We start from the raw sequence: 67908 nt of genomic DNA on the forward strand, positions 1-67908 counted from the left end.
TGGAAAGGTGAGGTCGTTTTGGAGGATCAACTGGTGGTTCTGGGTGGCGCGTAAGAGGGCCGTGCCTTTCTTGGAGGCAAAATGGTAGCCCCATGCAGGATGTGGGGCATTGAAATCTCCGAGGAGAAGTAAAGGGGCGTCCTTGGACAGGGATGCGGCTTCGTAAATCAGTGCCTCAATGTTGTGGAGGTTATCAAATGGGGGACTGTAGATATTCAGGATGAAGATGCTGGAGACAGTCGACGAATTTTTTTTTTACTATTTCTATGTACACAGCAGCCATGTATATCAGGGGTCGGCAACCTGCGCGGCCCGTGGAGAACCGCCCTCACTTCCTGTCTGAAGGCTGACATGGCAATCTTAACCTTAAATGCGGTTCGCAGGGACAAAGCAAGATCAGGTACAATTAGCCAGATAACGCCTTCACTTACTTTCTTTGCACCGGTACAAAAAAAAAAAAAAACGGGAGAAATTCTTGTCGTCCCGATTTGAGCAATCGTTAAAGGCCCACAGGTTTTCTAAATAAATTTGGAGCCTTCTATTTCGGCGCACCTCATAGACCAGGTGCATGTAAAACCCCCAAACTATAATCATGTTGTAACCGTGACTCCTCCTGTAGAAGCCAATGCATTGGCAGCGAACAGGAATTCCTATTTGCTTACAGCTTCACGGGGAACTAATTATGACTAGTAGATGAAACAACCCGTAGGGTCGTACAGCACCCAATTTTCATACAATTTGTTTCGCGATTGTTCTGATAAGACACGTGTTACGACCGTTTCTGTAACCACACTCCCCTCACCCAGTGTACAACTGGAACCGATTCCCTTCTCAACGGTTCTGAGAATGGCGGTATGAATTTTATGCCTAATATATATTACAATTAACCCTAGATCTGTCTAAGTCGCTTCAGTTTGTTGATCAAGACTGAGTGCATGAATGTTTTGGAAAAAAGTGGAGTCTATAAAATACCAGGAGTACTTCGATATCCTTCAAAAGTGTTTTATTGCCGATTAAAATGGAAAGCCGTGCATTGCGCAGTTCATATGCTACAAAGTTGTCGACGTGACAGCAACGAAAGCTTATTGAAGAATACGCTTTATTGAAACAATGTGACTTATTGATATTATTGCGCAAATAAATTGCACCAGGGGAAAAATCCTTCCGAATTCATCATGCGTTATGTCGACGAGGAAAAACTAATTCCCGACTCATTCGGAGCAAAGAAGATGTAGAAGGTACACCCGCGGATCCTCGCGGCGGGATACACGGCATGGTGGCCCGGTCGAGAATGTGGAGCTCCCGCGGTTGCCTGCACTCCCGGAATCGATGTATGCATACGCCACGGTGAACAAAGACGGTTCCAAGGTCAGGTTCTTCCTCTGCTGCAAGGCCTGGCCGGTTGCTGCAGGAGAAAGCAGTAGCAAGGAAGAAAGTATCTTTAGTGCAAGGTCCCGTTGCAGGTCGTCGACCTGAATTTACATGCCCAACCCCACACCAACAGCGCATGCGCAAAAACCAAGCCACCTTTTGTGCCTTGACCCTGGCTTGAGGTGCTCGTGAGATTTATTGCAACGCAACCTTGGTTGTCTTCATTATAAAAATAATTGTCATATTTAAGTGAGGTGTAAGACGAGCCCAACTCCACTCCTTCCTCTTACTCTGAGCTATGAATTCCTCCACTCGAGTTCGTTCTCTGACGTGCTCCTTTCATAATCCAAAGCGTTAATCCTTTCTTCCTTCTCTGCATTGCTCGTTGGGCTGCCCTAAGCGTTTCTTTGAGGTGCTTAGTAAGACGCAAAGTTGCTGCCACATTAATCAATGGCAGTACGCATTGGCTTCCCACCTTTCATTTTATAGGTCAGAGGGAGTAACTGTTCATTATCTGAATGGGATTGCGGAATGTTTCAAGCCCTGAATGATTTTAAGGGGCATTTGGCTTTCGTGGTTGGGATCAGACTTTACAGCATGCACGCACAATATAATAATGTTCATCGTCTTTTCAAGCATTTCATTGCCTCCGCTAAAGGTTAGTTTTTCTGCGTGTCTCTTTAGCATGAGCTTTGCTTTCTCCACATTTATCTTTAATCCTACTAGAGAGCTTTATTTCTGTGCTCTATCCCTTAATCATTTCTTGTAGTTTTAATAGTTCATTGAAAAAATTAAATCATCTGCAAATCTCGAGTTGCTTAAGTTTCACCGTTCGCGCGTCCCTGACTTCTCCCGTTCAGACTTCCAAATTCCCGCTCTAGACGGGCCGTAAACAATTTTAGAGATATAGTGTCTTCTTGTCTCGCTTTTTTTCTAAAGTTCTCACGCTCTCTGTGAAGGGGCACCCTGCCCTTGCATACCTTGTATATGTTTTCCACGAGTTTTATGTTCGTTTCCTCTATTCGCACTATGGTTGTAGGGTGCTTTCAGTAGAGCATCCTACACCTGGTAAAGCATTAGAGCAAATAGAGCATTTCACCTGGCTTATTTTTGTTACGGGTCACATAAGACAGTGTCGCTTACGCCAATCGGCCAGTGTCGTATGAGACAACCCCAAAGCGCCGGACTGCTGCGCAGCTATAACAATCATAGCGCCCGCAGTACCCCAAGCAGTACGCACTGGTGCTCCTAATTACATGTTCTTTGGTAACTTCCATTTTTACCTGACCATTCTTACTGCAACAAAATGAGTGTACAATACATTTAGGCAAGAATAATTCGTTCTGCAAGCTTGTAAGCCCTGGGCCTCCGTCAATCGCACAGCTGCTCATAATACGTCATAGATTCTAGTGCGGGAGATGAGCTAGTGGGTAGCATGGCCATTGTGTTTTTTTTTCTTAATTACATTGCTTATTTGAGTGAAGTTTATTTTAAAAGTGGTATCAGTGGTATTCGAACGTGGCTGTCTTTCGAATCAACCAAACTTTCATTTTGTTCTAACAGCCCCTTTATGGCTATGTTACCCATTTGGGTACCCCGGGACTGAGGAGGTTAAAGGGGCAGACAAAATACAAGTTTGTTTTATTTGAAAGGTTTGGTGTTTTATAGTGCCCCCAATGCTTGACCGGCAGCAAACGATGCTTTATTCAATAAGAAGTTAATGAATTTAAGTTAAAGTTTTGATTCTCCCGCCAAATCATGGATTTTGGGATGTCTGCGACGGCATAACAAGGACAGGTCTTCAAGCGAATGTTAGGGCGCTCTTCAGTCTGCAGCGGACTGCAGAGCCTTGTTTACCGTCAGTTCTCCTAGATGGCGCCACTATACTGCGCCGGTCCGCTGTCCATGGACCTTCGCTTTGTTTTTGACCGTATTTGCACCTGGCTAAAAAGTAATGGTTTCGTGAAAGATGTGACATGCTCGACAAATAGGGTCACGTAAGACAATGTCGCTTACGCCAGTTGGCCGGTGTCGTGTGAGACAACCCCAAAGCGCCGGACTGCTGTGCAGCTTTAACAAGCATAGTGCGCGGAGTACCAACAGCACTACGCACTGGTACTCCTATGTCTACGTTTACTCTCGTAACTTCCATTATTCACCCCACCATTATTACTGCTGTAAAATGAATATGCATTACATTTAAGCGAAAATAGCTCGTTTTTGACCGGCCTCAGCCAATCGCACGGCTGTGCATAAGAAATGAGCTGGTGAGTCGCACGGTCATTCCCTTTTTCCTGATTATATGGCCTATTTGAGCGAAGTTTATGTTAAAAGTGGTGTCAGTATGATTCTAACGAGGTGATCTTTTGAGGGAACCAAACTCGTTTATTGTCTTCATAGCCCCTTTAGTGAGTGTAGGAAGCACTGGGGCAAAGTCCTCCTCGGTTAACTCGTCACTGCGTTAGTTCCCTCCCACAGTGCTAATTTCCTTCCACCTTGACTTTTTAAGAACATAGACGTGTTAGTCACCTTGTGGGTACCAGAATACGCACTGCTGCGGCAATGAAAAGACTGAAGGCCTGGAGGTGGTAGTGTCATTAGCGCTGTTCTCTGTCACTTCCAAAAAACCGCAGCAAAGACTCGCCTCCTCGCGACGCCGTGTGAAGAGCCGAGCAGCTGGAACGGTCGGCGTTCCAAGAGGCCATGGCGGTTCACGGGCGGCGCGGCTCCACATGGCCTTGGCCCGGACCATTGGTTCTACCCCCGGTCACGGTCCGGTCCTATGTGCAATCGTGGGGCCTCCGCTCCGCCTGGGGCACGACGAAACAGCATTATTCCCAGCGAAACCCACTTCACGGTTTTAAAACCGCGGAGCAGAAACCGCTCTCACTCCAGTTGCCGGCTCTCCACAGTTCTACGGTTGGATTGTTCTTGAGAAAAAACCTCGGTGAACCAGCGTGTTGCCAGCGTGGTGCCTTGAACATTCTGCCCGGCCCATGCGACGTCAACGTTCGAGCTGCCACGTATACCGGTGGCAACCTCCAAAATAATGATGACAGAAACGGTGACGAGGCTTAGGAATGCGCTAAGAGGTACACTTCATTTTATTTCACGCCGATAGTTTCCCCTCTTGAGATAAATTAAACCCATACTCTCCAACCGCAGCACAGTCAAGACTTTAGCCCTGGCCAATTACGCTTTTGGGTAAGTGCCAAACAAAACTTCGCGGACATCACCATCGTCACCATCACCATCGTCATCACCATCACTATCATCATCGTAATTTTTTGTTCTACCCGGTCCTGGGGAATAGGAAGCATGCGGGGCAAACGACCCTTCAGTGACGTCTGTTTCGCCCTCTCGTCACTACTTAAGTCCCCCACAACAGTGCTAATTGCCTTTCATCTGGACTGTTTGAGGTGTGTGTGCCCACGAATCAGAAATAATGTTAAATAACTGAAAAGAGCTGACGTCTCAATCGCTGTAAGGTGTCGTCTTGAAATATTAGTTGAGGGATTCGACCTTGCCATTGTTCCTGCCGTGACGATAATTCAATAAATACACACTGTCCACCGCTTTTAACCGCTATGCATTTATAAGTACTTAGGTATTGATTTCCGCAGACCGCATAGGCACTCGTACATGCACCCCATCAGTTCACCTTGGATGAAAAGGGGGAACGCTGTTATTGCCATCGCGTGACTGAAAATCTGCGCGCACTCTTACCTCCGCAACCGTATAATAAATTCTGCCACTGACCTTAGGCACGTGCACGTGTCTTGTATAATCGACTTGCGATTCATTTTGTAATAGCATTTTCAGTGGTTCTTCTACAGCTCGCTCTATAATCCTGGGAACAGGGCAGCGGTTGTTTTAGGTGCGGAGTACCTTAGGACCGCACGGTGTCCGTCCGCGTCCGTGCACATAGCATTTACAGTCGCAAAAAATCACACAGGCACCGGCAGGATTCCAGCCTGTGTCTGGTAGACCAGACTGAGCTAGTGTAAGTTGTCTTACGCATTGGGCTACGACCGTGAGGTAGTACCCGAGAGTCAAACCGCTTACTCCCTCGCCTGTAACGGTGCGGAGTACCTTAGGACCTCCCAATGTCCGTCCGCGTCCATCCGTGCGCACACCACCATCAAGCGCAAATCAAGCGAAATTCGATTTGAGCGTGAGTTGCAGTTTCATTTAGGGAATAATCAAGGTGAAACTGACGGCTCAAATCGAATGACGGTCGGGGCGCAAATCGGGTGCCACTCGGGGCGCAACTTGGATGTCATTTCGAGTCCCCGTACTCCGCACCCTCACCATCATCCACGGGGTGGAGAAGCTGCCACTTTTTTAGTTGAATCTTCTAATGAACCATTGGGTTAAAATGTAAACTGCAGGTGCCATCACCACCATCAGTAGACTATGCCCACTGCTCGACTAAGGACTTTCGCATAGGCATTCAACCTTTCGAATATTGCGATGCTAGAATCCATTACTCATCCATTACTAATCCAGTAATAATGACTGATTTTTCCAATTTGCACATTCTACTTCACGGCTCTGACAGCGTGCAAATAAAAAAAAACACTCAGATTAATCTTGGCGGCTTCATTGTTTCGCAAACTTTTCTTTTGAACCAGGTAGAGCCGAACTTTGCATTGCATTACAGCAAGAAAATAAATTTCTAGGGGATTCATATATAAAATATGCATCATACTGGTTTCGCATAGCTATGGTCAAACGTTTGTATATAAAAACATTTAAAAAACTTTTTCGTCATTTCGTGGTAGGGTATCAAAAAAGTTGACCGGACTCCATCCAGATGCAGCACTAAAAAGTTGAAGTAAACTATGAGAAAGTTACTTTCACGGCGAAAATTATGCTCAGAAATGTGCACAGACATGGCAATTTTATTGTTTTTAAATTACAGTTCTTGAAGTATAGCGTTTTTTTTTTTTCATGGATGAATCCCATTTGTCGCTTTGTTCAACACCTAGAAAGATATGCATGTGTTGTAGCTATTGGATCTTACTAATGTACATTGGATCTTACATTGGATCTTACTAATGCACGCACGACCTGCGGTATACAGGTGGAATATGTCCATAGAAATTTGTTATGCACGCCAGGAATTCCAAATGGGCTATGTGTTCACAGTGTTCGCCCGCAAAAAGACATAATAGAATTTAGGTCCTGGCATTCGTTCCTGACGTTCCTGACGACATTCCTGACTACAGCTAAATCAATAAACAAAGAAGTACAAAAAGTATAATGAAGAAAGTAAGTAAACCAAGTGACCAGCAAGAAGGTAAGCAAGCAATTCAGCAAACACGTGCACGCCCAAGTATGAGTGAGTGAGTGAGTGAGTGAGTGAGTGAGTGAGTGAGTGAGTGAGTGAGTGAGTGAGTGAGTGAGTGAGTGAGTGAGTGAGTGAGCGAATGATTGAGCGAGGGAGTGACTGAGTGAGTGAGGTGAATTAGTGAGTGACTGAGTAAGTTAAGTGAGTGAGGAGAGTGATAGGTGAATGAGTGAGTGAGGTGATGGATAGGTCAGTGAGAGATGAGTGTGTGAATGACTGAGTAGCGATTGAGTGAGTGACTGCGTGAGTAAGATGGATTAGTGAGCGAGTGTCTGAGTGAGTGAGGTAAATTAGTGAGCGAGTGAGTGAGGTAAGTGAGTTAGGTGGTGGTAGGTGAGTGAGTGAGTGAGTGAGTTTGAATGAGCCCTTTTATAATGGCACTCGGCTGGTACGTAGCCGATTGCCACAACACGATTCATAACCATGCCGTAGAGTTTGTCACCGATGATATAAGGCACAGTTCATAGTGTAAAAACGTATTACGCCATCAACAAGGTTTTTCCGGGCGGGGTCGACTGGTCGCTCCTTCTGACTGGTTCCTTTGCCCCACTTTCGTCGTTTACTAAACAGTTCAGTTATAAGATGTTTTTAACGAGATCAGGGTAAATCATAAGCGCGATATTTTCATGGACACGTCACGCCAGAGTTCTTCAACTGTTCTTTTCAACCACACAAAAAGCGCTTTCGGCTGAAGAACCGCACTTAGCCCACTTTTTTGCGTTATCAAAGTGAACAGGTACGAAATCGTCCAGTATAGTTTTTCGACAACAGTATCTGAGGTGGATCTGATATCGTTCGGCGAAAAATTTCTAACGGGTCCGTTCGAGCAGCATGTCAGTGCAGCTCCCCAGGGCGATCACTTTTCATGAGTGTGGCGCATGAAATATTATGACGTCAACTGATTCGGTTAATGTCTCCTGACGGCACAGGCAGTTGATGCAGTTCTCAAAGTAGAGTGAGAGGTTGCCCTATTTCTATGCATGTTTCGTGCCACTCGTTTCTTGTAGAAGCGACCAGGGTAAAACAAAGTGTGTGCGTGATTAGGCTCAATTCCAACACAAACTTTGCGCTCACCTCATCCTGTAGGACGTCGAGGGCAAGGCAGCGGAGTGTGACATCGCAGCACTCGCAGCACGCGAGAAGGGAGGCATTCCAGGGAGCCCCACGACATCCTGCGCCCGCAATGGTAGCGCGGCCAGCGTGCCATGAAGGTGGTCACGCGTAAGGTGCGCGCCGCATTAGCCCTGCGGCCCTTTTCGTTTCCTCCCGGTGGGGGAGGAGCTCTGCGCGCCTCATGAACCACTGGCTGCACGATTCCAGTAGGAGCTCTGCGAAGGCAATGGTCTGCGGTATCTGCATGGTGTAGACACATATGCGGATTTGTATGTTCCGACGTTCAGGGGACTGGCCGGGCATACAAAATAAGTCACATACAAATCTCCCTACTCTCGATAAGGAAGTGAGTGCTCTGTGGAAGAGGGACAAATGAAAGAAGGCATGTTGAACATTAAGAACATTCACATGGGTGGTACTTCGGTTTCTCACAATAGCCCGTATTTAGTGAAACACGAGATGGTGGGAATAGGCGGACCAACAGGAGTATAGACGGGGTAGAAAATGGGGACGTAATGCGTTTCCCCGTCTGCGAACGCACATTGTTCTGCCCGGGCGAAGGGCACTGTTTCATCCGACCTCCACCCTTGCACCCCCCCCCCCCACACCCTCCCCACCGCCTCAGTCATCAACTGCGTAGACATAAAAAAAAAATCAGAATCGATACAGCCACAATGCGTTCCTAAACAGCAAATACGAAAGCAACGTAACGAAATCTCTACTGATGGAGACATCGCGGGGAAGGTTGCTTCTTGGCATAAACAGCTTGCGTGCCATCAAGTGCCCCGTGGCGGCTGTGATCTACAAAATGCCGTGCTCAAATGATTTACTTTACCATTGAATAGTTTCTAAAAGTGGCGAATTTATATGTAACAAAGTTATGTACCTAGTGCTAAATGATCCGGTTTCAAACAAAAACGGATAACTCATACTTCAAACTTCATACTACGAAAAAACACGGTCTTATTGAACTTGCATTGTATTAATTATACGCGAAACCAACCTCTAGGATGTATACTGTCACACGCCATCTGCTGCCCATTGTTGCGACCGGGCGGGGGCACCCGATCCGAGCTCCGTGGCCTTTGACATACGAGTGGTAGCGTGTATGATGCGAGCGGCCAGCCGCTGTTGCAGCCGTGAAGAAGTCCAGAAGCCGTAGGCTAACGTAACTGTTTACTTCATAGCGAGAGGTGAGCCGAAGCCAAAGAACAATGCCCCGACGGGCGAGGTTACAATACAGGACTCGAGCAGAGCGACAGCATCGATTCGCTGCTCTAACAGGAATGGTTTACAACGCTTGGGCAGCTCTATTTATACCCAAAAGCGATAACGGTCAAACGCAACAAGTGGGAACACGCACAACACTCTTTCCAGAGTTCGTAAGCCGTTCATAGCCTCCGCGCACGTTGAGTCCGAGAGAGGGGAGAGAGGAGGACTCCGTTGCGATCGACAGGGTCTCTGTGTCCTTGAAGAGCGTGGAGACGAGCCTCGCCGCCAGCCGCCGAAGTTTTGATGGGCTGAGAGCGAAGCGTCTGACGCGGCTTGTCGCAACTTGCCACCGACATGGTTGCGCCTGTTTTCGAAGGAGCACGCAGGCGCTTCGCCGCACAGCCGAGGAGTGATGCGGGGAAGTACTGCGGCGCTGGCCGATTCGTAACACCATACACACGTGCGGGGCGAGAGCTCGTCAAGCTGTCCACACCAGCTTTTCCTGTCGCCCCGTCATGTCTTGTAAAGAACATGAAATATTGTTCTGTTCTATTCTATTCTATCCTATTCAACTTATTCTATTCTATTCTATCCAAAGAAGAGATGTAAAGATGGCACCCGGCGAGTACGGGACTTTTACGGTTGAAGCTAGAGTTCCTACGCGACTAATTCATCGAAAAGGACACAAAAAGGTTTAAAACTGTGGTCATTAAACTGCTCCTCACAAATGTAATTAAGCGACGCCTTCAATAGACCCTGTTTAGTAGAGGTACCGCTAACTAGGCGAATGAATCTTGCGGGCAAACGTCCCTTTAGTATGGCCTGATTCGTCTTCTCCTCAATGCAATAATCCAGGGCAAATAAAGCCTATTCCCTCACTCACACACCTTTCATACTGCTGATGGCCTTTCATCCTGGCTGAGAACACCGACCTCTTGTTTACTTCCTCGATACTAGACTAGGCGATGCTGCGGCAATGAGGGGGCGCTGTGTTCTCCCTCCTTCACTTCCAAAAAGAGCATTGCAAGGACTTGCCTTCTCGTCACGACCCGTTGGGGGATCGCGGAGGAGAGAACGGTCCGTGCTCCAAGAGGCCACGGGAGTTCACGGGCGGCGCGACTCCCCATGACCTCGCTCCGGCACCGTTGGATCCACCACAGGCCAGGATGGGAAGTTTTGGCCGCCTGGAGATGGTAATGTTATTGACGCCGTGTTCTTCCCTTGTAACTTCCAAAAAATAATCGCGAAAGCTTGCCTCCTCGTGGCAACCCGGGAAGAGGCGATGCGGCGGGAACGGTATGGGCTCCAAGAGTGACCACGGGTGGCGTGGCTCCACATGGCTTCGTCCTGACCCGGATGAATCCATCGCCAGCCATGATTCGGCTCGTTGGCGGTCAAGGTCACCCAATGCACCTGGATAACGCCGAAACAGAATTATTCTGAGATCACTCATTTCGCGGTTTTGTAACCACTGAGCAGACGCCACCCTCAGCCGGTATTTACCACGGATAGATGGGTGATGCTTAATGCAGCGGCCACACTGAACCAGCGTGATCCCAATATGGAACGTTCTGATCAACCCACGTGGCCCTGAATCACGAGCCGCCACGCACCGGTGCCAATCCCTCACATGATGATGATCGCGACAACGACGAGGTTTTGGAACGTGCTCACAACCGCACCTCATTCCAGTAACACCATCGCAAAAAAAAAAAAAGAAAAACATTCCCCGCATTTCCCCGAGGGGAAGAATGTGAAAGTGCGAATGCACGAGTTGAATTTGCGCGGTTCGGTAATGTTCGCGAAAGAGAGATCACACACACACACACAACTACAAAGAAAGAAAGATGCATTTATTCACAGACACCTATTTGTGTTGTCGTTGTACTTGATTGCTAGAGCGGATCTCAGCTTTGAAATTTCGTGTCAGTACTCCTTTCAGCGGGTGCATTAGCCCTTCTCACGCCCGATTCTTGGCCAATCCCCCACGTGGGTATGTGCCATGTCAGCGGCCAGGCAGCGCGCGCCCATCTCCCCCCGTTGCCAAGGAAGACGAGGAGATTCCTGGCCAATCCCCCACGTGGGTATGTGCCATGTCAGCGGCCAGGCAGCGCGCGCCCATCTCCCCCCGTTGCCAAGGAAGACGAGGAGCGCGCACACCCGCAGCTGTTGCTATGCGGACGGCGGCGGACGCTTCAGGCTCGCTTAAGAAGTGCATTCGCACTTAAAATCATGCCCCTATTTTATCCTCGGAAAACTATTTAACTTAATTTCACCAGCCGGAGCTCGGTCAGCCCTCTAACCCTGTCCAATTTTCCCTTCTGGGTTCATTCCAAGCTCTTCTTAGCTGTTATCATCATCATTTTCGTTGTACTCGGCGCCGACCTACAAACGAGGTGGGATGGCTATACAGGCGTGTGCCCACGAATCCGAGAGAATGTGAAAAAAGGTATGCGAACTAACTTCTAACACCTTAAAAGCGAAGCGCTCTAACGCGTCCGGTTTGAAAATACCGCAGGGCTTCTATCATTACCGTTGTTTGCTGTTTATATTATCATTATGTAATAAAATGCCCATTGTGCGCCGCTTGTACACAGAGTGTAATTAGACGTGTACCTGGAATTTATTTCTTAATTGATCTGGTAACAAAAACAAAACAGAATAGAATACGGGTGTCTAAAAAATCATTGTATTTATGCAGGCCCAAACATTAGGATCGCTGAGGTCACGTAGCAGAGAAACTGGTGACAGAAAAACTAGATAAAAAGGCTTACTTGCTTACTGACGTATATTGTATTCGGTATTATAATCTAATGATGGGCGAAGCGTATTTTTCTTGCTTATAAGGTTTTTTTTTAGAAATACTCAACTACGCTACATCCTTCAAGGCCATTCTTCGCGTCGCGAGTGACCTTCAGCCACCGGCCAGCACCTGCGCCTTTCTTATCGCTTTGTGGGTGTGCTTCAGCGCAATCGAAATACATTACTAGGCGAGGGTTCTAGAAGGCCGTAAAGACAAAATAGAACTTCATTCACTTTGAAATATTTAGCCTTTCGTGACTCAACCAGCTACCTTCCAGCCCCCCAAAATTTTTAACTATAATACTGAACAATTTTCACATTTCCGACGCCAGTGGCGTCGGAAGGTGGGACGTAATATGTCTCAGCAACAGTTATCAGTGCATTAACTGCACGCTAGCATGCCACTGACACGACCACACGGATCCGGCGGCCCCACTGCAGTCTCCCGGCCGTGTTTCTTGGCGGCAGGCTGCAGCTGAGGCCGGCGGCCGCTACTCGCACAAACAAGATGCTGTGACGTCACAGAGAAAGTTACGCAGGAAAGTGTCGGGGGAGTCACCGCTGCTTTATACGCTTTCCTTAATATTTTGAGTTTCGCTTGAAGTATAAGGTATAAAGTGTTAGTATTGTTATCGGAACAAAGTAGTCTTTTTTTTTTACCCGCCGCGGTGGCTCAGTGGCTAAGGCGTTGCGCTGCTGAGCACGAGGTCGCGGGTTCGATTCCTGGTCATGGCGGCCGCTTTTCTGATGGAGGCGAAAAACAATAACGCCCGCGTGTACGAAATTTCGGCGCACGTGTTAAACATCCCCAGGTGGTCAAAATTAATCCGGAGCCCTCCACTACGGCGCGCCTCATCGCCTGCGTTGCGTCGGTGCGTTAAACCCTGAAGCTGAAGCGCTTTCCAAAAAATTTGAGTTAGATTAACAGTTATATACTTTCTTGCGCGCTGATTCCGAATATCACATTGAAATTTATCGTACATGAGTCCAAGTGGCATTTATCTTGCAAAAAGCGCGGCCCCGTTTGAAAGACGCGCGCTTTTCGTCTTTTGACGCCCCTGATTGGTTGCGCCCGTCATGACGTCAAAGGAGGACACCCTTCGGCCGCGCGGGTTGTCGGAAGCATTGCGAACGATCGCACGGTTGCCTTTGCGGCAATTTAGCTTGCAGTTTAATTTTCGCACATGACTGGAAGTTTGTTTTATAATTTCCCGTGCTGTTGGTTCAATTATCTTGGAGCTTAAATTTACTTTACACGACAGAGAACCCCAAAGCAGTGACTGTGACGTCGACTAGTGGGTTCCATCAAAATATTTTTGAATTAGGCAACCAGTAAGGGGGATTTTATACCTTATGTTAATATTAGGCACTGCCTTAACTGAATTATTATACACAGAACCATTTATGCCGAAGATTAATGGGCGTTTTATAAACAATCTACCAGCGAAAAGCACGTACGTGCACTGCGCGAAAAAATAGCGTTCATTCGCTGTAAACGTATATGCGAGACACATCTTGCCGGTACACGCATAAACCAACAAGCAGACTCTGCTTCCGCATTTCCTTTGTTCGTTGTCGCCCACCCCAGCCCCGTTACTCATCCCCGTACACAGACCCACACGCGCGCGCAATTTCGGCAGCGGCGCTACGGCGCCTCCGCGATTGCTAGCTGCACTTCGATGAGTGGCGTCTTATTACTGCTTCACATGCATTTATTCTGAAAACACTGCAGCATACTAGTGCCTGCTCAGCATTATTGGCTGTAGTAGGGCTTGATTTTCGCTTGTGCGTTGCGCATTCTGCTACAATATTACGGCCACCTCGTTATAATTAACAGACCAGTCGGACAAGGCAGTTACGTTGTAGTTACGTTACTTCAGGTAACAATCACGAAACGTTTGTGGTAATGAATCGTTGGCCTGTTTCAGCATTTCTAGGTTTAAGCATTTACCGCGCTAGTCGGACAGAGGCCGTATATTTACTCTTCGCTCCTAATTTTTTTAGTATCATCATTATATATATCACCGACATCACTGGAGCACACTTTAGGTTCAGTGACAACAAGTGCTTGCCAGGTTATAATATGCAGCCACACGGAATATTGGGCAAAAAATTAGGCCCCCGCAGTCAACACAAATTATGGCACGGTGGTGGTTCGGAGTGGTGTTTTTTTTTTAATTCCAGACAAACATCACCTTATCGGGACATGTATACTTGCAAAATAAGTAATCTGGTTGTCTTGGTTTTTTCACTTTGTCGGAATACTGTTTACCTCTTAGCCGGGAGAGAACTTCTATCAGGATTGGCCCCTTGTTTTAGTTTCGCCAAAAAATTGTTTTTTTGAACACTGTCCTGAGCCCATAGGGAAAGAAAACCGACGCGTTTAACGAAACAAGTATTTCCTGAACAAATGTGACTTGGTTTCTGGAATGAAACGAAGCATCCCCGGCCAAAGTACAGCAGTATTTCCCATCCTTCCTAAATCTAGAATCTAATGTGAGCATTCACGTCCGTCGCATCAAAAAAAAAAAAAAAACGCATTGCAGCGGTTTACAAAGTATTTTTAACGTAGTGTAGTAAACTCTCTGTCATCAAGCACAGCCACCTCGGCTGTCGCTTCCGTATGTTATCAAGCATCCCGGCGTGGCATTATTCTGCTTAGGAATACGGCATTATAACGTATGCCTCGTTTGGCGTTCGTGCATACTTTTTGAACACGAAAATTGTACAAATGAGTGCTATCAACCACAACAACAACAAGTATCATTCACAAAGAAACACGGCGAAAAGAGCATGGCCGAGGCGGCCGATCCGGCCGGAAGTCCAGGTATGACGTTTTTCAGCCGGTTTTCGCCCGCGCTCTTCGGTCTTCCGGCATCGCGCGGCGAGATGGGGGCGGCGCATCGGGCCACTTTTGTTTGCTCATTGCGCCGCTTCTATTGCATGTATTGCGAAAATATTTCGTACACATGAACTATTCAATGTGTACTTGCTGCTAGTCAACTTTTCTTTTAATTCTAAAACCGCTTCACCTTCCCTTTAACCTAACGTATTTTGTCTGCGCGGCCCGCTTAACGCCTGCTTCGGCGGCGCTCGCCATCGATAGCGTGCACCGGCTGGGCTGTCTGCGCAGGCCCTGCAGCACAAGAGAAAGAATGAAGCCATGAAAGCATCAAGCCATGAAGATACAGTAGCGGAAGGCTACGAAATCCCGAGCAAAGGTAAACTTTCCATAAACACTGTGTGCCCACTGTCTGCTTCCGCTCGTGATAGCTAGGTTTAGAAGTGTTAGATCTAGCTATTTCTTATGTAAAACATTCGGACGAGCATTTTTGTCTGGCTTTTTACGTGTAACCCCGATGAAGCATCCTTGGCAAAAATGCACTCACTCTGTGCCCTGGCGAAGCATGTTTGCGGAGCCTGCACGCGACACGCTTATTATTAGGCACTTCTCTGAATTTTGATTTCAGATTTTTCAATAGATGTTTACTATATTCTAGGAACGAAATGCCCTTGTCGAGGACCCATGATTAAGGTTGCATGCGTGTGGCGCAGATGTGTTTTGCAAGTGAAACTTGCGCGTTGTTAGCACAGGGGCAGTTATCCTCGAGCCGGGGGTTGGAAGGCACTACGCCGTGAGGTCATGCCTGAGAGGATTTTAAAGTGATTTTATTTCAATTATTGTGGGATTTAACGCGTCGAAGCTACACCTGGGCTGTGAGGCGCGCCGTAGCGGAGGGCTCCGGATTGATTTTGACCACCACCACGGTATCTTTAACGAGCGCCGAAATCTCGAACACACGGGCGTTTTCGCTTTTCGCCTCCATCAGAAAAGCGGCCACCACGACCGGGATCGAACCCACGTGCTTTAGCCCAGCAGCACAACGCATTAGACACTGAGCCACCGCGGCGGGTAAGATGATTCTAGATTCAAGCCTATTTTCCGTGCCTTCCGTTGTCTCCCACATGATAACTTCTTAAGGCAGAGCTTTAAATCTCCACGTTTCAAGCACCCCGTTGTGAGCTTCAGAAAATATAGGGTACAAAAAATGTTGAAGTTGTACGAGCCCGCGTTCACGCGCGAGAACCCCCGCCCCCTTCAGTCACAGTTGGTTTCATGTGGTTGTCGTTTGAGTACCATGATGCAGAGCTTGTCTGCAATGGGCAGTATACGTCCATTCGATTTGGACGATCAACATCCCCTGTCCGTATAGGTGACAAGGTCGATCGCGTGCGCTGATGTAGCAAAAACCTTTCAAGAAGACTCTGATGTCCATGGAAAAAATTACGTGTTGCTTAAACTGATTACCTAATTATCGACAACAAAAAAAAATAGGGCGAAAATAACCCGGACTTCTTAATGCGTGGCATTTTTTGCCGAGTACCCCCACAGCCAGGACCGTGTAACGTCCTGGATTTCCACAAAAATACAGATATCGCGGAAGTTCCACCTGTCCTCGCACGAAATTTTGAAAAACTGAAAACTAAGAAACACAAAAAAATACGGGCAATGGCGAAACGTGCAACGCCCTACATTTCCACAATAATAAAGATTTGCGAAGTCTCCGTCTATAATCGCTATAATATCGTAAATGAAGATAATTGGTCGAACGAAATTTCGAAAAAGAAAAATATAAAATAATTACGGAAAATGGCGAACCGTGTAATGCCCTGCATTTCCACAATAATGAAGATTTCGCGAAAGTTTCAAATGTAATCGTTATAATAACGCAAATGGAGATGATTCGTCGGACGATATATTTAAAAACTAAAATAAGAAAAAATATTTAAAAAATACGGAAAATGGCAAAACTTATAACGCATGGCATTTCCACAATAATGTAGCTTTCGTGAAAGTTCCACATGTAATCGTTATAATAGCGTAAGTGGAGATAATTGGTCGAACGAAAATTTGAAAAGAAAAGAGAAATATAAAATAATTATGGAAAATGGCGAACCATGTAACGCCCTGCATTTCCACAATAATGCAGATTTCGAGAAAGTTTCAAATGTAATTGTTATATTAACTTAAACGGAGGTTTCGTCAGGACGAAATTTTGAAAAAGTAACAAATAAGAAAAATATTTAAAAAATACGGAGAATGGCAAAACGTATAACGCATGGTATTTCCACAATAATGCAGATTTCGCGAATGTTCCACTTCTAATCGTTACAATAGCGTAAATGGAGATAATCAGTCGGACAGGATTTAGAAAAACCAAGAACTTTGGCTCACACTCAATACAAGCGGCATAAGAATGCTAGCATTAGTAGATAATTCCGTGAATTTCGGCAGAATTTTTTTCAAAGTAGCGATGTAATGACAGAAGCGGAAATAAAGCCTTCGATGACGGGACTCTGGTACATATATATAGGACCTAAAAAATCCCGGGCCATCTACACTAACGCGAAACGTGGGAAGGGGCGAAGCGCCTTGTCGTTTTTGCCAACGCAGATGAAACCTGTTGCGACCGGGCGGGGGCACCCGATCCTTTCTCCGTGGCCTCCAACATACGATGGGTAGCGTGTATGGTGCGAGCGGCCATCCGCTGTTGCAGCCGTGAAGAAGTCCAGAGCAGTAGGATAACGTAACTGTTTACTTCATAGCGAGAGGTGAGCCGAAGCCAAAAAAACATACAATGCCCTGACGGGCGAGGTTAGAATACAGGACTAGATCAGAGCGACCGCATGGATTCGCTGCTCAGACAGGAATGAATATCAGCGTTTGTGCTGCTTCTTTTATACCCCAAAAACGCCCCCAAGAGTAACACGCCACGAAATCACAGACACACACACACACACACTCAGTCAAATCGTTCGTGAGTCATTCATGGGTTCGTCCCACATGGCGTCCGAGAGGGGGGGGGGGGGGGGAGAGAGTGTCCTTGAAAGGTGCTGGGGTCGCCCTATCAACTGCTGATCGCGCCGATAGCGAAACGTCTGAGCCGGGGAGGTCAAGGCGGGACTCTCCGACGCGCAGGTGCCTGAAGGGTGTGGCGCTGGCAGCCGCCGGAGGCACATTGCAAAGCGAGGTGACTGACCCGGCATGGCGAGACACGAAAGTACAATTCACCGACACGCGGGCGCACATGGTTGATTCCCACGTGGTCGCTGATGCGGGAAAACACGTGTTGCTGGCCGATTCGTAACAAACCGTTGGGGGTAGAGGTATACAGCTTTGCTGTAAAAGTCTTCACTTTGAAGCACGAAGCTCTCTAGCGCGAGGCGTAAACGAGTGTCCGGTGTTTTTTAAAGACGATAGTCTTTATTGGGGTACTTGAAAGCAGAAATTTTGGTGTCTGTCTGTCTGTCTGTCTGTCTGTCGTGTCTGTGACTCAATCCAGCCACCTGACCAAAGTGAAACAAGAACAAGAACAAGGCATTACGCAAATATAAGGCAGAAAATCAATGCATGAGTGAAATTTGCAGTGTTCCTATATTAAAAAATTCACGGATGCTTGGTTTTTGCGATAGCAAACAAAATACTACATCAACTGCAGAAAACTGTCGCCTGCTGTTGCCCGCGCTACCTGGCGGCATTTAGAAAAATCAAACGGCAACAGCAGCGAAAGGTTCCGTTTGGAACGCTTGAAGTAGGGCAACGTGATTTATAAACATTGTAGTAGGGTGCCTCGATTCACGCGCGTCTCCGCCGTACGGCAGCGCTGTCATCGAGGCACCCGACTTGCAGCAGTGGAACGTGGTAAATTTAAATTGACTTGAGCAAACCTCCAGCGTGTTAACTTTGAGAGGAACGAGACGGGAGATGAACAGCATGAGAGGCGGGCGGGAAAGAAAAGGGAGGCATTTATGTGCCAGGGGAGCCAGTCGCGACATTTGCAACGAAAGGAGAAGATACGCGGCCAATTTTTAAAGACGATAGTCTTTCTTGGGCTACTTAAACACAGAAATTTTGGTCTGTCTGTATGTCTGTCCGTCTGTCTGTCCATCTGTCTGTCTGTGACTCGATTCAGCCACCCGGCCAAAGCAAAACAATGCCTGCCCAATAGCCTTATATATAGTCATAGGTAAATCTACCCGTCTACGTCCGGTGGAATGTTCATACTTGTCAACATTGTTGAAAAAGAACAAGACATTACGCAAATATGAGACAACAAATCAATACAGAAGTGATATTTGCAGTGTTCCTTTATAAAAAAATCAAACATGCTTGACTTTTGCGAAATTAAATACTTCATCAACTGCAGAAAAAGAATTCACTCCGCCGTCGCCTGCTGTCGCCCGCGCCACTATAGCTTCTGGTGCCATTTTAAGAAATCAACCGGCAACAGTTACGCAAGGTTCCACTAGATAGGTTCCACGTTCTGCTTGCAACGCACGTGGAGTAGGGAAACGTGGTTCTATAAACGTTGAAGTAGGGCGACTCGATTAACGCGCGTCTTCGCCGTACGGCAGCGTTCGCATCGAGACACCCGGTTTGGAGCAATGGAACGCGGGAAATTTAAAATGATTTATGCAGACCTTTGGCGTCTTTACCTTGGGAGGACCGCGACGCAAGAGGAACAACATGAGAGGTGAGCGAGAAAGCGAAGGGAGGCATTTACTTCGCAAAAGCCGATAAAGACTGTCGTCTTTTTTTAGTACGCGTTACGAAGCGCTCCAGCTCGAGGCGTAAACGAGTGTCCCGGTGTTTTTTAGTACGCGTAATGGTCTAGCGCGAGGTGTAAACGAGTTTCCCAGTGTTTTAGTACCGTGACTACATGAGACGACAATTACGACGACAACAGGAGGCGCCTACAGCCCCAGCCCCTAAGGGGCTTCGCCCCTGAAATATAATTACGTGACGTCTTCAATTTCGTGCGCTTGTCTCATTGTCTCGTAGCGACTCTTTCTAATTAGTTCATGACTCACTTTGGAAAACCGTTCATTAAAACGTGCAATCAGGCTTTTCGCCTAACCCCGGCCTCTCACTCCCGTCCTATGTGCGAGAAAAGGCGCTGCGGCGCAAATTGGAAGCCTTGAACGCACGGAGAAAGGAATGTCCTCTACTTTGAACTGTCGCATTTTTAATCTCGAGGAGGTCTATTACAAAGACATACCTCGTCGTGACGACCCGAGTTGAGGCCCGGGCGCCGGAAGGGTACGGGCTCGGAGAGGCCATGGCAGTCCACGGGTCACGCTGATCCACATGTCCTCGTCCTGGCACCATTGCATCTTCCGCCGCGCCAGCACCCCGTCAAGTGTGCGATCAAAAGCATCCGTCGTGACGGGGAAACGCTGAGGCAGAATCGTTTCGAAGGACTCCGGCTTCGCGGTTGCGAATGCGGCCCTCAATCGGTCATCACCTCACCAGGGTTAGATGACGTGTGTGTTCTCGAGCGGCGGCCAATGCGAATCAGCGTGGTGCCAACCTGGAACATCCTGATTGGGCCACGGGGCACGAAAGCATGAGCCTCCCCGCAGCGGTGGCAATCACCGTGATGATGATGGTGACGACGAAGACGAGGAAGCGTTGGCAAGCTCCTTCGTAGCAATCATTTTTTTTTTGTCTTGAACAGGGCCCGCCTGGCAGCCAGGGACGAAGGCTTCCTGGACTAAGGAGGCCTCCCACGACGGAACTCATACAGTTGAATAAATGTTTATTCCTCCTCCTCCACTACCATCGCTTCTCGGCAGCCAGACAGGGTCATTTGAAGGAGCGCATTGGGCGTATGGGGCACATCCTTTACATTCCATTTTTCTTATCTTTTGGGGCAACAAACTTGGGTTATACGAAAAGAGATATTTGTAATTCTATTGAAGCTTATCTTTCTGCTACAGGTCGCTTGAATCGCTAATGAATCGATAATACTAGGTAATTCGGGGTTTTTATGATAGTGAATTTTCATTTTACGCTTTTTTTTCTGGAAAATAAATTAATCCTGAAGGATTTCCGATTCGCAGTCAAGATACCACGAGGCGAATGCCGCCCTCAATCAGCCATCAGCTTACTGCAGGGTTAGCGAAGCGGCGGCCACGGTGAATCAGCGCGGTGCGAACCTGCAATGTCCTGACTGGCCCACGCGGCACGAAAGCACGAGCCAACACTCCCTGCTGACACCCAGCGTAATGATGATGGTGACGACGAAGACGACGACGCGGCTTCAGAACGCGCTGACGCCCTCCTTTCCCGTCTACCGGGCGCTCACTTTCAAACTAGATTTAGTTAAGGCTAGGTATATATGTTCCCACAAAGATAAAACACTGTGAAACGAGTTACAGTTAAGCCTGGATACAACGATGTAGACAAACATTCGCAATTTTTCGTTACATGCCGGTTTTCGTTACGTGCAGGTTTCCAGTTAGGGCTCGCGTGAATGATGCAGAAACAAGACCAAAATGTTTAGACTTCAGTGATAATGAACTCACCCTCAAAAGACAGTAAAAAAACTGCGTGATTTGGGCCTGCTCCTTTCCCGCGAACTTAGTCACTACACGGCACTCCAAGAAAGCAAGGTCACTTACCCCCGTATTTACTTTTGCCGATTTTTCGGTGCCTTAACCTGTTTCAAGGTCCACACTTATGCTCAAAGAACGCCTTTTCGCGAACTTGATGCTCTTTGCCGCGCTCAAAATTTTTAAGAGACTCGGTGCTAGCTGGGATACTGTACAAGGCGGCGACGTTCTTCTTTCTCGCCGGTGGAGGCGGCATTTAAAAGTGTGAGCTTGTCTTGAAAGGCAAACCTTTTCGTTTTCTGGCAGCGGAACTGATCACCGACGAAGCGACACCACAGATAGCAGTGGGGACTCGCGCGGCCAAGCGAGTGCGTTCCTCGGACAGAAACCAGCCACTTCAGCGGACCGATGAGCGCAGTGCACCACCGGCAGCCGCTCCACCCCGTTCAGCGACCGCCGTTTCGCAGGGCTTTACAGCGACGGCCAGCTCCTCGCTATCAACCTCGAGAGCCCTTCAACATCCTGTCTCTTCCAACGAAGTTACTACAACAGACTCTCGACAGCTGCCTGGAAACCTCTGGATTTACTGGCTACGCCTACCACAGTCGCACCAACAGTAACGAGGGTGCCGTCTCTAGAGGCTGTCCAGCGGCTATTCTCCCTACACCGTATTCCTCTCGCGGCTGAAAAGCAGCTTCTTGTATAAGAGTGTACCTGCTGTAGGGAAGTGACATCCGGCGATATGTCGTTTCTGGGGTAGACCCCGGAGAGGATCCCGAAGTCCTCCGTGCCAGCCTCCGGTGTGCCACTCACCAGGTGCTTCTTGCCCGCTACATTGGCTCTGTCCGAACATGCCTTGTTACTCTGCGTGGTCCGCTAGAGCCACCGGAATGACTTTTGTACAATGGCTGCGCACTTCGGCCCCGCCTGTTCAAGGCCGGAGTAATGCACTGTTACCGATGCTTTCGTCAGGGGCACATGAGCACTTTGTGCCCCTCCTCTGCATCAGCACCACCGGCTACCTCTGAATCGGAACAACCAGCTACCACGTTGGCCGCATCGCCAAAGGTCACGTTTCGATGCGGTCTGTGTCGTAGCGATGACCATTACGCAAAGAAATGTACTAGGAAATGGAAAGCTGCACTATTTAAACGACGAGCGTGGCGATGTCTGTGCGTGTGTGTGTGTGCGCGCGTGTGTGTGCGTGTGTGTACGTGTGTGCGCGCGCGTGCGTGTGTGTGTGTGTGCGTGTGTGTGCGCGTGTGTGTATGCGCGTGTGCGAGCGCGCGTGTGTGTGTGTGTGTGCGTGTGCGAGTGCGTGTGTGTGTGCGCGTGTCTGCGTGCGCGCGTGGGTGCGTGTTCGCGTGTGTGTGCGTGTGCGTGTGTGTGTGTGTGTGTGTGTGTGTGAGAGAGAGAGAGAGAGAGAGAGAGAGAGAGAGAGAGAGAGAGAGAGAGAGAGAGAGAGAGAGAGAGAGAGAGAGAGAGAGAGAGAGAGAGAGAGAGAGAGAGTTTAAAGCAGGGGTCGGCCACCTTTAGAGGTGGAGGGCCGAGTTGCACGAAGCCGACACGGCGGAGGGCCGGGCGGCAAATCGGGTGGGGCGGGAGAGGGGGAGTTTGCAGGCAAAGAGAAAAAAATCAGCGAATAGGCAATATTGTTTGACAAGAAATGGTAATATTCTGGCTAAGTGTGAAGATGTGGGAAAATGCCAACTGGAAGCGATCAATTCTTTGTCCTTGTGTCCCGTCTGTTACGATGACAGTGACAGCTGCGGGCAGAAGTTTGTGGCCGCTTCTTTTTTTATGCGCACGTGCGCCCTCCGGAATAACCTGAAGAAAATTTACTATACTCGGTTACAACTTAAGAACGGCAACGATGATGATGATGATGATGGCTATTGGTTTCTACTTTGTAGTTGGGTGATAACATGTCATTTTACCAAAAAGGTCTAATGTACCTATGTTTTATACTCCTGGTTTAATACCAGCGCTGCTTAGGGCAGGCACAAAAAGCTTATTAGGCACAAAATACTTTTTTTTTCTGTTACAGGTAGTAACTGTCCTAGGCAATATTCCCCTCTCTGCTTTTCGTCCACCAGCATTATAATCTTGTTTTCGTCCCCTCGACAGCCTTGAAGTTAACTTCCTCTGTGCTGCCCTTAAATCCTAGGGCTTCTGGAAGCCGAATATTTCCCTCATGTAGATTTGGATGGATACCCTCACATTCTAACACTATGTGCCGCATAGTTTCTGTTTCTTTACCGCAGACCACGCATACTCCATCATTTTGTGAATACTTCCCCGCAAAGCTCTTAGTTCGGAAGCAACCTGCTCTGGCCTCAAAAAGCAAAGCACTGCCCTGGGAATTATCGTAGAAATTTTCCTTCCCGATGTCGTCTCGGGAAAGGAAAGAGGAAACGAAGGCGCTGGCGGCCTCCTCCTTCTTTTGCATTTTGCTGCTGTTGCTGCTTTTTGGCGAGTTGTCCCGCACCTTTCGGAGATCACTGTTTCTCTCGGAGATGACCATCGCGAGCGCTTTGTTGGAGTCCGTTCAGAGAGCCTTGGAATTGTTACCTTCAAAGTTCTTGTGGTACGTGCGCGCTGTTCTTCTTTCGCGTGCGTGTTGTGCATGGTGTGCGAAGGCGCAGCGTACTGCTGGAATTTTCTAGTTGTGCAGCCTCGAGAAGATCGAGACCAGCGTCTCTAATTTCATTTCCAGGACGAAGAAGCAGGCCCAGATCAGCGATTTTTTTTTTTCACGGAAATAAAGTGTCCTGTTGCGTCGTGAGTGCGGAATTAGTTGTCATTCTTGAATGCGACGATCGGGAAGTGATCGCCCGCCATAGGCGAGGTCTCAGAGCCCATATTTTTTATATCGAATTTTTCATATATCGAACTAATTCGCAAAGTTCGCAAGTTTTTCTCGTGTCTCTGTCTCTACTAACCTTATTTTTTCGCGCTCTGTGTGAGTTTTTATCTTTCCAGACTATATATATATATATATATATACATTAAAACGCTGAAGATATATCCACCACACAGCTTCGCCCTCTCGTTATAGGGAATGAAGACAAGTTGGCCCGACTCGATCCAGGTACATTTCTTAAAAGTAGCAGAAGTAAACCAGGGCAAAATATTTTCATCGCGAAAATTATTCTTGCACAGGGACCACCGACATGGAAGTTTTGTTATTCCTTTAATCAGCCTATAGGCTGCTGTGCAATGTTAGGAGCGTCTGCATAACAAGCCTTCAAGCTTTTTTACGGCATTACACAGGGGTTATAACTATGCGATTTTAAAAACGTGCTACCTTGCCTTACAAAGATAAAACTAAACAACACAATTTTGCTATGTGTGCCAGGGTTTTTAAAGGGAGCATATGTTCCATCCACATGCTGGCACAAAATGCAACATCGTAACTTTTTTTCTCGCTGGTGTCCGCTTGCCCCACTTCAGCTAAATAAATATATCAAGTCAGTGCAATAAGAAAAGTATGAATAAATAAGCGGACGAGTAAGTGATTAAGTGGTTGACATTTTGTAAGTGGCGCTCGACTAGTAGGCAGTCAAAGAGTTGATTTCTGAGGAGTCTCCGTTTCGAGAATGTCCATTCCACGTCCGTTTCATTCTTGGCATAGTTGCTCTTGTGAGGCTCCTAGTCAATACATGTGCTGCGTCATATCCAGTCACCTTGCTTTCAACCAATCAGGGCTCGCTCGAAACGGACATTTTGAAGCGTAGATGGAATGGAGAAAAATGAGAATTCCGTCCTAAGTACACTACGTGATTCCAAATAATGCTATCGAATGTGGTATCAAAGGTATAGAACTGCGCTCTTACGTAGACAATGTATTACACCATGCATCAGGGCTTTCAGGGCGGCACTTTGACTACATGTGCGCTCTGGCTGCTTTCTTTGTCGCACCGTGATGGTTGGTTCACTTCCTGTTTTGCTGAAGAATATGTTGTTAATGATGCCTGGACAAATTCTAACGGCGATATTTTCCTTGACACATAACGACAGTCTTGTGAACTGTTCTTTTCGCCGGCAGAAAAAGCACCCTCGGCTGAAGAACCCTTTGCGTTTCCAAAACGAACCGTTACGAAATCGCGGCCAGTGCAGATTCGACCACACAGCCTGAGGTGGATCCGATATCGTTCGATTAAAGGAGCCATGAAGAGAAAATACAACTTCGTTTAATTTGAAAGAACTAGGATTCAGTATCTCACTCAGCTCCATTACAGCCCCAAAAGATGTTTTTTTTAACGAAAAAAAAGCAAAAAGTATTTAAAAACTTTCAAATTTTGCGCCACAGTGACGTGTTATGAGCAAGCATGACGTCATACGGGCCAACAATAAAACATAATTTTCAGTGCGTTAACTGCACGTTAGCATTCAAGTGATGCGGTCAAATGAAACTAGAGGCCCCATTACAGACGTCGAGTCATGTGTCACCGCGACAGGTCAGTTAGGCGGCCGCCAATCGCGCAAACAAGGTTCCGTGACGTCATAGAAAAGTTGCGGGAAATTGGCTAGGGGGTCGCGACTGCTTCACACGTTTTCTTTAATATCTCCGTTATTTGTTCGAAGATTGCGATGATATTGGTATCATTGTTATCGGGACTAAGCAGTCTTTCTAATAAGCCCAACTTGTATTTTGTCTTCATGGCTCCTTTAAAAAGTGATAGCGGATGGTTTTGAAAAGAGTGTCATTGCATCTCCCTAATTCGTTCACTCTTCGTGTGCTGCTTGTGAGGCGATAAAATACGGTGCTGACGCAATTATCGAACTGGCGCAAAAAGTTTCCCTAGTGCTGTAAAATTGTCTGGCCTTTCTAGACTTGCTGATGCGATAAGGCTATGATGAAATTTGGGTTAAGCTCAATAACAACATGAAGTGTGCACTCGCCCTACCTTCTATGACGTTGATGGCAGCGCAGCGGAGTGTGAGCTCGCAGCACTTGCAGAGCAGCACGCGAGAAGGATGGAATTCCAGGGAGCCCCACGACATCCTGCACCCGCAATGCCTGCCAGTGTGCGATGAAAGTGGTCACATGTAAAGCGGCGTCGCCTTGGCCATCTCCCTGCGGCCCTTCTCCTCCGCCTTTCCTCTCGGAAAGGCGGAGACGAGCTCCTCCTCGGAGAGGAGGAGCTCGTCGAGCCTGATGAACCACTGGTTGCACGACTCCAGCAGGAGCTCTGCGAAGGCTCCGCTGCGCTGTTCCTGCAAAGTGTGACCGCTTATGCGGGTTTGTACTGATGGGTGCTGAAGGGCCTGCTTAGGAATAGCTAAAAGTCCGCGTACACATCGCCCTCCTCTGTTACTTTTTTGCTCTATGGAAAGAGTGGGGGCTGTGCTTTGCTAACGAATGACGGATCCGTGGAGCTATCCACTGCTCCTGCGCACCATTTGTAGTAACGAGCACATTGACGTAATAGATTGATGCAATTTTTCGCAGCTGAGCCGCAGTTAGAGCCATGTAGCTCGATATTTAAATGTCAGCTTCAGATATGCCGAAGTCTGACATCCTTCTGAAATCAGCCGTACGGCTTCAAAAGAAAGCCAAACATCTTTCCCAGAAACTTCGCCATTGAAGAAAAATTCTCCCTTGACCTGGACGAATTTTTCACTTGCGAAGTTTCTTCTAAGGTTCTATACCTTTCTTTTGTAACAGTGCAGCTGAATTTCACGTGAATGTTAAATTTTTCTGGACTCCCCATGGTATATTTGCGCCCAAAACTTCAATATCTGATAAACCCAGACGCGGGGGGTGATAGACGTCCTTTGTACTGGCTGTAGCCAGGTGGCACTAATTCCGCAGAACGAAGCGAATTGTATTCTCTCTTCAGGAAATGGCAATTGTGACTTATAAACGGTGTTTTAAAGGATCCTTCAGAGGAGAAACGTGGTGAAATGGAAGTCAGGTACGCTTTTTACACTTAAAGACGGAGAAGGGGGGTGGAGGGGGAAAGAATGGATGGTGTTTGGTGATGAAGCACCATGACCTAACTCGATGCATCACGTAACCAATTGAGGGAGCGGGTGGTGGCTTACTTCGAAACAACCATGCCTCCAGAAATTACTTGTACACTCACATCACAGGGCGAGCGAAAGCGAGACCTCTGTTGTCACAAGCTGCAACGGAACCGAGCTCTTGAAATTTGAGTCATTACTTGCTTTTATTGCGGTATTAAAGCAAGCCTTCGCGACTCCGAAGTGTTAATTAAAGTATCCACCCAAACGAACAGGTTAAAGTCACGCCATTCCCGATGCGGGCCTTCGTCAATGAGGAGCACACCACGTGCCAAGGACCTAAGATGTAGAACGTCGACGCTTTTCCCCTCTTTAAAACACCACTTCCCCCTAAATACATTGCGCCGTCATGAAAATTTATGACATCCCAACTTAACTTCTGGGCTGTGGGCCTTCCACAGTGCGTGTACACATTGCGACAAATGTCCACCAATCATGTGCCTCTTGCCTCTACGTCATCCGGTGAGATACTTGATGATCACTAAGAAATCCTGGTTTCTGCCACCTCATCCCCTTAGCAAATGTCTCTATATGTATACGGTGAACAAGTAGGAACAAATATCGAGAGAGATTTCTAGGGTTGAATGTCAGGTGGGCCTATATATATGTAAGCAGCTTGCCATGAGAAACTGGGGTTGCTGACTTCGCACTATCCACGTCTATGGATGATGCTGGAAGGATCTAGCACGAGCAATGACGCTTGGCAAGCGAGCAGAGCTCACTCGGACCTGTGCTCCCCCCTTCAGCGTTAACACCTCAGCCGCCAATAAATACGCCTAAACGGCTACCTCCTGCCTGCATGCGCACGCACGCACACATACGTAAATAAATAAAAGTTATGAACATAAATAGCGTGAACATACCAAGTGCGATATGGCTACAGCATTTCGCAAAATTTTGTACTTTAAATTTACCGTTGTTTTCAAAGCGCTTTCAAATAGACACGGACTTTTATGTAAACGTCAGATGAACTCCAGCTTAATCACCCACTTTCAAACAAAAAACAATAAAAAGACCTTTAACAACTATTTTTCAATGTTCGGGTCTACTGGCAGCAGCTGATGTAAACCTGTGAGGATGCGGCAGTCAGTGTAGGAGCTGGGATATCTGCGCCACTGATAAGGTCAAAAGAGCGACAAATAATTCTTGAAAATTTTTAACACTTGACCTACCTATTAGGCGACGCCTGCCCTGCACCATGCCTCATAAAGGTACTTCTTAATCGGGTTGCGAAACATAGAAATAACGCGATAATATAAATCGCCTCGTCCTCTGGTCATTGCCTTTCCTCTATTCTTTATTCAGCCCTGTGTACGACAATTCTGGAAGAAGTCCCCGAACGGGGCTCCATCGTCTCCGTCATGTGTGGTAGCGTGGTGGTAGAGCGGCCAGCAAATGTTGCTGCTTTGGTGATGGCGACAAGAAGCCGAGGCAAATTTAAATCGCTTACTGCATGGCGAAAGATGAGCCCAAGGGTGAGGTCACGGAGCAAATACTTCTTTCTCCGTGGGTAAGGTTACAGTGTGACTCGAGCAGAGAGGCAGCATGGATTCGCTGCTGCAAAACAAACGATTCTATCCACTGAGAGGGCCGGTTTTTATACACACAAGCCGTAAAGGCTTTGGGTCTTTCCATGTGCTTCTGTACCCACAGCCCGAACATAGTAGACGCACCACTCTCTCCCGAGTTGGTGAGAGCTGGAAATAGTGGCGCTCATTGAGTCTGAGAGAGAGGGGAGGGGAGACCTCGGCTACGGCACCCGCTTGGCCGGTGCACGTCTCAACACAAATAACCGTTCGTTTCGTGTTTTGCAACTGCCGCGGCTCGATTCATCGCTTTTTCGAGAAAGGCGGGCTTTCCGCAAGGCACAAGTGCACTACACGAAGCTTGCAGCAAGCGCGACTTGGGTAGCGGCGCAATGAATCGTAACAGCGTCTCCCCGCGGGGTGTCCGAGATGCCGATAGATAAGGGTCTTCAACAGTTGTCCGGAGGGATTCTCACGAAGAGAAGTGCTGGGCAGGCCCTTGACTTCTAGCTTGGACCGTACGATACCGTTCATTCTCCTGGGCGACTCGGCTGAAGGTGCACTGTGCTGGAGCTTCGCCGGAGCGGTCACTGGACGAAAAGTTGTTCCCCAAGAATGTCTATGGCTTTGCCTGGCAAGCAACAGAACAACATAAAAAAACACAACCGCATCGCCGGCAAGTGTGAAGACAATCCACACGAATCTCTACAAGGTTTTAGTTGCGACAAGGATACGCAATGAACTAATTAGACTCGTTACATTTTAGCCCAGCGGTACTTCAGCCAAGCGCACAAATCTGAAAGGCCGACATTTCGCGCAGATAGAGATGTCCCACACAAAAAGAAATGTAATAGTAAACCCGAAACCTATTTCAGAAAAAACAGAGCAATCGAGAAAGTGAGGCGTCTTCAGGCCACTTCTCGCGCTGAAAGCTGGGACTCATGATCTCGGCATTGCTCTGAGCTTTCCCCCTTTTGAATCGCCCCTTAGGTGCGCCCGTTCTCTGACGGCGACTGCTGAGAGGAGATCGATCACTCTCCGAGACGCATCTCGAGCGCGCGGAGAAAACTGGCCTAATTTCCACCGCTCGAGCAAGGCCTGCGCTTTCGTTCTCAGGCGCTCCGAGGTACGCTGAGACCCGGCGCAAAGCGAGCGTACGGCGCTGCCACACGGCATGCGCGCACTTGAACCGCTTGAACTATTCCCGCGCGTATGCTCGAAAGTTTTGCCTCCCTGGTCGTCCCTTGCCCTGTTGGCAAACCCCCAGTAAGAAAGCACCGAAGGGTGTTATCGGCTTCTTTTCCGGCTGTCAAGGCTACACTAGATACGTGCTACCTGGTTTCGGAAAACTGCTCAGCCTCACACGGCAACGCAATCTCTACGAGTTCCGCTGCCCGTTGCTCGACATCGACTACCTGAGCTAGAGGTAGGACGCAATGGACTCGCTCGGTCGAAACCCGTTTGGGGTCTCGACTGCAGTCTTTGCCACATCGTCGCTCAGATCCGGAGAAACACCTTTTGTTTCAGCGAACTCGTGAAGCCTCGTCTCGCTAGTGTTGATAGCCTGATCGTTTATGCACTCCTGCGGAACGTCGTTATTTCGCGAACTAAGCGCGTTCGGGTCGGTAGCCGTTTCCAAGGCCTCCTGGTTGGGTTAGCGGCAGCGCCGAAATGCGGCACCCCGTAGAAACCAGGAGAGCGATTAAAGGCGTTTGGTGCACTTAGCGCGAGGTTAGATGGGAAAGATATGCGCTAGCGAAAATGAGAAAAGAATCTGGGAGCCATCGTTCTGATTGGCTTAAACAGCCAGGGTGACTCGTTTCGTCGCGACGACGCTCACACTACGCGCCTAAACACAACCATGCTATAGAACAACTAAGGAAAGCCTTAATTGTTCTGCTCTTTAATATTTTTGAGAAATATTTTTATTACGCAGTAGGCCCGCTGGAAGTCCGTGCGGCCGACATTTTCGTGTGGCAGTACGCGAGGTACTCGCATGCCGTACTGGTTTACAGGGGGGGGGGGAGGCTAATTGCAGCCCAGGACCTCGCCTCCCAAGGCAGGGGAAGGGGCCCATTTACTCTAACTTGCCAATTGTATGGGGAAATATACAATAAAACCTCGAGTGACACGTGTGAGGTGACAAAACCAGAACGAGGGGACGGGGCCTCCGCTTAATGTAACTTCGTTCATTGTGACTATATCAGCCTGCGGTTTCCGCTAACTCGGCCTAGCGCTGAAGTCGCTCGGCCAACCGAACTCACCCCCCGGGGGCTCCCCCAAAATGAGAAAAGCAGCGGGGAGTCGGGGCTTCTTCCACGAAGCTTCTGCGCGGCCCCTTTTCTTCCTAACCATGCTGCAAGTGCAGGTTCCAAAAAGTGACGTGAGTCTTGTGCCGCATGGTTTGTTTGTTTCAAACTGTGCGGGGATGTGCCGTTGTAGGAGCGTTCGAGGGATCGCCTGGTGTCTTTTCACGACATAAGTATGCACTACCGCCTCTCCCGCTTGATCTATCCTCCGGCGGACAAAACTTTGGACAATTCTAAGGCCCACACTCCAAATCCTACCGTCCTGACCCACATACACTCACCTTCTATACCCTACTTCGGCCTGCTGCTTACGTGGCGGTCATGCCACACAATCGCGTATCATCTGGACTTGCCCAAAAAAACTTTTTCCCGAAATACCCTTCGGCGCCAACCTCTCGCGTGGACGCTCGAGCGGCCGTGCGGGCGGCCGCGCAGCTCAAGCCACCCCCTGTCGCGCCGGTGACATCGATACACCAGCACCCGAGGAGCAGCAGCTGCAGCCGGAACGCCGGACGGCAGCAGCTGCTGCACGGCAGCCACGTAGCCCCAGCCAAGGGCGTCCGCAGAACTTTTTGCAAGGGGGGGGGCATCCAGTAGCGGGGGGGTGTACGGTTGGATAGCACCAAAAAGGCGCTATTTTTGGTTAAAAAAGTACAAACAGCGAATTAGAACCAGACTTGGAGGATATACATTGGATTTTATTACTGAACAAAGAAATAAAGTTAATAAAGAAAATGCGAAAAGTTACTGTCACTTTGTAAAGAGTGGCCAGTCTCGCTGAGTGAGGGTTCTCGACTCACGCCAACTGATCACCAGCACACAGTACAATACATTCAAATACACAGTACTGCACTCCGTCAATATTCCTTGCATAGCAGCTGCAGACGCCTCGGGTTTTTCTGGGCAAATTGCGAGATGACATGTGTGATGAAGTCTGTTGAAATGGCTCACGCAACAAAGATACTACTCGCCTCCCTGGCTTTTAATGCAGTGGAGGCGTACAAGCGTTTTCAGGGGCTGATTTATAGGTTTTGTTTCGAGGCTTGGGTGGTGCCGACATTTCGCAATTTTGAAGGAAAGGGTGTACAAGGTGATGGGACGGCACGGGAGGATGTTACACTCTTCTCCCTACTATAGGGGTAGCGGTGAAGATTTTTTGCTAGATATAGCTGCAACTTTGTCCGAAAACTGAAGTTCTTGCGGTAAGACTGCATAAATCTAGAGTTTAGAAAACAAAAAAAAGAGCCAAACCTTTCAGAATTGTTCGCTATATTCAATAGCCCAATAGCCAGCACAGGCAGTCTGTTTCACTGCCGTCTCATGACCGGCAATGTTAGTCAGTGTCTAAAGTGCAATGTTGACCGCAATCCTGAAGGGCGTTCCATACGGATACATAGGACCTGAGTGTGCTAATCATTTGAGTAGCGTGGATTGTTGCGCTAGTTGGTTCACGTACATAACTAAAAAAACTTTGCGCTAAAGGACGGGACAAAGGAGAGAACTTCAGTGTCGTTCTCTCCTCTCTTCCGTCATTCAGGGCAAAGTTATTTTAATTATTGGCCAACCAAGCTGTGCAGCTTTTTTGTAGTGCATAAAAATATCCGAATTTCCAAGGGGGGGGGGGGGCAGTTGCCCCCCCTTGCCCCCCCTTCCGGACGCCCATGGCCCCAGCCCAGCAGCAGCAGAGCAGCCAGGCACCTCCAGCACGGCCGAGACGAGGGCGGTGGAGTCTACGGCAGCAGCGGGAACACCTAGACCTTGTCCTTCGAAGCGTGGGAGAGCTTCTGCCTTCTGACAACCCCCTCCGACCCCTGTGCGTCCAGGCTGTGCAGGGACGACAACTCCCCGCTCCCCATCATGGTTAGGAGCCGCCACAAACAGCCTCCGGTGCCCACTGTGCTGCAGTGGAACGTCAACGCGCTCCGCCCGCGTCGTGCAGAACTGAGCGCGTACCTGCTGCAGCACGCGCCCGATGCGGTGGCTCTGCAGAAGAGATATGTACGTGCGGGTGATGGCTCGGGGTTCACGCTGCCGGGATACACGGGCTACCTTAGCCCCACGGTGCCCACGGCGTGTGACAGCAGGCAGTGCTCGGCAGTGGTGTGCGGCGACCCCTCCCACCGCCCAGGATCCTCGCGGGCATCACTGTTTGTGCTTAGCGACGTGCAGCACACAGTGCTGGATACCAGTGCGGTAACTACGACTGTGCAGGAGTGTGTGGCAGTGACGCTACGTCTCATGCCGGGTGGTGACGTGACTGTGTGCAGTGTGTACGTACGGCCCAACCAACACTGGGACTCGAGCCTCCTGTATCGGCTGGTGTCCCTCTGCGCAGCCCGGCATCTCCTCTGTGGCGACTTCAACGCACATCACACTATGTGGGGAGATGGCCGGACTGACACACGCGGAGAACACCTGTGGGACGCCATGCTGCGCCTCAACCTGACTGTGCTGAACACCGGTGAGTGCACCTTTAGGCGAGGCAATACCACTGCCACGGTCATTGACCTCAGCCTGGTGTCAGCCGGGGTTGAGGCCACCTGGAGGTGGGAGCCCAGCACCTGGGACTCGGAACACCACCCGCTGCACATCGCACCAACCGGCAAGCCGGACAGGCGACCCACACTGCACCACGTCACCCACTGGGACCCCTTCCGGCGCTGCCTTGCTGAGGAGGACCTGGGGGAGGGAGAGGAGCTGTTCGCGGGCCTGGTTCGCTGTGCCAAGCGAGCCACGCGGAGCTGCTCCATTGCCAAGGACGCCACCCCGGAAGACCTGAAGCTGCTGCAGCTGCGAGCGGAGTGGAACCGGGCTGAGCAGCCAGGACTGACTGGACGGCGTACCGCTGCGTGGGCGCGGCCTGTCGACGGCACGCCAACCGCCTCAGCAGGCAGCGTTGGGCCGAGCTGTGCGTTAGCTCGGAGGCCGACCCCCGCTGCCGCCGCCTCTGGGTCATTTTCCAGTCGGTCCTCAAGCCCCGTGGTAACCGCAACCCCCTGGCCGCCCTGGCCATCAGGAGGAAGGCCAGCTACGAGGAGCTGACCGAGTACTTCGTGGAGCACTTCCTGCCGCCACACCAGGCAGCGGCTGGGCAGGTGGTTGCAGTGCTGGAGGAGTCAGAGGGACGACATCCCCTCGATGACGCCCCGATCACGGAGGCGGAACTTCGTGGGGCGCTGCGCTCCTGCAAGCGGAAGTCAGCACCAGGGGCAGATGGCCTCACCTACCAGATGCTACGCAACCTGGACTAGGTGGTGTTCGCGAAGCTTTTGGCAGCCTACAACCGCATCTGGGCGACAGGGCGGCTACCTCCCGATTGGCTGCTGGCCATCCTGCGGCCCCTCCCCAAGCCAGGCCGTGGTTTTGGGGCAGTTACGGCCTACCGCCCCGTTACCCTCACCTCCAGTGGCTGCAAGCTGCTGGAGCGGGTGGCCCTGCGCAGGGTGCAGGCCATCACGCCGGAGCAGGAGTTCATCCCGGAGCAGCTCACGGGGTTCCGGAGGCATAGGGCTGCGACGGACTCCATTGCCGACGTGGTGGCAGCACTGCAGCATGCCCGGGCCACCAGGCAGGTGGCAGCCCTGGTGCTACTTGACGTCAAGGGCGCCTTCGACAACCTGCAGCGCCCTGCCATCTCCCTGGGCATGGAGGAGGCAGGCATCGCGGGCAAGCTGCGGGGTTTCGTCGAGGCGTTCTTGACGGGCCGCACGGCACGGGTGCAGGTGGGCAGCGCCCTGTCGGCGCCCCGGCCAGTGGACGTGGGCACCCCGCAGGGCTCAGTCGTCAGCCCCTTCCTCTTCAACCGGGTCATGGCGGCACTTGTTGGAACTTTACTCCCTAGACGAGAAAGTGATCGCACGTATGAGTAGAAGAGGACGATGACGAACGATGGCGGAGACCGCACGTGTTCTGTGTGTATTCTAATGTAAATACAGTTATTTTCCCTTAACCGAAGTCGTTGTAGTCGCGACATAGTGGTGCCGAAACCCGGGATGAACGAACGACGGCATGTACACAACGGTTGCGACCGATGCCTGAAAAGAACTGACACCGATTTCATCATGACCGAATCACGAACGGAGCCTGCTCAAGGTCAACTGTACCACAAACGAAGTGTTCAACACTATGCTATAACGAAGTTGATCTCCGCAGCGAAGGCTGCCATTTTGAGCGCGGACACAACGGATGAAAAAATATCCGCCATTAGCGATCGCCTTGACTATGAGTCCGGACAACTACGCAACACCGACCGCGACATCGAACCATTTCTTTCTGGCAAGTACGCTGAACAAGAGTTTATGGACACTTTTCCCCCGAAGAGATCTCCACGCCCTTTGTCTCAAGTATGAACGAGCTCCATTTGAAATTGATATCCCCACAACCGATCAACAAAACTTCAGTGGGCACTGTGACGCTTCTCGGGACGACCCGCGTCTTAAAACTTCAACAATATTTGTGACTTCCCCACTGAATGGTATTGAAAACTCAAGCCATGATACCGACGTCCATGAAGTTACACCGACAGCTACAGTCAAAGCTGAACAGAAGAATCGGACATGCGTGCGGAGAAGGGTCCACGTCCTAATGTTGTGCGGGACCTCCCGAGACCAACCTACTATGAAACAGCCAGTAGCAAGCGTGGGTGGAAGGATTCAACAGCGAAGTTAAGTTCCTGCTTCCCTGACAACAAGAATGATAAAGTGGCCTGCGCGGAGAATATTCACTGGTCCAATCAAGATTCGGCAACAAGCGAAAACCGAGCCAGAATTATAGCCATCACTTCTGACGAAAAATCCCCAAGACAGTTGTGGCGTCCATCTGACATGAAGGTATATGCATCAAAGGAATCCGTAACTAACGAAACGTGGGTGAAGCAAATAGTAAAATACCAAACAAGACAGGAAAACGACATTCGCCTCATCGCAAGATTTGCCTATCAGCTCTCTCGGTACCGATGCACAAACGTGGAACAAACGATTCGCGTCGCTCATGGTGTGCTTGGAAAAAATTCCCCGCATTTCCCCGAGGGGAAGAAGTGATAATAAAGTCTTGTTCTCTCTCTCACGAGTTGACTTTGTGCGGTTCGGTAATGTTCGCGAAAGAGAGATCTCACACACACACACAACTACAAAGAAAGAAAGATGCATTTATTCACAGACACCTATTTGTGTTGTCGTTGTACTTGATTGCTAGAGCGGATCTCAGCTTTGAAATTTCGTGTCAGTACTCCTTTAAAGGAGCCATGAAGACAAAATACAAGTTGGGTTTATTAGGAAGGCTGCTTAGTACCGATAACAATGATACCAATATCATCGCAATCTTCGAACAAATAACGGAGATATGAAAGAAAACGTGTGAAGCAGTCGCGACCCCCTAGCCAATTTCCCGCAACTTTTCTATGACGTCACGGAACCTTGTTTGTGCGATTGGCGGCCGCCTAACTGACCTGTCGCGACGACACATGACTGGACGTCTGTAATGGGGCCTCTAGTTCCATTTGACCGCATCACTTGAATGCTAACGTGCAGTAAACGCACTGAAAATTATGTTTTATTGTTGGCCCGTATGACGTCATTATTGCTCATAACGCGTCACTGTGGCGCAAAATTTGAAAGTTTTTAAATACTTCTTGCTTTTTTTTCGTTAAAAAAACATCTTTTGTGGCTCTAATGGAGCTGAGTGAGATACTGAATCCTCGTTCTTTCAAATTAACCGAAGTTGTATTTTCTCTTCATGGCTCCTTTAAGCAGGTGCATTAGCCCTTCTCACGCCCGATTCTTGGCCAATCCCCCACGTGGGTATGTGCCATGTCAGCGGCCAGGCAGCCCGCGCCCATCTCCCCCCGTTGCCAAGGAAGACGAGGAGATCCCTGGCCAATCCCCCACGTGGGTATGTGCTATGTCAGCGGCCAGGCTGCGCGCGCCCATCTCCACGTGCGCGGACATCGCCGGTGGACGCAGGTTCAGGGTCGCTTAAGAAGTGCATTGCACTTAAAACATCGGGGTCATCTTCACGACCGTGACAGCTTCCACTCGCGAAGGAAAGAGCAGGGCAACGGCAACCGAATGAAGGCTTCTCCTGCTGTTCGGCATACCTGGAAATACAGGCGCAAGAACCGTCAGCGGTGCTACCGTTTGCTCGGAACGACTAGAAACGGACCATACAGGAAACCACAGCGCTGGTGGAAGTACAGACGCAGGACCTTGGGTTAAAGAACGACGGAAGCCAGAGACCCCACCGATGCCGACGGACGTGCCTACATACCGAAGGGCCCATGAGAACTGTTTACCTCACCGGAGTCTCATCGCGTGCTGTGGAATCTGGGTGAGTTAATCGAGAGCCGCATGTCACTTTGGAAGAACGATGGCGGCGGTCCGACGTGTTCTGCTTGTGATGTGATGGAATTATAGTTCTTTTCCCTTACCGAAAGCGTTGTAGTCACGACAGCACTACCAGACTGCCTGCCGAGAGGAGGAGCACACAGGGTGTACATGTCTGTGTACGCCGACGACTTGGCCCTGCGGGTGCTGGGCCCCAAGGGGAGCTGCCGAAGCGTCGTGCTGCAGCTTCAGGCGGCCCTGGACGCGGTGCGGGCCAAGCTGGTCAGTGTTGGCCTACAGCTGTCAACGAGCAAGACGGAGGCGATGCTGGTGCACCCGGGTGCCCAGTTCCGTCGCAGGGCCAGGTGCCTGCACATCGATAGCGAGGAGGTCAGCTGGAAGACCACTGTGCGCTACCTGGGGCTCACACTGGACCCCTGGGTCAACTTCCGGTAGACCACCAGGGAGCTCCGAGCCAGGGCACAGATGGCCACCACGGTCGTGCGAAAGATGGCCGCCGAAGACCGCGGCTGCTCGCAGCGAACGGCCCTGCGGCTCTACAATGCTGCGGTTGTGGGACTGCTCATGTACGGGCTACCACAGGTCACCCTGCGCAAGCCCAGCTGGCGGCAGCTGGAGGGCTACCACCGCAGGGGCGTCCGCACCTGCCTTGGCCTGCCTCGAGACTGTCAGTGTGCAAAGACTCTGGCTGAGGTGAGGGCATGGACGCTTCAAATGACGGCGGACCAGCCCGCCCTGGGCCACATTGACCAGCTGCGGCGGGCTCAGGGAGGCAGCCCCCTGCTGCAGCGGCTGCGCACACACCGCCGCTCGCACATGGGGCGCATGTTGGCCCTGTACGAGGAAGTGGTGGCCCCCGTGGAAGCAGCCCCCCCCCCCCCCCTCCAGCCGCCCCCCTGCCCTGGAGGCCGAGGTGCACATGGACATCCCGGGCCTGCGCAGCAAGCGGCGGACGTCGCACTGCGGGCAGCTGCAGTGCGTCGTGCGGGGCGACCTGGAGTGCCACACCCTGGTATACAGGGATGGCTCCATGCGGCAGCGGCAGGGTTCGGCCATGGCGGCGGCAGGGCTGGGGGAGGCCACCAGGCAAGCCCGGCTGCCCTACGCCGCATCATCCGCCACGGCCAAAATGGTGGGCGTAAGCCTTGGCCTGGACCTTCTACTGGAGCTGGAGCCGCCCGCCGAGCGCTGCGCCCTGCTGTGCGATTATCGAGTGACCCTACTTCGGATCCGGGAGGGCGACCCGCGCTCCCTCCTGGTGTGGGCCATGCGGGGCAACGTGGCACGGCTGGCTCAGCGGGGAGCGCGCATGCGGCTGCTGTGGGTGTCAGGCCACCTTGGGCTGGAGGGCAACGAGCGGGGAGACGAGCTGGCCGCCGACGCCCACGAGCTGCCCCCTTCGCCCATGGCAGCCCAGGAAGCTGCGGATGACGCCCGCCTGCTGATCCAGCGGCATGTACGGGCCCAGCACCCTGACCTGAGGTTGGCCGCTGGAGAGGCCCCACCACCCGTGCGGGCCACACGGATGCCCCGACAGCAACGCTCGGCTGTCCTGCGCCTCCGCGTGGGGTGCGTGTTGACGGCCCAGCGAAAACACCGCCTGGAGCTCGTCGACGACCGTCGTGCCAGCACTGCCGGACGGCTGTCCAGACCCTGCCGCATCTGGTCCTGGAGTGCCCCCAGTTTGTGGCAGGGAGGATCGAACTGTTGGCCGCCTTCGGGGGATGTGCTCGGCCCCTCGAAAAATTTCTGTGGCCGCCAGGCAGTGCCAGAGAACGGGACGCGTAGTCCACGATGCCCTGGGGTCCTACCTGGACGCCTCAAGACTCCTCCCGGCGATCGTGCGTGTGTGTGTGTGTGTGTGTGTGTGTGGGTGTGTGTGTGTGCGCGCTTTTTTGCCTTCGTGTTTTAGCGTTTAGCTTGTATATATTCTATGTACTATCGGCGACAAATGAAACGCGAACGCGAAAATATGAACCTGAATATGCAAAATTGAAAAATACTGTTTGTAGAGTTCATATGATGGCACGCTATTGGTATATTTGGAAATCCACTTTTCCGAACTTTGTTTTTGTAACTAAGCCATTCGTCATTTTGGCTTGCATGGAAAGAAATCGCGCTATTTGTGCGTTCAGGTTCATATTTTCGTGTTCGCGTTTCATTTGACGCCAGGCACCTATCTACAAAGGCATTTGAACATATACGAGGTGAAGCTCTCTTGAAGCTGCCCTGCAGAAATACTCTTTCCGGGTATATCGGCATCCAAAGTGGCAATACGGGCTTCACAAAACTGGTTGAAGCTCGCCTTAAGACTGAGGCAGAATCTTAAGCGAGCCACAATCAAGGGTGTGCTCTATAATTGTTGATGAGACGAGCATGAGGAACAACTTCAGTATAACAAGCAGTGGGACTGCTTTGTTGGGCAAGCGGATGTTCCATCAGAAGGCGGTAGCAGCAGCGGTGTTGTTTTAGCGAACTCCCTCCTCTGCTTTGTTGTAAGTGGATCGTCCTCGTCGTACAGGATTCCAGTCGGCTGTTTCTTCAATAAAGGTCTAACGAGTAGTCAGCTTCATGAACGGGTGATCTTTGTGATAAAAAAAGTAGAAGGCTGTGGTTTCCGCATTGTACGACTTGCCCCCGACAACCAGCGAGTCAACGTAAATGCCATGAAGATGCTGGGCAAGGGCACTCTGACGTTCAACGTAGAAAACCCGTGCGACACTAACAGACCCGTCTGTTCCCCAGTTTTGACCCCTGCCATGTGCTGAAGAACGTACGCTCTCAGTTTTAGCTCATGACATAGGACCGCATGGAGAAATTTCGTCATCTTACCTGAACGATATGTATGACCTGCAGAAGAGCCTGACGGCGAAACCGGTCCGTTATCTCAGCCAAAAGCACGTCTATCCGAATGATATCGAAAAGATGAACGGGGCAAGGGCCATCCAAGTTCTGTCTCTGGCGGTGACCGCTGCGTTGGAACACTTATGAGAGCAAGCCGGACACACATGCAGCACGTCGTTTGCAACTGCAGGTCACACCATCACATTCATGGGGAACTTTTATCGCTGGTTCATACTTCTGGATACGAGCAATATAACCCAGCATTCGCGTCAAAAGTTCCCCGATGTTCGGCATTACGACGAGGCTGAAGATGACATGCTTGAGTGGCTCGAGACTATGCCTATGTACCTGGAAGATATCAAAAGAAGGTGTAGTGATCCAAGCGAGTTCCTCACAAAGGAGACATATAAGGCATTTCTAATCATCACCTTCTAGTGTTTCCTGTATAAGGTACTCCTGAAAACCGAGAACTTCATGTTTGTGGCGACTCGCAACTTCAACAGCGATCCGATAGAGTCGCTTTTTGGAACGTTGCGGATGTCTAGTGGCTCCAACGACATTTTGGATGTTCGTGCTGCGCTCTCGGGACTTCAGAAAATGCTCAAAACTGGAATCGCAGCATCGAATGTACTTTCGAATGTCGCTCACGCCCAAGAAACAGCTGCAGTAATGTCTCAGTTGCCGCCTTCTGAGTCCCCGCCACCATCAACTTCTTCTCAGCTTTCAAGCTTCAAAGGCTCAACGCTGATGTTTTGCCGTCTCAGCTGCCTTCACTGCAGCTATCAGCAACAGTGTATGTCGGTGGCTACGTTGCCACGAGCAGATGAATTGCGAGAGTTGTGACGCCATTTCTACAAAGCTTGGAACGAAGCAACCCCTGTTCACATTCACCCGCAACCAGGACCGGGGTGGACTCCTTTACCCCTCACACCTATTGCTTTTCGCGCGACACTTTTTTTGGAAGTTTTTGCTCAGCAAAAACTCGCGTTTTTGCTGAGCAGGTGCACTCAAGGAGAACCAAACACTTCCCAGATTCCTTAGCACGCTGGTGGACTACGTAGTTCCAATTCTGTGTAGTTCCAAGCTACTCAAGTGCACGCGCAGCAGTGGGGTGCACGGCCACGCATGCGACGGACAACGGAGCACGATACGTCGACGTGGCGAGGTACCCGGACAAGCCGGTAGCCTACGCCGTGGCGGTGTGTGCGGCGACTACCGGATAGCTACGAGCGTCGTGCAGCGTGCGGGCGCGAAGCCCGGGACAAGCGGAGGAGCTGGCCATCGCGTTAGCCCTGACGGACCCACAGTGTACCACGGTGCTGAGTGATTCGAGGAGCGCGATCATGAACTTTGCAACGGACAATGTGTCCCCGCGCGCCGCCAGGGTGTGCGGGGCCCTAAGACACAGAACGATGCCGGTCACCGTGAAGTGGTTCCCGGCCCACATGGGGCCGGTGAGCACCGGAGAGAACCGCAATGAGGGAGCGGACCGGGTGGCGCGTGCGCTCACAAGTCGCGACGCGTGCCCGAGCCCCCGACATGCGGAAGACGAAGACCGCGACGAGGTGCTGCCGATCACCTCCTACCGGGAGGTGTTGGAGTGGTACCGGGAGGGCAGGCGAGTGTACCCGCCGCCCCACCGATAACTCACGAGGCAGGAGGCGACGACGCTACGTCAACTACAGACGCGAGCGGTGTGGACACCGGTGGTTGCAAAACACGTGTGCCCTGAGGTGTACGCGAGTGATGTGTGCGCGGTGTGCGGCAAGGGCCGGGCGACCATGGCGCACATACTGCGGAACTGCAAAGTGAGCGAAGGGACTACGGACGCGTTGCCACCGAGCCTGGAAAAGGCGGTGGCGAAGGTTGACTACGACGCCCAGCGCGAGGCCGTCCAGCAGACGTTGGTGGCCCTCGAGCATGGAGGAAAGAAAAGTTTAGGAGGGAGCGTCACGTGACTATCGTGAAGCCTAGTCATAAAAAATAAAAAGGAAAGACTGATGGGAGATGCCCTGCCTCACGTGATAGGCAAGCGGTAGTTATTTGCGCCTCACGCGGCCGTCCGCCTGCCCGCGCTATGCTGCGTCGTTCCGTTTGGTTGCCGGGCCGTCCGGGTATTCGGGTTTCGGCGACGAGTCCCCGTCCGGGCGTTGCGCGCAGCGCTGCCTGCAACCCTACACGCGCAGCGGGCTGATCGTGCAGGCAAAGTGTTCGGACGGGAGAGACAGAAAACAGAGGCCGAAAGCGCAGCCCTGCGAAGGGGCGGTGCGAGTAGGCAGCTGAAGCCGAGCGGCCCGCCAACGTGACGTTTAGGCCGCGTCACAACTTGCCGGAAATAAAGATGTTGTTTCTCTCTCTCTCTCTCTCCTTCAAGTGCTGAATATAAAGCGGTGAGCGCGCTGCGCCGGTTCAGTCAAGTGCGTTCGCTTGACTGCGCTTGACTTTGCTTGTGCTTCGCTTGACGACGACGACTCCGTTGCTTCTTCCGATGTAGTGCGATGGAAGCTCGAGCGAGTGGTTTGACACAATCGAGTACCAGCGTCAATCCAAACGCTGATGGCAACTCTCTCATGTCGCGTATGCATGTGCATGAAAAGTAAAATTACGCCAATCTTCCCGCGTAAGAGAACACCCGCATGTGATGGAATGCATCACACGCGTTCACAACACGTTTCACGCGATTTAGAGAATCAACCCAATGGAAACGCCAATTGAACCCCCCCGATGCGTCGCATCACATCAGGGTTCCCTCGCGGGAAGATGGGCGTAATTTTTATATTTTAACACGAAAGCGTTTTATGCCGCGATACCCCAAGATTTCGCTGACGTCATATCCGTCGATACCGGAAATGACGCCAGTACACCTTTGCCGAAGCGACCCGCCAGCAGGACGTCGCTCGCCAAGCACACCGATAAGGCTAGCCGCAGACCCTCAAATCATGCTCAGCTGCAGATTTCGCTGCACATTTCACTTTCGTGTTTTACTGATTCCTATGACAGAGGAATCAACCACAGTTTTTCTCTTCTGTTTTTCCCAAACCATGGATGTGCGTGTTTTATCTGCTTCGGCTGATTTTCTAATGTCAACTTCAGTTACCTGGGAAATAAACGTATTTTCTGGTTGGTTACTCCCCGTACACGCCTTTGGAGTGATCTCTGCTTTGTTTTCGCCTTAACAACTTTTGAAGCACAACTTCTGAAACTTGCGGCGTCGCTAACGCGGCAAGCGTGGGGTCAGTGCGGACTAGCGCATTTGAACAACGCGCTGTACGCGTCACCCTGTTTAAGTGGCGGCGCACAGCGGCGGGGCCGTGCACTATTTCGGTTTGTTCTTTTTTTTGCCAGGCACTCAAAGAAAGGCACTGAACGGCGTTGGGCGTCGCAGCAGTCGTCACAATGAAAGGAAAATAATCTCGGCGGTTGTTTCTTTTAGGTAAACCCACCAAAAACATCAAGGAAGTCCTTTACATCAAATTTTATATGCCTATTTGTTAAAAGCTATAGAGTAGTTCACAAAATTTTTAAACTTTTGCTGCTTTTTTAGGAAACCACCAGGTGGTCAATAAGCGTCGCCTTCATTTAAAAACACGTCGGCAAAGTTTTCACAATGCCCGCCTAGAGCAGTGGAGTTGTGCGGTTTCTATCTTCGGAAGTAGTTTAGATAGCATGCTCTTGTAGTGGGCGCGTTTCCGAGAGTTGAGCAGCACAGACGCATCCACGAAAGGGAGACATGTTGTCTCGAAGCGGCGGAACGTGCCTACTAGTGCTTGTCGTGCTGTCAAGTGCCGTACTCCGGCTAGCAGGCGCCCAGCATCACCACCACCACCACGATCATGACCACGATCACGACCACGAGCACGTCAGTGAGCCCGCGGCGTTCAAGTATTCGCGCGCGGCGAACGACCCGCATGTAGCAACAGCTGGCAGCGAGCATCGCCATCATGCCCACGGACACGTAGCATCGTCCTCTTCTCATTCCCATGCGTCGGCCACTCCTAAGAAGTCAAGTCGCTCGTTTGAGGAGACTGCTTTGATCTGGGGCCGCGCCTTGGGTTCCACGCTACTGATCAGTGTGGCGCCGTTTCTCATCCTGTTCTTCATTCCCATTGACTCGCGCTCTGGCCACGAGTCGCTGCTCAAGGTACTCCTTAGCTTCGCCTCGGGTGGCTTGCTGGGCGATGCTTTCCTCCACCTCATCCCCCACGCGCTCATGCCGCACACCGACGAAGCTTCCGGAGAGGGCCATGCCCACAGCCACGGACACGGCCATAGCCACGGACATGGCCATGGCCACGACCATGCCCATGGCCACGACCATGCGCACGGGCCGCATGACATGAGCGTGGGCCTGTGGGTGCTTGCCGGCATCCTCGCCTTCCTTATGGTCGAGAAGTTTGTCCGCATGATTAAGGGTGGCCACAGTCATGCGCACGCTCACGAGCATGAACAGCACCGCGCTGACGACGGGACGCCGTCAGAGAGGGGCGAAGCTGACGCGAGACCATCTGGCAAATGCGACGGAGAGTCGAGCGGGGCAGAGGACGCCAAGGGTGAGGCCACTGCCGCGCTGGTGCGCAGGAAAAAAGCCAAACTTGAAAGCCCAGACGTGGACCCGAAGAAAACTGATGCTGGTGAGTGCCCGATTCCTGTTGGTTGTTGACTTGCTTTCCTTCGGAGAACAGCGCTTGGCTGCGACAATTGCGTAATTGTTTTCTGCGACCCTCCGTAGTCGAGTGGGACCAGAGCATCTGCTCCGAAAAAGCGATGGTTGTCCTTTGCATGTGCCGCCCTCATTGGTAGCTAAGCGTATTTGTGAAGAAATGCTCACTCGAAGACTGGAGCAAGACTTCAGGGCTTTCGTAAAATCATCATAGGTGCGAATAGCCATGGTGCCACACTGTGACAAGGTCTCCTTCCTTCCTTGTTCAGTAAGGGGGCTTTGCGCTGATGTATAGCAGCAGTAGAACGTAACCTGTGCTTAGGTGCCCCATGTGGAAACCCCTCAACGAGATTACTGGCCGCTGTGGTTGGACCTGGTACTTGTAGTGACACTTCCAAAGGTAGAAGGTTAGATGGATACTGAAATTCGAAACAGCGCAAAAAGACTAGACAAGGGAACGACGACACAAGCGCCTTGTGTCGTCGTTCCCTTGTCTCGTCTTTTTGCGCTGTTTCGAATTTCAGTATGCACCACCAACTAGCCCAAACCACCGTTCTAACGTGTTAGCTGGATGAGTGCTCAATGCAAATGATTGCACAGAGCTTGGTTTCAAATTTCTGTTCATATGCTTCTGTTATACTACTTTGATCGGAGTAAAACTGTTTCCTTTAGGCATTAGTCCAGTCGTGTTTGTGGTTGCTTACGACTGCACGCGGCAATTGGCGTGGTTTTTTTTTGTGCCAACAGAGTACAGAAATAGAATGTAAATTAATAAAGATGAATGCTTTTAATAGGGGTGGAGAGTGCCAAGCCTATGTTACAGCACTTTCATTAGCCATCTGTTGCACTTTAATCCACGTGGACTGTAGAAAGAAACAAAGGGATGCTGCTGCATTAAAGCTTATTTAAGCACAATACTTTATGCTAACCTGTCCTTGAAAAGGAACATGTATAAAATAAGTCATATTGTAGGCTATGCTTGCAGTCTGGAAGCATAACATTGCCACGTGTCATTTCAGCCCTTTCACCGAGTTAGATTTGCATGCTGAGAAAAAAGAAGTGTATTTTCTATGGTTTGTACCATGCCCGGTTCCATTAAGGCATGACGTTTATTGCAGACACCACTGTAACATTCCAGTTCAGCACCTTGGGACATGCACTGACTGGCTGTTGCTTGTTTTTCTTCCAGAAAAGCGGCCATCAGACATCAAGGTAGCTGCCTACCTGAACCTGGCGGCCGATTTTACGCACAACTTCACGGACGGCCTTGCCATTGGTGCCTCTTTCATTGCTGGCAACACGGCAGGCATTATATCCACGGTGACCATCCTCTTGCATGAAGTACCGCACGAGATCGGAGATTTTGCCATCCTGGTGCAGTCCGGCTACAGCAAACGCAAGGTGGGCTTCCCCCCTTGCAACTCACCTCAGCATAAGTCACGGTCATGACGTCAACGAGGGAATAGTTTATTTAACGGCTACAGCTCAGCATAATAAGTCACGTTCGCAGTGTCAACGAGTGAATAGTATATTTAAAATCTCTCTTCTCGCTTGCGCTTGGGTTGTGTTCTGCAATTTTGTTCCTTCGTTTTTTGAACGTCATACATTTACGTGCAGAGTGAGAAGAAACTGACCTGGTATTGCTGTGCAGCGCTGGTGTCTGCCTTTGTTGCAGCGCTACATAATACAAGTGGCGTTGGTGATATTCAGAAGGGATCTCTGAGTTACACGCATAAATGTTGCTGTGCTGACCAGAAAAAGCTTGCAAGTGAATCCAGTGAATCCTTTACGAAGGGAATCCTTAGGGATTTTTGTGCTCTGTCGAGAAATGTCTTTTTTTTTTATGTCGAAATTCTCGAATAATTCTGGGTTTGCGCCAGGCTTGTGTGCATCATTTGGGCCGCACTTTACCAACTGCCCAAACAGGTGCACTCTTCCCTTGCAACCCGCACTGCACTGCCACGAATGCTGCTGCAGGAGTTATTTTTGTTAGGCAGCATTACTTAGTGCGTGCCAGGGTCTCGCACAGCTGTCTGTATTTTTATTTTGTGCGGAGTGAGTGCCAATTCTTTATTTCAGACAGCACAATGGGCATGAAGCTTTGAATTAAGCTTCAATAGTATAAGTTTTGCTGACCAGTGTTGCTCATTGTTTGGGAGGTCCAAATTTACTTTTTGGGTGATTTTGAAAATGGCTAGGTTGGCAGGCAAAAGTGCTGTACTTTGCTCCTGCCTATCTTCAGTGTACAGAGGGCAACACCCTTGTCTATAACGCAGGTTTTGTACTTGTAGCCTTATCTTGCCTCGGCGGAAAAACATTTGAAGAAAACTATTGTGTCATTCTGACCATAAATTTTGACCTCAACGTTTTTTGTGACAAGTTTAAGTGCGCTGTTTTGAGAGATAACCAGTTCAAGTCAAACTCAGTGTTATAGACAAGGGTGTTGCGCACTGTACAAGCTCTTTAATAAAGATATACTGAAGCTAAAAACATGCAGTGTTGAAGGAGTGGAAGCTATTAGTGTGTCACAGCCTTTTATATATATAAAGCTATTTTGTGGGCATTTTTTTATGTTTTTCACTGAAGCAAGGTTTCTCAGCTGAGGAGCCAGCTATTGAGCATGACATCTGGTGAGAACCACAGTCGTATAAACCTTTTATCACAAAATAACTTGTTTGCACAGCATTTAGGATAAAAGCTACCAAACTGTTAACACCCTCCCTCCGCTTTTTTTTTTTAAAGCTACGGAATGGGGACAGTTTGGGCATTGTTTTCCAACTTCTGTAGAAAAGGTGGCCAAATTTCAGCTGCGAAAGCTTTACAGTCTGTTACTGACTGTACTCCCTTGGCACTATTTCAAGCTTGTATTGAAGGTAAGGTTGCATTAACCCTTTAAAGGGTTAACGCAGCATCGGTAGATTAGAGTGTCGGGAATACATATGTACCATTCGCAGCAGCAGCAGTTGCTTATTAACACAGACAGTGCCAAAAGTGTGAAAACAAGTATTGAAGCCCTATGCATTTTCCCACACTACAATTTGCCACATCATGATTTGCGAGTGCATGGTGAAACGGGATTGGTGAGGCTTCTCGAAGCATTTTTCTGAAACAAACACTGGGGCGGGGCATGCAGATGTAAAATAAATGTATGTGGGAACTTGTATGTGCTTCTTAATAGAGGCAAACCTCAGCTAGCAAGCATTGTAAAATAGGATGCCTCTCCACAGCGGAAGCCTTTGTTTAAGTTTCGTAGAAATGTTTCCCCTTGCGCTTACAAGCGCAGTCGAAAGGTGCATGCAGGCCAACGCGAGAGCCTATTGTACCTACTTTCTACTAGCACGTTTATGTATGCGTACAGGTGCCCCGAAAAGTAAACGAAGCACGGCTTGGGGAAATTAGAATAATTCCTATTTTATGCGCCTGCCAGCATAAATAGAGTATGTGTGGCCCGATTTTATTTTAGAATGAATTTCTTGAAAAGTTACTTAGAAGTTGCGTGCTAGGCTCATGACGGAGAAATCCCCTCAAAATCTCCAATCCACGCTCCGTTTACCATTTGGGGCATCTGTACACAACAGCCAGCGACAGAAGTAGGAGATTATTAGTGCGATTGGCTGTGGTATCAGGATGTGACAGCTGCTAACTTTATTGCTGGCCCATGGTGCATGTATTTTCTCACCTTTTCTCTGGTTGTGGTACGTGCATCATCAGGAAGTTTCTCGGGGGCGCATACAGGGGCGAGGCTTGATGGCCAACTTTGCCTGCACTCTGCCATCTTCAAGAAAACTCTTATTGGCTTCCAATCATTTGAACAAAAGTGAGAGGCAATGTTAATAGGCTGCCAGAAAGATGGCGACGACCGGGTAAATTGGGGGCCCACCTTGCTCTGGATGCTTTGTGACATGCTCTTAAAGGTCATAAAAAAATGGAAGGGAAGTGGGAGAAAGAGATGCCAACCTTAGTTTTTTTTTTCTCGGCTAGCAAGGCATTGTTGGCGGTCAAACAAAAGTCAAGAGAGCTACGAAATGCGTGTTCTTTCGGTTAAAGCATAAAGTTGTGCAGCCTTTAGTGTCCCTTTAAGGGTGGGCTAAAATTTCAGGAAAATTGCAAGACATTCGGATTTATTTTGTTTGCTCAAATGTGTATTATTATTAAGCACAGCCACATGTGAGATTCACGTAACAAGGCATAGTTTATTCATTATAGTAATATCATTACATTCATACAATCGGAGAGCTTCACTGCACATCCACTTTTTATGCGATAGCATAGGTGTCTCATGGGGTGAAAAAACCGCATTGGTGGCAGGTAGTATCCTCATTGACTGCGAATGTAGGTATGTGCCAACGAGACATCCCCACTGGCTGCGAATGAGGGTGTGTGCTGACGTGACCTTCCCATTAGCTGCGACATGTCATTTGGCTTTAAGGCAGCGATGTCAGTGTTGCTAAGGGGGCCAGCAAAAGAGGTGGCGACGCAGGGAGGGGAACGTGCTGGTATGTGTGGTCTGGCTTCAAACCGGCAACAACCTCTTGCTGGACCCTGTAGAACGCATTGACTAAATGATAATGACACTTTGTCATATATCAGCAACATGGCCCCAGTGTGTGTGGTCAAATCGCAAAACGAATCTTCCAAAAACTGCACGTTCACGCGTGCTTTTGAATCCTCACATATTAACAAAATAAAGTGTTCTCTGCAATTTTTTTGTCTAAATTTTGCCTTTGAGAGGAAAGAAATGGAGGCCACAAAGCAAAATGTAAGCTTCTAAATCTTTAGGAGATAGCTCTGGTGTGGAACACACAGCCCCATGGTATTGCTACCAGGCAAGCTCTTCTATCCAGTACTTACCAGGCAGCCGTTTTGAAAACGCAGTGCAGCCAGCAACACAAACCAGATTCCATGCACCATCCGGTTTCGTTTCCTGCAGTTTCTGAGCTGAGCCACTTTTCAGATAGTGACGCCGAGATAAATTATTGTGGACAAGCTGCGGTCACCTCTCACGTTTTCTTTTATCCAATGCCTGGTCTTCTCCAAGCCAGCGCTTTCTGTACCGCATGGGTATACCATGCAGCCAAACACAGCTTTCTAAATCAGATTCTAGTAATGTGTACCGTGTGCTCCACATTTGTTCAGTTGGGTCTGCATCTGTGGTTGGAACCTTATAATGCAGGGTAACATTATTTGCCATAGAACTAGTTTTTTTTTATCTTACATAAACAGTTTTTCTTTTACATGGAACCTTGCTCGAACAAAAGCTGCCGGCTGCATCCCATCCTCCCCCCCCCCCCTTTTTTTTCGGCTTCATAAATCAAACTTGGGCGTATCATATGGGCATACCAGTGAAGAAGGTTGGTGTGTTTTGGCCAGTCTGTTTTTGTTGACGGAGTGTAATGGGCAATTTTTTGCAGCGCAGTGGTTATGGTCTAACCCACTTATAACAGCCAAACACGTTTATAACAATACTGAAGTGCCACCAAAAAGCCCTTGTTATAACTGATAACTTTAACAACCAGGTTTGGCTGAAAAATGTAGTTTTCTAAGCATTTGGTGGTCTTTACCCAGCATTAATGAAATAGAGATGTAACCATATGACCCACTGCACAGACCAACTAATGCGCCTGCCAACCAACTTAACGCAACGTGCTAGAAAGACCCATGCCTTCGAGATAGGAGGAAGCCTCCACATCACATCCTCTACTTTTTAAGTGCGAATGCACTTTATAAGCGACCCCAAACCATCCACCGCCGGCGGCGGCGGCGGCGTCGGCGTCCGCAGTGCTCCTCTATATTTAAAAAAGAAACAGCATCCGGCGCCAGGTTTCGATCCGAGGACTTTGCGGCCGCAGCGCGACGCTCTACCGACCAAGCCACGGACGCGACGGTGATATCAGTGTTAGTGACGCGCCTTATATCTTTAACGCATTCAAACTACGTCGTCAGCGGCGTGCGTTGGCGACTCAGCGGCGTGATAGCGGCTTGATAACTGCGTGGTGTACACGTGATACTACAAACCCGATGGAAGAGATGGAAGAGAAGGCGGCGAGGCGGTGGGCTGCGGGGGCCGAGCGCAAGCGCCGCAAGCGGGCCGACAACCGTGCATTCGCACTTTCACATTCTCCCCCTCGGGGAAATGCGGGGGAATTTTTTTCTTTTATTGTTGTCAAGTTTCATTTATACACTGAAGCGACCTTTGTTTGAAGTCCTGGTGATTAGTAGCAGCCTAGAGCACCTGTCCATCTGGCTATTATGGCACAGCGCTGCAGTTTTCTTTTTATCTAGAAGACACTGGAAAGCCACTACTTGTCCTTTTTATCTCCTGGGCCCGCTATCTTTAAGAGCTAAGAGGGCAGGACATAATGAGAAAAGTCAGATTTGTAATAAGCAGTTCATTTTACCTTGCAAAGTTGATGGGTCCGCTACTGTTCATTGTTATATACAATGTATTGCTGCGACTGGCATTGTTATAAGGGTGTTGGACTGTAGTGGGACGTGCCGTCGTCTGCACTGAGAACGCCTGGTCATGTGATTGTTCCTCCCCTCTATGTGATCTTTCCCCAGTGAACAGCAGGTGGCAAAAGCATGGCGGCATAGTGCACGGCTGTATTGTTTCCTTTATGCCGCTGCTGCCATTAGAGCAGGTGGGAAGGGAGGAATGAATGTGTCTGTGTTTAGGTGGGCACTCAAACCAAAGAGGGGTGAAAATCTGGGAAAGCAGCAGCTGCAATTGGCCCTGAAGGCAACCAGCAAGTTGGTTTCAAATGAAAGTCTCGCCTTCCTGTAGCCATTTTAGCATTAATTCAGTGCCGAAAGATGCCTTAATTGCTGAGAAATCGCTACTCAAACGATGATCAAATGTGATGCAAACAGCGACTGCAGTTGCTGTTTGCATCATGATATACAGGAAGTAAACGAGGCAGCGGTGATGTACAACAGTATAGAAGCAACCGAATACAACGCTGCCACGTACCGAGCAATTTGGTCAGTTTCGGACAAATCCGTGGTGCTTTCCCGAACTCTCACGTCCTTCGCAGCTCCAGACCACTAAGCAAAGTGTTTCTTCATGGGATCCGTGATCAGTATTGATGCTTTGTTGAAGGAAAACTGTCCTTTTGAGGCCCCGCAAATGTTGGCGTCGAACCAACCCCTTGTGTGTAGCTCGCGTGCTTCTTCGAAAAGTGGTACCGCTGCCCCAAGTATGGACAATTAGCGCCGTCCAGTGGCAGCCAGGAAAGACGTTGCACACGCCAGACGATTTAAGCTTTTCCGGTGCAAGTTGTGCGGTACAGCCAGTGGTGGTGGCACCTGTCTTCACGTTGTCCCAATTTTCTACCTTCAAAAAAATCTGCGCGTAAGAGTGTTCTCGATGGGCTAATCTATTGATCTAGAGCAACTTGTATTTTGATTTCACTGTCCCTTCAGCCCCTGTCTATAACTAAAAAAAAAGTGTGGCAGCAAGTGCCGTGTTGCTGGTGCATTATGCACTACCAAGAAAATGAGGCGAAGTGGCAGGCTGTTGAATTTCCCGAGCATTTCTAAAAATTGTGGCACGAATGTGACCGAAGAAGGCTGAATGAGTCAAACTGTGGCACAAGGCTCATGTGGCACAAGGCTGTGGCACAAGGCTGATCGCAGCTGATCAGGATGTGAACTTAGAAAACAGAAACATACGAAGGATAGTCTGCACCGTCAGGATTCTGAGTTTTACCCGCTGTCGTGGCTCTGTGGCTAACGCATTTTGCTGTTGAGCCAGAGGACACGAGTTTGATCTTGGCCATAAGAGCTGCTTTTATGATGGAGCTGAAAAAATGCTCGCGTGTCGAGATTGAGGTGACCGTTAAAGACCCTCAGGTGTTCAAAATTAATCCGTAATCCCCCACTATGGCACACCTCATGGCCCAGGTGTAGATTCAGTGTGTAAAGTTTCCAAGGATCCAGAGTTTGAACTGAACCAAGAGAAAGTTTGCATTAGCGTACTTAACACATTCCTGCCCACAGGAAAAGCAGGGATTTTGGGTGGTCTAGCAAACAATATTTTCCCGGTCACAAGAAATATGCACAAGAAGTATGTCACAAGAAATGTGTATCGAATTATAGAAGAGTAAATTTCTTTTGCAGTGGTTATTGTTTCAACCAGAACTTTTTATTTGAAAAAAAAAATATGTTGCACAAAAAAATAAGCGAAAACATTGGGGTTGCTCCACAGAGAAAAAATGCACAAAAAATTTCAGATACACATTTTGTACATACACTATCAGTGCAAAACTCCTGAAAATATCAAATGCCTAGCTGTAAAATTTCTTGACTTAGTGCTAGTGGATTTCATGCCACTCTGCAAAGCCATTCTTCAAGACATAGGTTGGCCACACATGCATTGCAGAAAACATTGGTTTTCTGCTCCAATCTTTTTTGCTTGTAGCACAATTCACAGTTTCGATACTTTTGCATTTTCTGGGGCTTGTGTTGAACAGAGGTATCAGGTTGTACACCGGTTTGGCACACTGTCGCTTTCCGATGCTGAAATACGATGACGAAAAGTTGTCCTCGCAGTTAGTGCTGCTGGATGTCGTCTAAAAGGTCACGTGTGGAATCTTCCAAATCACTAAAAATGCAGCATTTCCATGGTGCCGTAGCGCACGATGTCAACACCGTCTCGGTATTATCTGAACACTCGCCACATGACACCAGCGGGGGTTTAAAAAATTGCCGCGCTCAGAAAAAAAAAAAAAAAACAGAGAGGATGTAACTGTCTTAACTATTCAGTAGATGGCGCCAGTTCTCAAATTTAAACTTGAAAGCGTCGATAGTATACTATCGATTTGAATAGACATGGGAAGGAGTTCACCGTCATGCTGGGGGGTCTTGGGCTTAACAAAAATGTGTACAAAAAAGCGCAAGAAGCTATGCATTCTACCCTGGCGAATGCAAAGATTGAGAAGAGGTTTATTTTCATTGATAATAAGCACTTTCCTCGTGGAAATGTTATGCATTATAAAAATGGTGTGCAACTCCCGTCGCAAAACTTGATGCTGAAGTATGTTAGAGAGCATTCGCTTACTGGCCAATCATTAACAGCAGAGGGGCCTTAACATGCTTACTGCCTCGTAAGTAAGCCTGTGCTGAAGTCCGTTAGTTACGACAAGTTTCGCGGGGCTTCCTCGTGCATGTCATTAGTTTTTGGACTTGCAAGCCTACAGCTTGCCAGGCTGCAGCTGGGCTTGGCTGGGTGTGCACCATGAGATCCCCTTTCTGTAAAGCATTATTTAGCCTCAAATTGCACACTGGCTGCTTCCTTTGAGTGTTTCAATGCATCTGCCTGTAGGGTGGATTTATGGGCTAGCCACTGTACAGTTAGTGATTGTTTGTGGAGAGACATCAGAACAGCGTTGCAATATTTTGTTGCGTGAGTGTTGCCTTTGTTTTGATGCAGATTACTTGTATGTTAATTCATTTCCTGCCCCTGTTTATGCCTTATTAAAAAAAAATAGAATTAAAAGAAGGATGTACACCTTAAAATTAAGAATTATATAGAAATAAAATAAGGAAGTACACCTTAGAATTAAAAGAAGGATGTACTATCGGCGTCAAATGAAACGCGAACACGAAAATATGAACCTGAACGCACAAATAGCACAATTTCTTTCCATGCAAACCATCATGACGGGTGGCTTAGTTTCAAAAACAAAGATGGGAAAAGTGAATTTCCAAATATACCAATAGCGTGCCAATATATGAACACTACGAGCAGTATTTTTTAATTTTGCACGTTCTGATTCATATTTTCGTGTTCGCGTTTCATTTGACACTGATAGTACACCTTGGCTAGAGGCACGAAGGCTACGCATAAGTCCAGGCCACCGATGGACTTTGGTGTGTGCTGAAATCATGCATGCATCATCACAGTACAGACGGTCATGGTTGATTGTTGGGTGTGCGAGTGGGACTGGGCAGATCAATCCTGCTCCCTGCGTAGAGGGAAGTTGATCGTTTTAGAAGACCCAGGCACAGTGGATGAGGAGACGTGGAGCTTTTACCGTTCACACGCTCTACTTTGTCTGTTGTGCATTTTTGTGACTTCCCTAGCGTGCGACTAAAACAACTTCATGGAATATGTGGTTGCTTCATAGCACTCATGATACATTGGAGCATGCTCACTCCTGGGGGGGAAAAGTTTGCAAAAAGAAATTTGGGGTTAGGTTCAAAAGAAAAAAAATACCAAGAGAACAGCCAATTAGTGCGAAATGTCGTAAAATGCGCATAAAGCCCAAGCGAGCAGACTTAAACTGGTGTACTCTCTTCTCTCCCTCTATTTTTAGGGGGAGAAATTTATTCAAATGACCGCGCTCTCTGCTGTTTAGACTGGCTGAAGTGCTGTGTTGTGTTCCCCGAGCAGCTTTCAGACTCATCTTCCCGCTGCCCTGCCTTGACTGGGGTCCCCTTCTCGCGCAGGCCATGTGCATGCAGCTGGTGACGGCGGTTGGCTGCCTGAGTGGCACGCTGTGCAGCCTCATAGCGGACGGGGTGAGCAGCAGCGCCAACCTGTGGGTGCTGCCCTTCACGGCAGGTGGCTTCATCTACATTGCCACCGTGTCCGTCATTCCCGAGCTGCTGGAGAACACTCGCCTCTGGCAGTCGGTCAAGGAGATCTTCGCGCTCCTCCTGGGCGTTGGCATGATGGCCCTGCTCACACAGTTTGAGTGAAGCGGCCGGCCAGAGGACAGGGTGGGGGCGGCCGCCCCACCCTACGTCCGAACGTCTCGATTAGTACGTCTGCACTGACGCTTATTGGACAGCCAAGGCAAGACATGGAGACAGGCTGTGATGATGGCTGGTAGACCTGTTCTCTTCAGCTCAAATTTAACTTGACAAATTTTCGCCGTTTTTTCCCCTCCACCGAGCCGGGCAGGGGTTGCACTACTGATGTGACCTAAAAGCAGTCTAAAAGTGAAAAAGTGCCAAGTTGAACTGGCCTCGTATCGTAAATATATTCCACAAGGGTAGGAGGCGGTAGCGTTGTAGGTGCATGGTATTGTGATGTAATCCACAATGCTCATCCACTCTCCGCCTTCCTACAGTTTGTCCCTAGTTCCTATGTGCCACCTGCATTGATGTCATGTACGATATGATGTTGTTGTTGATGTTGGCAGCTACGAGTTGCCCATTGAGATTTTTTGCTCACGTACATTGTGCTAATGTGTCGAGATAATTGCTCTTCGTTTGTCCTACCTTTTGTGGCGTGCTAAAGGCGATGCAAGCAACTTGGGAGCTGCACTCTTCGGAACTTGGTAACTAATTCGAAAGACTGAAACTGGATTACGAAAGAAGCAACGTTGAAAGGTGGCTCTTGATGGAGTACCTATTTTTATTGAGTTAGCACAGATGGCATTAGCTCCAAGCACCAATTCACTGCTCTGGGCATCCACGCGCATCGCAATGAGAGTTGGTTGGCGTATGCCCAAGTATTATATGATAATGCGGCATGCATCACAGCCAGCCTTGTTTGCTTCGCAAGCCTAAGGACCTCATGTAATAGACAGCGCAGATTACGAGTGAGATTAGATTCGATAGGAAATAATGTGCCTCTAGCAGAAGCATTATTGTTAGGTATGCAAAACATTTCAGTCTTGGAATCCTGTTAATCTGAATGCTAACTCTCCAGTACGTGTTAGTAAACTAGTAACCTCCTAAATGTAAGATGTCTGAGTGATAGGGAAGTAGCGGTTACTTCCGCTTCAATTTGTTTCTAATTGCTTAATAATGCATCGATGAATGTGCTGACATTGTAATGTGAAGGTGATCATAAAAGGGCATTGAGATTAACAGCTTGGCGAACTGACAGCTCTGTGGTGGTACAGCGCAGGCTGGCCCACTTATCTTGCCTGGGAGATAACGGCCTTGGCACAGTTGACCAGGAGCAGCCTGTAGCACCAGGGTGACCTGGGTAAATTCAAAAAGCCGGCCCCGTTGTTCCCACCAACTTCATGGGCCAAGAACATTTGCCTAAGATCCTTGTTTGATTGGGCCCTACATGTACTCTCGGGTAGGTTGTGATGGGAATGGGATGGCTGTTTACTGTTTCGGTGTTGGTGTGTTGCTGCTGCGTTAATTCCATTAGTGTGGGGTGCTGAAGCAGTTCTACAGGGTCCGTGCTCTAAATGCTTAGTTGGGGTACCAAATGCGGCCAACTTTTAGGCAGTGAGAGCGCAGCTGCATTTAGATGATGTGGAAGCTTGCTGCCAAGGCAGCCTGGTGGTCTTGGCTTTGGCTAGCTATCCACGGAAGATGCAGTAACAGAATGTTGCTATGTCTTGCCTAGTAGTTCCAAAGAAGGCTTGCGGCATCACCACACTGAGATTCACGTAATTTAGAAGCATGCACAGGCATACAATGTATATGATCTCGCAGCATTCGCAATCGGTTGCAATGGTCACTGGTAGTGTAGCTAAGCCACGCATGGCCACTTGCAAGATTGGCTGACACAGAGGCTTGCAAATGCAAAACATGTGGGGACCAGCAAGCAGTAGGGCAGTGCGCAGGCAAGGAGAGCTCACTGCTCTCCAGGCCTCGTCAGAGAGCAGGGCCTTCCGCTTGAGGGGAAGACTGGGGACCAATAGGCGCCAACCCAACCAGCACATGACCTGGATTGCAGTGCAGAATTATTTGCTACTGCACAGCAATGCTTGCCCGTCTTTAGGTGCACAAGGGGTACACAGCCTCAACTGCACTTGCAGGGGAGGGGTCTAGCAGAATCTTTGCGCACGTAAAGCAGGCACAGATGTGAAATTTCAGTGCTGAGATATTGACGCAGTTCTACTGTTGGACATATACAGGGATACAACTCAGCAAATTTTGACGAACAGAAGTGATCGGGACATATTTTAGTTTGGTTTTTGTGATGACGCAGACTAGCAAAATCCCTACTTGCATGGTGCACGGCCATCGCTCTATAGATATTGAGATGTCGCTTAGCTGCAATGGTTTAGGGAAAAAGGCTGACATTTCAGCAGGTGCTGGAGGAAAACGGGTTCACTGGCGGTGTTCTTTCTCTAGCTCGGCCCAGTTTATTTGCATGCTCTTACTGTGGTCGCTTTGGAGTGCACGCGTGTACAACTGGTTGTAGCACTGGGCAGCCACATTGTGCAGCACCGGAAGTTACTTTGATGCCGAGATACTGCTTAGTGAAGTTCAGTGAGGGCAAAACAAAAGAAGGCGTTTTTCCCCATGGCCTCCTTCATGATTCGGAATGAACAGCAAACGTAGATTTTATGTGTGTGTGATAGCTGGCACCCAGAGTGGCTGGTGCGAACAAGAATGGACATGGTTTGTGTTTGCTCCGTGTTGCCTCAGCACAGTGAGAGCCCGATGTACTTGGCTCAGCTTGAATTGTGTCAAGTAGGGCTGCATGCTTTGAGCCCTGCCAGCTCGGGGCTCAGATTCCTCCACATAGTGCCGTATGCGTCTGTCAGCGCATGGCCTACCAAATGACAGACCAGTTGAATGCTTGGCTTGTCCACGCTGTTGATGTATAGCAGCGATGTGTGGCATCATATTGTGGTATCTTTTTTTTTTTTTTTTTTTTCGCTGTCCCCTCTGGAACTGGGGTTGAAATTGGCGGTTAAACTGAGGGGGCAATAAGTTGCTTTTCACGATTTTGACCATTTCGTGTTTTGTTATGTAATTAATTTGTGACTGTAGCTTTATTGAAGTAAAAACTGTGAAGTGTACGCTCTCGGTGTCTTTACACCTTTAAATGGAACTTTCAGGAGTACCAGTGCGAAGAAGTGTTTCATTGCAAAGCTTTGCTTGTAAAACAAGAAGGCCAGTTTCAAGCATCCGTGTAGTGCTCACTACCAGGTTTCAGTAGGCATGGCGAGATTAGGCAATTGCAACAAACATCTGCTCGTTTTTTGCGACTGCTGAACAACTGGCTTCATGTTTGTCTGTGCTTTGATTAGCACAACTGGCTTGTACAAAATGTTCACCTGCCTAGATTGCAGCCTGTTTTTGCAGTGTGCATAAAACCTTCATCTGTAGTTACGTATTTCTAGCTGCACGAACCACAAAACGTGGGGGGTCATGGCTGCACAGCTGCAGTAGTTGTGCATTTTTCGGTTCCTGAAGTTGCCTTGCCCTCTGTCAGAGATTTGCACAGGCAACCAACCAAAGAACAGGCATTTAAAGCACCGGGATGCAGGTTTTATGCTCGTGCTGCTTGGACGATGGAACGAGATAGCATTAGTTGTAGCTTTGTGTTGGGTGCTGCATGGACAGTTTGTTGGCAAGGGCCACTAATTTGGTATTCCATATGACCATTTCTTCGTTCAGCTACTGGCTGAATGAATTAATACTGCATACCAACTTGTGTAAGAACGCTTGTTTTTTAACATGTTTATGCGTGCATGGAGTTAAGTTTGAAAACTGCATTTATGGAAAAAAAAAATGGGTGCAGAATGTATTATGTGCTTTGTTGTATCTCTTTCCTTGTCCTCTGTGTTAATGTCAAAGCTGGTTCTAGTTGAAAATCTATCATACTCATATAAAACAAGTTCTTTCAAACTATTACTAAAGGTGCCGATGTGTCACTAGAACCAGCAACGACTGTATTCTATGTTCAGAATACCTCAGTTGAGTAATAGCTTATTCTTGCACTCCTTGAACTTTAATGACCTGTGACACATATTTTAAAATTCAGCACCAAAGAAAAGGTGCAACACATTGCCAATGGCCGACAAAGGTGCGATTTATTACAGCAGGGGCCACTTTTTTGACGTTTCAAAGCAAGCTAGCCTGATTTGTTAGGCTTGGGCAGTACACTTTTTATGTTCAAGTTGAGGGAAGGTGGTGGGAAGGGCTAGTAATAAACAAAAAATGTAAACTGGGAGTTGTCTCATTTTTTATTAATCACTATGAAGTGATCTTCACTTGGCCAAGCATCACTTATGTTACGCACTGTGTATTTGGCTCTCTGCAGCACATTGCGTTCAACCTTGGCTGCCGTAGTCAATCCCTGAAAACGTACCTGTATCGCGGTTGGTTGTAATTTGATAATTAATAGAATCCTTCAATATTCATTTCAAGTACAGGGCACAATTAAAGAGAACAGCATCTCAACAAAAAATTTAGCGTCCGGATGAAGTGTGGGACAGCAAGGTAAAGGTTGCTGGCACGAGCACTAAAGTAGAAAGTGTTTAAGCTAAATCAGCACACGTTTCGGCACATTAATCTCACCAAGTGTGTGCCAGGTTCTCTTAGTGGAACAATGTGCACAGCATTACGTAAATATGTCTTAAAAAGCTTAATTGATGGGTTCAACTGGCATTAGTTGCAACTATGTGTTCAATGCCTTCTTCTATTGCTCTTTTATTGCCTAGCTTTGGTTTCAGGGCGGAAGTTTTTGTCAGTTATGCGTAATGCTGTGATAATTTTCTAGCAACCCTACAGTGTTCCTGTTTAAATTTTTTTTCTGCGATGCCAGTTCTGTGTACCATCCTGTACATTTCACTGGCTGCTGCAACAGTCTTGCCCCAAAATAAAGTCCTTCAAGTCGCGTGCACCTGTTGTGCGACATGGAACCAATAAAATCAAACAAAACTAATGCTTTTCATTTTCCCCGCAACAGCCAAGTTTTTATTCTGTGCGGGTTAACGTACGGGATAACAGAGGAAAGCACTACCAGCCATACACCAGTCCCAGTGGAATCTGGGGACTCGTGCACAGGTTTAAGTACTCGCACACGCTAGGCAAACTCTGGAAATCAAAGTTGAGGGTTCATTGCCTGGTAAATACAGGGCACGTACCAGACAACATGACTGTCGCTCGGGGGGGGGGGGGGGGGGGGGGTACCTCAGCTGTTGAAGATGTAGTAGCAAAGGGAGTACAAAAAGTGGCCATTTTTACAGATTCTTTGAGTGCCATACATGCTGTAACCTCCCTTGTCCCTTCAAAGAATGCAGCTGTAGGTGAGCTAAAAAACCGGCTGTGCTGCCTTACATTAGCAGGGGTCAGAGTTGTCCTTTGCTGGGTACCAAGCCATATCGGCATCCCAGAAAATGAAACCGCTGATAAAGCAGCATATGAGACCAAGCATCTTGAAATAACAGAGTTAAAGCTTCCCTACCAGGACCTTCGAAACAGCATACGAAAGTCAATGAAGTTGTACTGGCAGTCTGAATGGGATAAACAAACCAGAAATAAATTACATCTAGTCAAACCTTACGTGTCTGAATGGAAAAGTTGTACACACCGAGATCGTTTCTTCGAGGTTATTTTGTGCCGGCTGCGTATAGGTCACACCGTGCTGACGCATGGCTTCCTGTTGAAAAAGGAACAGGAACCCATTTGCGAGCACTGCGGAGAACCTCTTCCATACCTAGAAGCGGCCCGCATTAGACATTTTAAAGCTTTATACACTTTTTGTATACCCTTACACCCAATGCTTTTACTTGGTGATGAACCAATGGTACCTTTGACTAAAGTTTTTGAATTTTTCTGAGACACTGGCTTTTTACACCAGTTTTAGCTACTTCATCTCACGGAACTGTTTTTAAAAATATTCATTTCTATATTTATGATACTTTGAGCAAAACTTTTAACTTACATTGATATCTTCTTACCTTGTGTTTGGCGCATTATAACCGAAAGGTTGCTGCGCCATTACCTCAATTTCATCATCATCATCATCATCATCATCGGGGGGGAGGTGTGCTCCTTTCGCTTGCTGAAGCCACAGGGACCCAGACTGATATCTGTCCTTGCGGCAGTGGGAAGAGAAGCTTGCCAACGACTGGTCAAGACGGAATCTCGGAGCAGAGTCCCGTAGAGCCAACTGGGTTCTTTGTCGTAGGCACTCCTGATACGACCAACTCCGACTGAATCACCCAGCCGACTCCCCCGCAAACGGGGTCGTAGAGGGTGTTGGTCGGCCCGTCCGAACACGGCTTGCTGGAAAGGGGAGTTCCTCTGGGAAAGAGGTTGCCAGTGGGAGGCCAATGAGGGTCTGTCCTCCGGCGTCCTCGTTAGCAAGTCACGTGGTATCGTGGGTACGGCACGCCACGCACGGCCAGTGAGGAAGCTAGCACGCATGTGACGACGCCGGTGGACAAGATGGCCACCCCCATGACCGGGGAGGCCTAACCACATGTGCAACCAAAGCATGAAGGCCAAAAGGGCCCCCACAATTCCTCCCTTCTCAAGACTGAGCCTTACCATTTGGACAACTGCTGCAGTGCAAAATGCGGCGTCCTCGACACTGGTCCCCAGTCAAGCAAGTCCTCAACAGTTCATACAGCCAAATGCATACAGTCCACAACTGTATGCATGGACTGTATGCATTTTTGTAGTCGCCAGAGGGTGGTAGGGCAGCCCTGGGTTAGGAAACAGCAGGCCAGGGCAGCAGGTGAGAGCAACAGGCAGGCCAATTTCCCATCGGAAGGGGCCTGCAGTGACCGCCGCTGAACGCCCGCAGGGGCGCCTTGCATTTCAAGGTGACGGTAGTGGCGACACCGCGGACCCCGAGCCCATGTGGGTTGAACCCACCCACGCCCTCGGCTGTGCGTGGCTTTGCCGTGTCCGGGGAAAAGGGCATCCTGGTGGTTGAGCCAAAGCCAGGGTTGTTTTGGACCTTCATGGCCCCCTGGCAGAGGCAACACACCACTTCGGCCCCCGCTTCCCGTAGACGGTGCCCCCAGTCTGACCCGACCTGGGGGGAATCAGCCAGTCGCCTTTTCCTGTCCTCTTCTTCATTCTTTTGCTTTCCTATCGTCTTTCCTAACCCTGTCCTGTCATCTCCTTCCTTCTTTGCTTCCATGCTTCTCCAAGCGGCGAGGGTTAACCCTGTGCAAAGACATCACTCTTGATTTCAAGCATAGGGTTATAGTGGCAAGGTACGGTTAGCGTGTGCTGAAAAAGCCACGTTCCCTTGTTGGGCTCGGTGGTGGGCGACCGGCCTTGCCACCGAACACATACTTGTTGTATGGCATCTCAAAATCCCTTTTCCATGAATCGCTCTCTTAAAAGAGGGCGCACCGAGGCAACCACGTTTGAATTTTTTCTTTCAAAGAAGCAAGAGTGTTTTCCACGCTTCCACGTGATGCACTCGGAAAATGAGAACACAACAATGAGAAAGATGTCGCCATTTCTTGTGTCCAAATGTCTGTCGAACCTCATTGGGGCTGGCTACAAGGCACAAAAAATGTCCAATGGCGACCTGCTGATTGAAGTTAAAGATAAGACTCAATGTGACAAGCTCCTCAAAGTTGACAAAATTGGTGACACCGCTGTTACTGTCAGTCCTCACCGCTCCATGAACACCGTGCGTGGTGTTATAAGTGAAGCAGACCTCCTAGACCTTACTGAAAATGAACTCCTTGAAGGCTTCCATGAGCAAAATGTCATCAAAGTTCAGCGGATAGTCATCCGCCGTGAAAACAAAGAAATCCCCGCCAAGCACATTGTTCTCACCTTTGGCACAACGGTTCTCCCGGAGACTGTAGAAGCTGGCTACGTGAAAATCCGAGTCAGACCTTACATCCCCAACCCGCGCCGGTGCTATACTTGTCAGAAATTCGGCCACGGATCACAGAGTTGCAGGGGTAAGCAGACATGTGCAAAATGCAGCAAAACCGACCATGTGTCAGAAAGCTGCACTGCCCCACCACACTGTGTCAACTGCAGCGGTGACCATGCTGCATACTCGCGCTCATGCCAGCAGTGGAAAAAAGAAAAAGAAATCATTGCGTTGAAAGTAAAAGAAAACATCTCTTACCCCGAAGCACGCAGGCGTCTTGCTATCACGCATAAGATAGCATACCCCGACGTGGCGCGTCAGGGGGTGGCGCCACGTGCGGCAACTGTCCAATCAGGGACCTCGTTGAGAGGACCTGAGGAGACATCTTCAGCCCCCCAGGTGCAAACAGCGACACCTGCTGCACCTCAAGGAAATGGTGGCCCGAAAACGGCCAATGTGTCAGCTGCAGCCTCGCGGTCTGCACAGCTGACTAACACCACTGAGGCGGTCGTAACCTCACAGGAGAACCGGAGGCCAGCCAAGGCCCCAGGTCTCAAACCGTCAACAAAGAAGCCTTCTTTCGAGGCTATGGACACAGGTGAGCCATCCTCTTCGTCAATCACGCCGAAGGATCGCCACAAACCGCTGGAGCGTACGAACTCCCAGGAACTGATCAAAAAAGCAGAGCTCCCTAAGGTGTCTCCTACTGGAAAAGGCTCTGGCAGCTAACAAGCTGAGCCTGTCTTTAGTAACAAACGTCTCAATACTAGCAATGGCTTTTTGTAGTGTACTGCAGTGGAACTGCAGGGGGCTTCTGAAAAACTTGGATGATGTTAAAGAGCTGCTCTGGGAGCATGCACCTCTGGCAGTGTGTCTCCAAGAAACCCACTTAAGCAGCAAACACACAGACTTTTTACCCCAGTACATCACATACAGAAAGGACAGGCAAAACACCAACCAACCATTGGGTGGTGTGGCTATTATCCTTCAAAGGTCAACCACAGCTAAGGAAGTTAAACTCAGGACTGAACTAGAGGCTGTAGCTGTGAGAGTTATATGGTTGCAGCGACTAATAACAATTTGCTCCATTTACATTCCCCCAGACAAGCGACTACAGAAATCTGAATTTGAAAATCTAATGGACCAGCTCCCAGAGCCGTACATAATAGCAGGAGACTACAATGCCCATCATCCTCTCTGGGGCTGTGAAAACTACGATTCAAGAGGGCGAATGATAGAAAAATTACTAGTCTCCACTGGAGCTTGCATATTAAACAAAAAGAAGCCCACATACTTTAGTCCCACGCACAAAACATCCTCATCAGTTGACTTAGCTCTCTGCACTGCTACTCTCTTCCCACTACTGGACTGGCACGTCCTGGATGACCCTTATGGAAGCGACCACTTTCCAATCGTGCTGAAAGAAAAGGTAGCGTCGACACATGGGCAGAACAGTGTACCACGATGGAGGATGGGGTCTGCTGACTGGAAAAAGTTTCGACAGCTCACCTGTCTTCCACGTGACTATCTAGATTCACTGGACATCGACAGCGCACTTTCCTTTATCGAAAAGCACATAATTGAAGCCGCTAGTGAATGTATCCCACAAAGTTCTGGTAACCCAAAAAGAAAGCCGATTCCTTGGTGGAATGAGGACTGCCAAAGTGCTAGGAAAAAACAAAATGCAGCATGGCGCCTTTTCCGTAACTCTCCCACGACTGAAAACTACATAAACTTCAAACGCATCAAATCCCAATCGAGAAGAGTGAGACGGATAGCAAAAAGTGAGAGTTGGGAGAAGTACATAGAGGGCATTAACTCTTACACCGACCAAAATAAAGTATGGAATAGGATACGCAAGTTGCAAGGGCAGCAGACATGCCCCCGCCCTCTAGTTGATAATGCTGGTGGCACTCTGGAAGATCAGGCGGATGCACTGGGAGCATACTTTGAGTCGGTTTCAAGTGCAGCGCACTACTCAGCCAAGTTTCTTAAATTGAAACGTAGGGAAGAAAAACTGCAACTTCATTGTAAATCACCTCCAAGTGAGGCATGTAATGCTGAATTTTCTATTGCTGAGTTCGAAGCTTGCCTAAACACACTTGGTAAAGCAGCACCTGGACCTGATAATATTCACCATGAAATGATCAAGAACTTGCACCCAGAAACTCAACTTGCATTACTATCACTTTTTAATAGGATCTGGAACAATGGATATATCCCTCCAAGGCTGAAAGAGGCCATTGTTGTTCCAGTATTGAAGGAAGGGAAGGACCCAGCAGTTGCATCGAGCTACAGACCTATAGCTCTGACTAGCTGTTTGTGCAAAGTATTTGAAAAAATGATCAACCGAAGATTAATGCATTTTCTAGAAGCAAACAGGCTCCTGGATCCATTCCAGTGTGGCTTTCGAGAACAAAAATCCACGCTTGACCAACTTGTGCGCTTGGAGTCCCAAATAAGATATGCGTTCGCGCATAAACAGTACTTTCTGTCTGTATTCTTTGACCTTGAAAAGGCCTATGATACTACTTGGCGGTTTGGTATATTGAAAGGTCTTTGTGCCCTTGGGATACAAGGAAATATGCTAAAAACAATTGAAAGCTACCTCTCTGATCGGACATTTCGTGTAAGGATAGGCAGTACTCTGTCTAAACCGTTCACACAAGAGACAGGGGTGCCGCAGGGAGGTGTGCTGAGCTGTACACTTTTCATTGTAAAAATGAATTCCTTACGCATTGTACTTCCGCCAACCATGTTTTACTCAGTGTATGTTGACGATGTGCAGATCGGCTTCAAGTCCTGCAATCTCTCCTTTTGTGAACGCCAAATTCAGCTGTCAGTGAATAAGCTCTCCAAATGGGCAGATGAGAATGGCTTCAAGTTTAACCCTTCCAAAAGTGCCTGTGTACTGTTCTCGAAAAAAAGGGGCATTGCCCCTGCACCATAAATCTACTTAAATGGACAGCTGCTTCCTGTTAAAACAGAACATAAGTTTCTCGGATTGATTTTCGACTCGAGACTCTCGTTCACCCCCCACCTGAAGCATCTGTTACTGAAGTGTTTAAAGGCAATGAATGTGCTTAATAATTGATACTAGCACACATGAAATGGGGCACTGACAAGAAGTGTTTACTACACCTGTACAAAAGTCTTGTTTTGTCCCGCCTAGATTATGGATGTGTAGTCTATGGGTCAGCCTCTAGCACTGCACTGAAAATGCTTGATCCTATCCACAATCTGGGCATCAGGTTGGCCACAGGGGCCTTCCGCACTAGTCCAGTACTGAGCCTCTATGCTGAATCAGACTGTTGGTCTTTGGAGTACCAGCGAACTTTTATTGGTATTACTTATGCCCTGAAGGTTACGTCACAGCCCGAGCACCCGTGTGACTCCCTGATTAGAGATAACTCAAGAATGCTGCTCTTTTCAAATCGACCTTCCTTAGCTCAACCGTTTCCACTGCTGATCAATTCCATCTCTACAAAACTATCCATTTCGTTTGATGACACCCTCAAAATGACCCCAGATGAATGCGTGGCACCCTGGGATACGAGCATCATATCATGCGACACCTCATTTAGACAAGTAGACAGGAAAGGCTCACTATTGGAAGTCAAACAGCACTTCGCATACCTCCAAGACAAGTACAAGGCTGCTCAGTTTTTCACTGATGCATCGAAAACCAAATTGGCTGTGGCCTGTGCAGCTGTTGGACAGCATCTTTCAGTAGCAAAAACAATGCATAAAAACACAACCATATTTACAGCAGAAGCACACGGAGTACTATATCTGGCTGTGGACCACATTATCACAAGCAAAACACACAAGTCTGTTATCTTCACAGACTCGCTCAGCGTTGTCACGGCCCTGTCCACAGGAAAGGGCACTAAGAATCCCACATTTACTGCCCTTCTTAAAGCTCTGTACAAAGCACACCAGCTAAATTTAGAAATTATAGTGTGCTGGGTTCCTGGCCACTGTGGCATAGCTGGCAACGAGGAAGCCGACCAGGCTGCCGCCAGAGCAGCTGAAAGAACCAGTATTGACATCACGCAAGTACCTTACCTGGATATGAAACCAGCAGTAAAACACATACTCCTTCAGCTCTGGCAGAAAGAATGGGACGGAGAAGTAAACAACAAGCTTCACTTGGTACAACCTATAATTGGCTGATCAGCTGCCAGGGCAAAAATCAGGGCCTTTGAGGTCTGGCGATGCAGACTACGAATAAGACACACACATGGCACGCATTCCTACCTCCTGACTGGTGACCAGCCGCCAAACTGTGCCAGATGTGGCGAGGGTCTTTCAGTCCTCCATGTTTTGGTTAAGTGCTCGGCCATGGAACCAGAAAGGAGACGCTATTTCCCGGAAATGTACCGTAAGAATATGCCACGGCACATTGCAATGTTTTTATCAGACTGTCCTGTGTTCGAGTTCAGC

General features: G+C 49.0%; 1 protein-coding gene and 1 pseudogene across 1 annotated transcript; both read left to right on the forward strand.

Moving 5' to 3' along the window:
* Window positions 1-37918: 37918 nt before the first annotated feature.
* Window positions 37919-41294, forward strand: LOC144156294 (uncharacterized; annotated as a pseudogene).
* Window positions 41295-43844: 2550 nt separating this feature from the next.
* Window positions 43845-60552, forward strand: LOC144141077 (zinc transporter Slc39a7-like). The gene is made up of 3 exons (XM_077672598.1): window positions 43845-44928; window positions 46147-46358; window positions 55407-60552. Exons 1-3 carry the CDS (start codon window positions 44028-44030, stop codon window positions 55656-55658), a joined length of 1365 nt encoding a protein of 454 aa, XP_077528724.1. The 5' UTR covers window positions 43845-44027; the 3' UTR covers window positions 55659-60552.
* Window positions 60553-67908: the final 7356 nt, after the last annotated feature.

The sequence above is a fragment of the Haemaphysalis longicornis genome, unplaced genomic scaffold (genome assembly GCF_048455015.1).
Source record: "Haemaphysalis longicornis isolate Haplotype H1 unplaced genomic scaffold, Haemaphysalis longicornis Haplotype H1 scaffold_1, whole genome shotgun sequence".
In the NCBI taxonomy this organism is placed as follows: domain Eukaryota; kingdom Metazoa; phylum Arthropoda; class Arachnida; order Ixodida; family Ixodidae; genus Haemaphysalis; species Haemaphysalis longicornis.

Excerpts from the sequence above, each read along its gene's own strand:
- LOC144141077 (XM_077672598.1), top strand. The coding sequence starts at position 44,028 with ATGTTGTCTCGAAGCGGCGGAACGTGCCTACTAGTGCTTGTCGTGCTG. Across the intron at positions 44,929-46,146 it reads CCCGAAGAAAACTGATGCTG|AAAAGCGGCCATCAGACATC; the intron begins GTGAGTGCCCGA and ends TTTTTCTTCCAG. Across the intron at positions 46,359-55,406 it reads CCGGCTACAGCAAACGCAAG|GCCATGTGCATGCAGCTGGT; the intron begins GTGGGCTTCCCC and ends CTTCTCGCGCAG.